Here is a 71626-nt window from a genome sequence, read left to right as displayed (position 1 = left end):
TTGGAGCAAGAAGGCCAGAACCTAGAGTGCCTTTAGAAACCCTCTTAATAACATATTTGGAGGGGGGAGCAAAGAGTCCTGGAAACTTAGCTTATTCTCTTTACCTTTTAGCAACAGGTAACCCCCACACTGACCCCCCAGAGGGTGGAGCAAGGCAGAGGATACTCAGAAAAATCTGACGATGCACAACCCAAGTGTGCACAAAGACACCTGGTTTCCTGGAGAGGGTTCCAGGACAGAAGTAGAAAGTGCACCCATGGAGCCACCAAGCAAAGCAAGTCAGGATTTTTCAGGCAAATGTGGATTGGCACTAAGTGTATATACTGGGAGTAGCCAACAAGGCTACCATCACCCCTGACTATTAGCTTGCCTTCCCCTGGTGTGTGGGCAGAAGGTAGATCAAGCTCTACTGGCAGACTGATTCCCCTAGCAGCAGTTCTTCAAATACAGCTGCTTCTGCCTCCCAGTTACTTACCAACAGCAACAAAAAAGCCAAGGTCCTAAACATGTGGCTGAAGTGGAGAAGGCTAACCAGGAGTGGACTTCTGTGTGGAATGGATGTGTGAGCTCTGCTCAGTTCTGGTCCTGAAAAGAAATCCCTCTGCTCACCCTGTCCTTTCCTTCTAACTGCATGTCCTTTGCCCCTGGTTCAGCTTGATAGATCATGGGAGTCAATTCGATAAGCGCATCGCTATACAGGATTGCAATCTTAATGTGGTGCCACAACACCAACGAGAGGGGCTACTCGCGGTGTCCGGCTCAGTGGCGGGCAGTCCATTAAGGCAAGCTCAGGAGGTCCTCAGCCAGCGCCTGCCTCCTTGCTGACAGCCACTCCAGGGAATGGCACTGCCTGTCAGTCTTCTTTGTCTCAGGGCTTCTCCACACTTACTTTCCCCTGCACTTCCTAGGCACAGCCCATGCTTTAAAGCAGGGGTTGGCAACCTAAGGCCCATGGGCCACAAGCAGCCCACGGGGGTCGTTTAACCGGCCCACGAACCGCCCTCTCGGCAAGTCCCTGCGCGCTGCACTAAATCGGTGCGTGGGGACTTGCTTCCGCGGCACCAGAAATCATGTCTGCACAGACGCGGACGCCGGAAATCATGGGTGCGCTCATGCACACACGTGATCCAGCCCACGGAGGGATCTCTGCTGGAGTGAACCAGCCCAGGCAAGGTAAACCTTGCCGGCCCCTGTCTCCGAGTGCCCCTTTCTTTTGCTCCGGAGCTTCCCCCACAAAAACCCAAATCACCATTTGCTGTGCTTGAGCTTTAAAGTGTGGGTTTTTGCAGGGGAAGCTCCAAGGCAAAAAAATGGTGCTTTCAGCCATGGACCATGCCAGGAAAGAGCAGGGCAAAAGGTACATGTGGATAAGCCCTCAGTGCTGCCTTTGTATAACTCAGCAGGGAAGAGAAGGGGAATAAAACGGCAATGAGTTGGCTCTACCATCAGCTCCAGTTCTGCCAGCCATTTGCTTTGGTGCCTCCTCCTGTTGGCCTCCCTGACGCCTGCCCTGCCAGTCTCCATGGGCACCAGCCTCCACGGGTCCCGCTATACAGAGGACAGTCCTCTCTTTGAAGGTGCCCTCTGTTGAAAAAGCTGCATTGGTTTAAAGATTAAGAATTGTCAGAAGGGAGAGCAATTTGGTAGCTTCAAAATACTATTCCAGGCAGCCCTAAGAGCTTTGGATGAAAGAATGTTTTAAATTGTTTTTTACAATGTTTTCTTAAAGCTGCAATTGATTTTAGATGTTTTTAGAATGTTTTAATCTGTTTTAAAATATTTGCATTGTTTCTCTATTAAATTCTACTTCTGTATGCTGCCAAGGGCTCCTGGGGGAGGAAGGGCAGGGTGATGATTATTATTATAATGCCTTGTATTTCTAACTGTTTTTAAATTTGCACCTATAAATATAAAGTAGCACATGTAAATCTGTGTCCTCTTTTTTTGGAAGGGGGGGGGAGGTTGATGCATAACTGACCAAGCCTCTACTCACTGACAGAGGGAGATTCTCCCCCTGCCAATGTGGGCAATGCATGAATAGGCCCAGTGCCAATGTTTTACTTTTTCCTACCTATTGTCACAGCATTCTGCTCCGCTTCTGCTGCATGTGCATTTCATGCCGTTAGCTCCATTCCACTCAGACCCCATTCCGTGTTTTGTCCCGTCCAAAGGAGAAGTGCATCCATCTGGAGGAATGACTGATCCTAGAGATGGCAGGGAGAACACAGTCAGGTTCATCGGCATCAGGGCCCGCACTTCCAAAATGCAACAAAAAGCAGCTGTTCAAATCAGAAGATAATCTGGGGAAATTGTCACCACTTGGCACCACACTCTCATGGTTGCCCAGCCTGTAACAGCATCCACAGCTTATTTCTCCAGTCTGGCTCTTCCCACTATGGGAGACAGCCTGTTTCTGAGTCCCAGTTGCTCCTGTTCTCCCCCTGGGGGAACAGACTAGTTTACCTCCCAAGATTGAGAAGAATAGCACCTGTACACCTTGCCTGAAAGTTCAAATTATACAAATGCTAGAAATGCACTCTCCTCCCACTTTTAAAAAATAAAAATGGGGATCTGGAAATTATGAGGCATCTGGGAGAGAGGGCAGTGGTTCCCCCCACCCCCGCCTGCATGGATGCCCATCACCACAACCAATGGTTTCAAAATGCACCTCTGCAGCTGCAGTGGTTGATGAAATGGTTGATAAAACGACAGGTTGTGGTCTGGCTGGTGCCTTTGGGTGCATGTCTGTGCATTCACCAAGTGGTATATTAGGCCAGGGATGGACAAGCTTCAACCTTCCAGGTGTTTTTAGACTCCAATTTGCATTTTAGACTCCGCCCACCAGCGTGATTAATGGCTGGGGATGGTGAGAGTGATGGTCCACAGATTCCCCACTCCTGTGGCAAAGAGAAGATACACACCATTGCCCACTCAAATCTTTAATTTTTAGGGAACCTGAAGAGGGGACTGGATACTGAAGGAGGACAACTCTGGCAATCCTGCAAAACACAGTTTGAGAAGGTATGCCCAGAAGGCAAACCAAAGGACCAAAATACGGATGGTAACTGATCAAGTGCATGGATCAGGAAATAAGAATAGTTCCTGGTACATTGTAAGGCTGTGCACACTCTCCCCTCTATAGGGAAAACCTATTGCGGAAGAATTTTTTTATACTGATTTATACAAGTCTTCCTGCTTCATTATTGGCCCATCCTAAAAGGTTACACCCTTTAGGACTCTCAGGGGTTGCTTTATTGCCCTGATTTGCTAATGTGCTTCAGGGATAAGTGCTGGCACGGTGTGGGAGGACCTTTGGATGTCAGTCCAGCCAGCATGCAGCCTCTCAGGGATGTCAATCTCCCTGATAGGGTCTGACCTTTGAGCTTTGACGTAGGCGCTGATCTGTTCCTGCTGTGTACTGGCCAGCTAAAATCTCTCTGTTATTATCCTCTGGTGCTCCTGATAACTGAAGGGGGAAGTATTTTATCTTGCTTATGCTATGTTATTCTGCTAAAATATGTGTCACTGTTTTTTATGCTGTGTTCGAGCCTGACACTATAAAGGCAGTGAACTCCTCTCCACTACTGTTGCTGTTGCCACTGAATCCAAAAGAATGCTTGAATTTCCAAAACACCCTTCACCTGATCCAGGACAATCTAGGAATCAACCCTCCCACCCAGGAACCAGTCCTGAATCAATTTGGGTGGGGAGTTAATGTTTAGCTGTTGTTTTTAACAAGGTGGTGAAGCTGACCTCTGCAGTCTTCATTCTGAACATGCTGTCTCCTGACAGCTTTTCATTGCTCTGGAGGCCTGATTCAACCCAGGGCAATTTAGGGCTCTCTCAACCTGACTCAGCCCAAGCCTGGATCTCCATGAATTTGGCCATCTGGTGCCTTGTCCCAGCAAGTAGGGGTAGGTTGAAGTCTATGGAAATGCTTGCTTGAGTGTGCAGGCCCTGCTCTTTCTTCATGAAAATTGTTCAACATTGCTAGTGCAAATATTTCATAATAAGCACATTTTGTATGCAGTTTTGACTAATGCCCCCATTTTTGCAAGTGATTTCTCCCAATATATTGCATTTATTTTTATATTTTTGCTAATATGTTCATTCTTACACACACTTTTACCTAGCATATGCATTTCTGTAAACGCTATTTGCTTGGAGAACTGCCTTGCAAAATTCATATAACTGCAGAGGAAGACTTTGTTTTGTTTCTCATGTCTTCTAGAAATTGATAATTTGATAGATTCACCTTCAAATGCAAACTGAATGGAATTTCTCTCACATCCTTAATCCTGAGTCAGGATCAATTTTTTTTTAAAAGCCAAGCATGAAATAATCAATTGCACAAATCAGTAGGCCGTTCAATAACTTTACCATCTTTAACTTCTGCTTTATTTATGGTTCGGACACAGGAGCCTTGGCACTTGCCCAGCCAGGTGATGCATAATATGATCAGGATGAGAGCAACTTTCTGAAAAAGAGGAATGGGAAGGGGGAAGAATTCAGCAAAACAGGTTTTCAGTTGCTTTGAGAGTTTACACTAAGCTTTGACTCCACTAGAACTTTGTGGTTATTTACATTTTAATAAATGAATGAAATATTTATTGCTAAAAGCTATAAGCTGTCACAATTGGTCACAATGCATAGAATACAAATAATTGATTTAAAACTAAAAAACAACAACAGCAAAGCAAAAATTCAAAAATCACACCTGCCTAAGTTAAGCACTCCACATCTCACACTCCCCCTTATGATACGTGTCTTGGTGCCTAGCGCTCAACTTACTTGCAGCCAAGGCAAATTTTGCAACCTGTGCAGTAATAAATATGTTATTGCCAGCCAGCAAAATAGAGATTTGCTCAAGGGGAAAGAGAGGAAAGGATGTAATGAAGGAATTTTTGTCTATAAAGGGCACAGTAACAAATGGGATGGAATGTCCTCCGTGTCTCCCGACTCACAGATGCAGAATCTTTGGTGCACAGGGGCGTACGGCTCCAGCCCAAAATATGTTTTCTATATTGGATACCAGGATGAGTATGCCATCTGGGAAAGTAAATGAAGGTCCCGCCATTTAGAGTCCACATTCGAAAACTGAAGCATTTAGAGTTGCATTGCCACATAAGCCTTTGCAACAGGTGAAAGGTTTGGATCACTGACCTTATTGAGGCACAAAAGCATCAATCCACTTACCATCTTGACTTTTTGCTGTGTAGACAGAAAGCACTTCTTGCTAAGAAATGGCTGCTAGAATAAAGGAGTGTTCTGTGGTAATGAGAGCAAGGAATCTATCACATTTATATATGCCCAAGAGGCAAAATCAAAGAGAGGCAAAATCAAAGAGAACACCTCCTTCTATTTGAATTAATGTGACCACCCCCGCCAAAAACACACACAAAAAAACAAAACAAAAAAAGCTCTTCTTCCTGTACAGAAAGGAGAAGAAATGTCATGTTTTAATATGGACCTAAGTAATTTACATTTGGTGGGACGTGGGTGGCACTGTGGGTTAAACCACTGAGCCTAGGACTTGCTGATCAGAAGGTCGGCAGTTCGAATCCCTGCGACGGGGTGAGCTCCCGTTGCTCGATTCCAGCTCCTGCCCACCTAGCAGTGCGAAAGCACATTAAAGTGCAAGTAGATGAATAGGTACCGCTCCGGTGGGAAGGTAAACAGTGTTTCCGTGCGACTGGACTTAATGGTCAGGGGTCCCTTTACCTTTACCTTTAATTTACATTTGCAATCTGAAGTGGAAATGTAGCAAGCAGAATTGATTATTTTAAATTTGGGCTTATTTTATTTTTTCAGTCTGAATGATGTGTACAAAAATTCACATTTTAGGGGAAGTGTACATAATCTTACATATGTTACTGGAAATAAAATACAAGAACACAGTGTTAGGCTAAATTGCCTGGAAAACGTGTATTATGCAAAATTGCAAACCAACTTGTACATTAGCTTGAGTGAACCCTAAAATGGTGGCAGATTTTCATTGGGGCACTAAGAATTGCAGGCTGATTTGGAGATGTGGCAAACCAAACATAGGCTTTGATAAATGAGAAACTGAAATTGACACCATCCATCCCCATCTGTTGTCAACACAATTCCACCTTCAGTGCAGTCTTCCACTTGAGTTTCAGCAGATGTTCTCTGCTGTAACTTTTAAACTTTTGCTGAACACTCATGCAGACAAATAACATAACTTCTATAATAGTTAGTTGGTGATTTCTCAATTAAATTTGCTGTGTGGCTTTTATTGAATATATATAACTGTTGAACTGTTGAAAACTGCTTTTATTTTTTATTTTACAAAACTGGAGTATATAAGTATTTGTATATATAAAATAAAATAAAGGTTAACTTAAAAAAATGAAATTCAAAAGATTTCATTAGCTCTCTCTGCACAATTGAGCATCCACAAAGGCGGGGAATCATGCGGAAGATCTGAGATGTGTTCTAGCAAACATGAGTAAAACCCTCCTCTCTTTGATCTTTATCTATGGGCCTTCACAGCCCAGGAAGGTTGAGGACTTTTGCCTTCTACATGGAAGGAGATTTCCTGTTCAGATTGTGTTCCTTGGGGATGCTAATTGCTTAAGCAGCAGTCAAGAACCTATAGACTTGTACCTTAATTACCTCTCCCATCAATCTTAATGCCTCATTAATTGGAACAAAACAGGCCTAACGTTCTTTTGCTGGAAGTATCTGGCAATGTTCGAGCAATTCTGAAGCCCACTGTAGCCAGACCAAATAAATTTGCACTACCATCAAAACCTTTACAAAAATTCTATGCAAACCACATCAAAGGAGACCTTAGTGAAACTAAGTAAGAAATACTGCTCTTAAAGCAGTTCTGTGTGATAATGCCAGTTAACTATCCACCACATTTATATAACCAGAAAAAGTCTGAGAGGCTAATTCAAGGTGCTATGTGAATTACTGGAGCACAGGCAGAACCCTCTCCTCTTATGTGGATGGGGAAGAAATTTGAGTCGTTTTACATTTTAATGTGAACTTAACTTATTAACCTTTTCCAATGCAACGTGGCGAAAAGGAGTGAGTCATCTAACTTTGTGTTGTAGAAACACAAATTTAGATGATGCATTTCTATGTGCTACATCTACAAAAATAACATACAAAATTGTTACCAAAGATAACATAGAAAACTATATTGTACAAGGCAAAACTGATGGGAATGTGTGTATGTGTGTGCGTGTTGTAAACTAATTTAAGTTTTTAAAAATGAAACTGCAGTATATAACTATTTTTAAAAATTATATAAATTAATTAAAGTTAAAGTTCATTTAAAAAGGAAAATAGCCTATGACTTTTTTAAATGTTTTAGCAGAAATGGATGGAATTTGCAAATGGATGGAATTCTAAGGGTATGAAATCTGCCAGATTTCAGACAGCTGTGCCGGGCAGGATGGGGCAGGGTGGTTGTGCCAAGTGCCTTTAAAGTTGAATTGTGGGAGGGGGAAAAAGGATTCACTTCATACACACACCATAGTTTTGTGCTCTTTTCTGATATGTTACTTCCATATCATTCCCCAAAGCACTGTAATTGGAGAGTCTTGGTAAAACCATTCCCTGTACCTTGGGTTAAGAACTTAATTTGTTCTGGAGGTCCATTCTTACCCTGAAACTGTTCTTAACCTGAGCTACCACTTCAGCTAATGGGGCCTCCTGCTGCCGCCGCGCCACCAGAGCACGATTTCTGTTCTCATCCTGAAGCAAAGTTCTTAACCCGAGGTACTATTTCTGGGTTAGCGGAGTCTATAACCTGAAGCATCTGTAACCCGAGGTACCACTATAATTAGCTTCTGTTAGCTTGTCTGTCATAAAACTTCACCCCACCCTTTTCATCCTCACTCCCTGGCATTTTGTTGGAGAATATAGGAGGAGAGTTTGGGATTCTTCAGTTTGGGATTCTTCCAAAGAGAATGAATACTCCTTGTAAATGGCTTACTCTTTTTTTTTTTTTTAAGGAATTATGACTTTGACTAGACATCAGCCACCTTGAGCAACACATTCTCCAGGAAATTTTCTGGGCAGTATAAGTTAAACATTGGCTAAACATGAGTTAAACAAGAACAAGGAAAATCCATGGTTCTTGTTCTTCCAGAATATTTGGTAGACCTCTGCAGAATGCAGAGATTACAGTGTCATTAGCAAGATGAGAAACTGAAGACCCAGGAACACAATTTTGGTGCCATAAATGTACCACATATAATGAGAAGTGGAATGCTCACCTTGCATATGGCAACAGGGCCAAGATTTCAGTACTAATGAGTAATCCCTGCAGGTGTCACATAACAAAGGAGTTCCCCTGAGTTCATCAACACTTGTTGATGGAGTAGGATTACAGACTGGTACACACTTAGGACATTTACATAGATTAATTAACTCTTCACATGCTAATTGCTGATACACAGAGGTAGGTACACACATTCCAATATCCATGGATCTCAAAGTCTGACACACAGTCTTTACACATAAACACTAATTAAACCCTTGCATAGCCTCCTTTCTAAGACACATTGAAGCTGTCTTATAACATATTCCAGTTATAACAAAGAAGTTCTAATTAAATCCTGATATTTACTATACAGTGGTACCTCAGTTTTCGAACTTCTCTGTTAACAAACATTTTGGTTTTTAAACCCAGAAATAAATGCTTCAGTTTTCGAACAGGCCTCGGAAGTCGAACATGCCACGTGACTTCCGCCGAGTGCAAGATCCCGAGGCCTAGCTGGTGGCTATTGCGTTTTCGGTTTTCAGATGTTTCAGAACTCGAAGGTCTTCTGGAGTGGATTACATTCGAAAACCAAGGTACTACTGTACCTAAACATTTAGCACCACAGATCAATTACAGTATTCAAGATGGTTGGTGCTTGTAAAAAAGCCTCACATGCTCCTAAATCTGCCCCTTGCAAGGGTGGATAGAGTAAGGTTACCTGATTTTTTCAAAGAATCAAGCAACACTTTTTTTTTTAAAAAAAGAGAAAATATATTTTTAAAAAGTTATTTAAAAAATTAAGATATCCATGTTAGCACAAAACTGGAAAATGGAGGTAATACCAACTATAAGTGACTAGCTATGCTGAGCTAGCTAAAATAACAGGAAGACTAAGGGATCAGGATGAACAAAAAATTCATGACAACTGGAATAAATATTTGACGTATATAAGAACTAATTGTAGAACTTTGACGATACTGGCAGGACTGGAATAACTGTAACAGCGAACGGCTAATAAGCAAAGGAGATAAAATATGTGATTCCAGAATTTATTTGATACTTACCAAAGGAGTGGAGGGAAGCTTAAAACAACTATGTAATATATGTATGATTCATGGACTGGATATGACACATGTAATTTATGTATTATATTTTGTATTTGTTTATATGCATATATAATGATAAACCAATAAAAATTTATTTTTGGGGAAAAATAAAAAATAAAAAATAAAGATATCTTCTCTTCTGTGGTCTCCTCTGTCATGCGACCTTACTCTGGACCCCAGCCTGCTCTCTTGGAGTGCTAGCTGTCGTGGAGTAGGCTCGGGTTGGACCTGGGCTCGGCCACGTGTCCTTGCCCTCTTGGTGCTCTCCTACCTTTCCTCCTGAGAGGCAGCAGTGGTGCAGCAAGGTCGGGGCTCCCCTCTTTTTTCTCCTTCCTCTTTCTCTCTCTTCCTTCTTCTCCTCCACTCCTCCTTCTCCCTGTGTCAGCTCCAGGGTTTTCCTGGCACCAGAGCTCCACTGGGCAGTTGGCCACACACTCTTGCGCCTGGCTTGATTTGGGTCACAGGGGGGTGTCAGCGGTCCCCCCACGTGATGTGCCGGGCATCCCCAGTTCCCCCTTGGCAGTGGTGGTCACAGCAGCAGTCTACCAGCCTGGTAGTGCAGTTGGCTCTGGCTGGCTTCAGGAGCTGTTCTGTGCTGGTCCCGGGGGTAAGGTACCGTGGGCGTAAGCAGAGTCCACACAAAGAGGGGCGAGGTCCGAGGCGGAGAGCCGGGCGGGGAACAGGAACGCTGGAACAGGAGGCCGGGCAGGGAACAGGAGTACCGGATGGTCAGGAACAGGAGGCCGAGCAGGGGTCAGGAACACAGGAAGGTCCGAAGCCAACAACGACGTTGCTCCCGCAACCTGGGACCGGGCTGACTAGGCTTTTATCCTCTTCTAAGGCCGGGGGCGGTCCCGGCCCCCAGGAGCCCCGCCTCCTCTGGCCTTAAGGCGAGCACTCCTCCTGGGAGCAACCAGTTCCCTTCGCCTCTCTGCCCTAAGCCTCTGCAGATCAGGAGAGGCCGAAGGGTTACTGGGCCCTGGAGGAGGCTCACCTGACGCCACTGAGTCCTCAAGCCCCTCTGGGGCCAGAAGGGTTTCACCTGGGGCCAGCTCCTGGTGCTCTGCCACAGGTGCAGGCTCTTCAGCATCTAGGCCTTGCCCCAGTTCAGCCGGCCCTGGAGGCGGGGACTCCTGTGCAGGCTGGGATTCCTCTGGTTCATCCTCTGAATCGGAATCCCAGGCCATCACACCATCCCCCCTCCCAGCCCCCCCCTCAACCGAGGGTCCGGACCCGGCTTGCCGGGGTACGTCGCATGGAGCTCTCAGAGGCAGGCAGGTGCATGGACGTTGGCCGCTGATTCCCAGGAACGGTCCTCCGGTCCGTACCCCTTCCAGTCAATGAGATACTGCAGCTTTCCCCTGCGGTATCAGGAGTCCGGGATGTGTTCCACCTCGTACTCAGGCTCTCCCTGAACCAACACTGGCTGCGGTCGGGGACGGTTCGGGTGGAACTCGTCGGGTGGGGCCACCGGACTCAGAAGGGACCTGTGGAAGACCGGGTGAACCTTCAGGGTTGCGGGTAACCGGAGACGGAATGCCACAGGAGAGACTTGGTCCACGATAGGGAACGGGCCGGTGAAGCGGGCGTCCAACTTCCGCGAAGGTCGAGAGGGGTGGAGGTGGCGAGTGGAGAGCCAAACCAGGTCACCGACGCGAAGTTCCGGCCCCACCTGGCGGTGGCGGTCGGCCTGGGCTTTGTACGCTTCCTTGGCCTGGTGCAGTTGCTCCACCAAAAGCTGTTGCTGGGACTGGAGCTCTTGAAGCCACTCCGTCACCGCCGGGACCGCGGAAGCCGGCAGCACATCTGGAAACAGCCGTGGATGATAACCGTAACTGGCCTGGAACGGGGTCTGCTGGGTGGACGCATTCACCGCGTTGTTGTAGGCGAACTCCGCCAATGCCAGGTGGTCGACCCAGTCATCCTGCTGGTAGCTGCAGTAACACCGGAGGTACTGTTCCAGCACCGCGTTCGCCCGTTCCGTCTGGCCATCGGTCTGTGGGTGGTAGGCTGACGAGAGGCAGATCTCTGTCCCGAGAGTCTGGTGTAATGCTCGCCAGAACCGGGACGTGAACTGAACGCCCCGGTCGGACACCACGCGCTCAGGTAGGCCATGCAGGCGGAAGACATGCTGAAGGTACAGCTGAGCGGTTTCCTTGGCTGTGGGTACAGATGGGCAGGGGGCGCAGTGCACCATCTTGGTGAAATGGTCGGAGAAAACTAGAAGGCAGGTACAGCCACGAGACGGGGGTAAGTCCACTACAAAGTCCAACGAAACCGTGTGCCAAGGGCGTGGTGGAACTGGCAATGGCTGGAGTAGGCCGGGGGGTCGCCCGGTAGGGCCCTTGGCGCGCCGGCAGACATCACAACCAGCAACGTATCGAGCCACGTCAGCCTTCAGGTGGGGCCACCAAAACTCACGACTTACCAGATGGGTGGTCCAATACCGTCCAAAATGCCCCGCTGCTGGGGCATCATGAGCCATCCAGAGAACCTCGAGCCACAGTGGCCCTGGCGGGATATACAGACGACCGTGGTGCAGCAGAAGGCCCTGATGCAGGACCAGCCCCGGATACTGAGGGCTGGACCCTTCAGCCAGCTCCCGGAGTCGTTCCTGGGCCCAAGCGTCGACCCGCTGCTGTTCCTGCACCCGAGCCTGCAGTGGCTCCGCCTCCTGGGTGGCCAGGAATGCAGCTGGAGGTAGGATCGTGGTGGGTACTGCTTGCTGTACCGTGTCTGCGTTGTCTTCAGGTTTCCGGGACAGGGCATCCGCTTTCTGGTTCTGAGAGCTAGGGATATAGCAGATCCGGAACTGGAACCGGGAAAAGAACAACGCCCACCGGATCTGTCTTTGGTTCAGCTTGCGGGTGGTCTGGAGGTACTCCAGGTTGCGGTGGTCGGTTCTCACCTCCACCGGATGTCGTGCCCCCTCAAGATGGTGGCGCCAGACCTCAAAGGCCACCTTGATGGCCAGTAGTTCCCGCTCCCACACAGTATAGTTACGCTCCGCTAGTAGGAGCTGGCGGGAATAGAAGGCACAGGGTAAGAGTGGCGCTTCAGGTCCATTCTGTTGAGACAGGACGGCACCGAGAGCCGTACTGGAGGCGTCGGTCTCCACCACAAAGGGTCGAGAGGGGTCAGGGTGTTGTAAGATTGGCGCCCTCTGGAAACAGGCCTTCAACCCCTGAAACGCCTCCTCTGCCTCCTTGTCCCAGGAAAATGGCGTCTTTGGGCGCAGTATCCGGGTCAACGGGGTGGTGCGATGAGCATAATCTGCAATGAAGGTCCGGTAGTAGTTGGCGAACCCCAGGAAACGCTGTAGGTCCTTGCGGTTCCGGGGTGCCGCCCATTCTCGAACCGCTGCCACCTTCCCAGGGTCCATCTGCACCCCATCTGGAGAGAGCCGGTGACCAAGGAAGTCCACAGTCCGCTGATGGAACTCGCACTTGCTGAGCTTTGCGTACAAACGGTGCTCACGCAAGCGCTGCAGCACGGTCCGGACATGTCCCTCATGGCGAGCCGGGTCACGGGAGTAAACCAGTATGTCATCCAAGTACACCACCACGTACTTGTCTAACAAGTCCTGGAACACGTGGTTGATGTAGCGTTGGAACACAGCAGGCGCGTTGCACAAACCGAAAGGCATAACCAAGTATTCGAACTGCCCGTACCGGGTCCCAAACGCTGTCTTCCACTCATCCCCGGCTCGGATCCGAATCAAGTTGTAGGCCCCCCCCGGAGGTCCAGCTTGGTGAACACCTGTGCCCCTTGCACCCGCTCCAGCAACTCTGAGATAAGGGGCAAGGGGTACCTATCTGGGATGGTAATTTTGTTCAGGGCTCGGTAATCATGGCAAGGGCGGAGTTCCCCACATTTCTTCTTAACAAAGAGCACTGGTGCCGCGGTAGGCGAGGTGGAAGGCCTAATGAACCCACGCTCCAGGTTCTTGCGCAAGAAGTCCTGCAAAGCCTCGCGCTCTGGCTCTGTTAGAGAATATAAGCGACTCACTGGTAAAGGCGCTCCGGGTTGGAGGTCTATGCCGCAGTCAAAAGGCCGATGCGGCGGCAGCTGGTCTGCCCCCGTTCCTCGAACACGTCCTGGTAGTCCTGGTACACTGCTGGGAGCGTGGGTTCTGCCTCCTCCGTGGGCGCGGCCACCAGCGTCTCGGATTGAGCATGGGAACATGGGTCTGGGAAGTGCACAGTCCGTTTGACCCAGTCAATCTGAACGTTGTGAGCTTCCAGCCAGTCCATCCCGAGCACTAGGGGGAACCGGGGCATAGAGGCAATGTCCAAAGTTCGCAACTCCCGGTGCTGCTGGAGACACAGGACCAGGGGCTGGGTCTCCTGAGTAACGGCACCTGAACGCAGAAGCCGTCCGTCAATTGCTTCCACCTGGACCGGTTCTGGCTTGTTCCGAAGTGGCACCTGATGATGAGCAGCAAAAGCAGCGTCCATATAGGAGCGGGTTGCTCCTGAATCTACCAAAGCATGGGTGAGGATCCAGGGCCCACCTGGAGGGTATAAACGTACTGAAACCATAAGATGTTGCAAGTCCATTGGTGCGGGCCCATTCTGCACTGTTTGGGACCCCCGGTAGCTAGGGCCATCAGCTACTGGGGTTGGCGGTTTCCCTGCGGCTGGCGTTTCTCAGGGCAGGACCGAGTGTAGTGTCCACTTCCGCCACAGTAGAGACATAGATTTCCCTCCCGACGCCGCGCCTTCTCTGCGGGGGAAAGGCGTGGCCGCACTGCCCCGAGCTGCATAGGCTCCTCCGTTAAATCAGTTGTGACCGTGGGGCTGCCGGAAGGAACTGGTGCCGAGAACTGGAAGTGTCGGCGACCCCGGGCCTGACGACGATCCTCCAGCCGGTTGTCTATTTGTAGACTCTGTTGAATGAGAGTGTCTAGCGTGGTGGGGCGTTCCATTGTGGCCAGCTGGTCCAGTATCTCGTCCGAAAGCCCTTCGAGATACTGGTCCCGCAGTGCCGAGTCATTCCAGGTCAAGTCCTGTGCCAACAGCCGAAACTGTTGGTATATGCGGCCACCGTGGACTTGCCCTGTTTCAACCGCCGAATCGCCCGGTTGGCTTTTTTTTTAAAAAAAAAAACAAAAAACATTTTTATTGCATTTTCAGTTTACAGAAGAAAAAAGAAGAAAAAAGAATAATACTCCAACTTCTAAAATACATTTTTAAATTGTTAGCTGGACTTCCCCACACCTCCCTCCCCCTGCGTGCTTTACAATAAAACATATCAGCAAATTATTACCTTGTTTCGTATCTTATTTATATCTTTCAAAATATTTTACTTCTGAATTTAAAGTACCTTTTATCCAGTGTTTATGCCTTAAAATAAAAAATATAATAACCTTAAATTTCGACTTTTTCTTAATTATAACTTGTCTTCCTATTTTCCCAATCTAGTTGCAGGAGCTAAATTCCAAAACATGCAGATTCTTAACATTCATACAACTTATATTGTTTTTGCAAATAGTCCTTAAATTTTTTCCAATCTTCTTCCGTTGTCTCTTCACCCAAATCTCGGATTCTGCCAGTCATTTCAGCCAGTTCCATATAGTCCATCAACTGCGTCTGCCACTCTTCCAGCGTGGGAAGATCTTGTGTCTTCCAATATTTTGCTATAAGTATTCTTGCTGCTGTAGATGCATACATAAAAAATGTTTTATCCTTCTTTATCACCCTTTGATCCACAATGCCCAGGAGGAAGGCCTCTGGTTTCTTGGGAAAGGTGTACCTGAACACCTTTTTTAATTCATTATAGATCATTTCCCAGAAGGCCTTCACTTTTGGACAAGTCCACCAAAGGTGAAAAAATGTCCCTTCAGCCTCCTTACATTTCCAACATTTATTATCAGACCGATGGTAAATTTTTGCAAGTTTGACTGGGGTCATGTACCACCTATATATCATTTTCATAATATTCTCTTTCAAGGCATTACATGCCGTAAATCTCATTCCAGTGGTCCATAACCTTTCCCAGTCTTCGAACATAATGTTGTACCCAATATCCTGAGCCCATTTTAACATGGCTGATTTAACTATCTCATCCTGGGTATTCCATTTAAGCAGCAAGTTATACATTCTCGAAAGTACCTTGGTCTTAGATTCTAATAGTTCTGTCTCTAATTTCGATTTTTCCACCTGGAATCCTATTTTTTTGTCCGACTTAAAAACTTCTTGAATTTGAGCATAGTGAAACCAATCTTGCACCCTATTCTTTAATTTTTCAAAGCTCTGCAGTCTCCAATTGTCTCCAGTTTTTTCTATCATTTCCCAATATTTTGGCCATCCGACCTCCATATTGAGTCTTTTTCTGGCCTTGGCCTCCGCTGGTGATAACCACCTCGGGGTCTTACCTTCTAGTAAGTCTTTGTATTTTGTCCAGACCATAAATATAGCTTTCCTGACAATATGGTTTTTGAACATTTTATGAACCTTGTCATACCACAAATATGCATGCCATCCAAAAGCATTGTCATGCCCTTCCAGATCTAGGACATCAGTGTTCTCAAGAAGTAACCAATCTTTCATCCAGCAGAAAGCCGCAGCTTCATAATATAACCTTAAGTCTGGCAGGGAAAATCCCCCTCTCTCTTTGGCATCAGTTAGTATTTTAAATTTTATTCGGGGCTTTTTGCCCTGCCAGACAAACCTAGAAATATCTTTCTGCCACTTCCCAAAACACTCCACTCTGTCCACGATCTGTAGGGTCTGAAACAAAAATAACATCTTCGGCAATACATTCATCTTTATAGCTGCAATTCGGCCCATCAAGGAAAGTTTCAATCTTGACCAAATCTCTAAATCTTTCTTAATTTCTGACCAACATTTTTCATAATTATCTTTAAACAGATTCAAATTTTTGGCAGACAAATTTACCCCTAGGTATTTTACCTTTTTAACAACATTTAATTCTGTCTCTTTCTGAAACCCATCTATTTCCAAAGGTGTCAAGTTTTTCTCCAAAACCTTAGTTTTTTGCTTGTTCAATTTAAACCCCGCTACCCGACCAAATTCATGAATTAGTTCCAACACTCTCTTCGTACTAGATTCTGGCTCCTGTAATGTTAAAACCAAATCATCTGCAAAAGCTTTCAGTTTAAATTGTTTCACTCCGACCTGAATTCCTTGTACCAACCGGTCTTCCCTGATCATTTTCAAAAGCACCTCCAGAACAGAAATAAATAACAGAGGGGATAGGGGGCACCCTTGTCGTGTTCCTTTTTCAATTTTAAATTCTTCTGTCACCACATTGTTTACAATCAATTTCGCTTTCTGCTCTGAATAAATTGCTTCTATTCCATTTTCAAACCCCCGTCCCACTCCCATCCCTTCCAAATTTTTCTTCATAAAACTCCAAGAAATGTTGTCAAAGGCCTTCTCCGCATCAACAAAAATTAACACTGATTTTGTATTGATGTTGGTTTGCAAAAGTTCCAAAATGTCAATAATATTCCTAGTATTGTCAGACAAATGTCTTCCTGGGAGAAAGCCTGCCTGGTCTTTATGGATTACTTCATTTAATACTTTTTTAAGTCTACTCGCCAAAATGTCTGCAAAGATTTTATAATCCACATTTAGGAGTGAGATGGGACGGTAGTTCTTTAGTTGAGTCTTTTCAGTTTCCACTTTAGGGATCAATGTGATGAAAGCTTCTTTCCACGATTCCGGTGCCCTCTTCCCCTCCAAAATCTGGTTGCATACCTCCATTAGTGGTTGTATCAAATAGTCTTTCAATGTCTTATAATACTTGGAGGTAAGCCCATCCGGACCTGGAGATTTGCCTAGTTGCATATTCTGAATGGCACTCTCTATTTCTTGTTGTGTTATTTTATGATTCAGGATTGTTCTCTTTTCCTGAGCAAGTTTTGGTAGACCATTTGTTTTCAAAAATTGGTCTATCTCCTTCTCCTCTTGTGGCCCTTGAGTGTAAAGCTTTTTAAAGTATCTCTGGAAACACTTCCTAATTTCTTCTGGTTTCTGGATATTTCTCCCTTCAATCTCTAGATTGGTGACTGTGTTCAATTTTTGTCTCTTTTTCAGTTGCCATGCTAAAAGTTTCCCACACTTATTAGCTGATTCGAATGATCTTTGTTTCATTTGTTTAATTTTCCACTCAACTTCTTGATTTATCAATTTCGCATACTGTGCTTGATAAAATTTAATTTCTCTCAAGATCTCCTTCGATTTTGGTTTAGATCTCAACTTTTTCTCTCCATCTCTTATCTTCTCTAAGATCTTGTCTTTTTTCCCATTCCAGAGCCTTTTCTTTATCGTATTCTGTTGTATCAGAAACCCTCTCATAACTGCTTTACTTGCGTCCCAGATTGTTCTTTTTTCCACCATGGTACTCAAATTAATTTCAAAATAGTCTTTCAAAGTTTTTTGGGCCTTCTTCACAATCTCCTGATCTCTTAATAAGGTGTCATTCATTTTCCATCTGAAGGAACCGGTTGGAGTAAGTCTTAATTCCATTTTCATAGCGTTATGGTCGGAGCAAGTTTTTGGGCAGATTTCCACTTTTCTGGTCATCGGTGCCAGCCTCCTAGTTATCCATATTTGGTCTATTCTTGTCCATGACAGATGGGCCTCAGAAAAGAAGGTTCCTTCTTTACCTAGGGGGTTTTTTGTCCTCCAGATATCAATTAAGTCCATATTGTCGGTTAATTCAAAAAAAGTTTTGGGTAGTCTGCCGTCTTTTGATAAGCTTTGATCTTGTGACTTGTCCATATTTGTGGAGACCACTCCGTTCATATCTCCCATCAAAATGATGTTAGTGTAGTCTAAATAGTCCAGGATAGTCTCATGCAGTTTCTTGTAAAATTCTGATTTCCCCTCATTCGGTGCATAGATTCCTAATAACAAAAAATTTTCTCCTTGAGTCTGTATTTCAATAGCCCAAATTTCTTCCTTGCTCATCTTTAAATAAAAATTTTGGTGACAGGCTCTCCTTTGCATAGATCACCACTCCTCTTTTCTTAACTTTGTCCGATGAAATAAATTCTTGGCCTAATCTTTTATTAATCAAAACTTTTCTATGGAGCCTGGTCACGTGTGTTTCCTGCAAGCAAATAATATCCAATTGTTCTTTTTTCAATATATGAAAAATTCTTCTTCTTTTCTCTGGGGAATTTCCGCCATTTATGTTCCAACTAAGCAACTGCAGAGACATCCTGGATCAAACTATTTGTCCTGTGGTGGCGTCCCTTTCTTTTGGTCCTCTGGTCCCGAGGGTATAGGTGCTGGTACAGGTGTAGGTAGTGGTGGTGGCCAGGCTCCTGTTGTCCCTTTCTGAAGGTCCTCTTCGTAATCGTTCAGAAACTTTTGTTGGTCTTCTGCTGATCTGATTTTAACTTTCTTTCCTTTAAAATTAAAAGATAGTCCTTGAGGGAACTCCCACCTGTAAGGAATTGAGTTGCCTCTCAGTAATTTTACAAGTTCCGTATAAGTCCCTCTAAGATCCAAAAGCTGTTTAGGTATGTCTCTATAAATTTCAGCTCTGTTGCCCTGAATGACAAACGATTTTCCAAAGTGGAGGCCTAATATTTTATCTCTCTCTTGCTTAGATCTTAAAACAATCAAACAGTCTCTAGGTTTATCCTTCCTCGTCACTCTTCCCAATCTGAAAGCAGTCACAATTTTAAAATCTTTATCCTCTTCAATACCCCAGAACTTTGAAATTTCTGATGTCAAGTAGCCGATCAAGTCCTCCTGTTCTAGTTCTGGAATAGCTCTAAGTCTCAGATTGCTTTCCCTATTTCTCAGTTCAGTCATCGACCAGTAGGCCTGCTGGTCATTTATCTGTTTGTGTAACGGCTTCACCTCCACCTTTAATGCCTCAACTTTCAAGTTGGCTTCCTCTGCTTTTTGTTTGGCTTCCTCAGCCAGTTTGTGGTTCTCTACTGTTGCTTCTTGAAGGTTCCCAATTGCTTGTGTATGTTGTGCCACCTGGTCAGACAATTTATTTATTGAGGATGTGGCTTGATCAATTTTAGTCGAATGTTCATCCGCCTTTTTATTTAGAATTGCCAGTTGTTCTAGAATCTGATTCAAAACTTTTTCAGACCCTCCTGAAGCCATATCCCCTGTAGGTGTCAGCTCATCCACCTCTTTTGGTGTTTCTAGAACAGTTGGGACCGATGATCTGCGTGGTTGGGAAGTCAAAGTTGTTTGTACCAATTGTTTTGCCTTTGTTTTAGCCAACCTTGTTTTCGCTGCCTCGCTCATTCCAATCCCTTCTGTATATCAAGGTCAAACTGTAAGTGTTCCCATGAGAGAGACAGTTCCAAAATGTAAACAACCAGGCAACAGAGAGTCAAAACAAAATGTAGTTCCCAAGGAATTATAAATCCGAAATCCTCTAGGGGGAGTAATAAAGTTCAACCAAAGGAAAGAATTTTTCCTTCTTTGCAGACCCAACAATCCACAAAGGAACAACAATCCAAAATGAAACAACTGAGGTTCCAAGCAGACTTTTAGTTTCTTTTTAGCATTGAGCTTTTCCCAACTTAAAACAATGTCTCAGAAGTGGTGCAAGAAACAGTTTCTCTATATCTTCAATATTGTAGCCTTAATATGAAACACTTTCAACATTAAGAATAGTATCCACAATTTAGCAGTTTGACAGTTCTTCTTTACACTGGCAGACCTCAGATTGGCTTCTTCTATTACTTATAAATCCCAAAGGAAGAAGCAAAGTCCAGTCAGAAAATCAGCATAAAAACTCCACAATTGACTCCTTTAGTCCCAACCGATAGTTCTAACATCTGCACGAAATCCAAACTTTACAGTTCTTTCACAGCGCTTCCCGCTTTTTGAAACTTTACTTTGATCTCTTAAGCACGGTGGGGAGACGGACTTCCTGGTTACATCTTCCGTTTTCAGCCAAATTAAAGTATTTTAGTCCCGCTAATTTTAGGTCCCCTTACTCACGGGTTGTAGTTGCAGATCTAATGTTCCAAGAAGAAAGGTCGGCGCTCATCAGCAGCAGCCGCGCGGCTTTGCTTCCCGCAGAAAGAGCGATGAACTCACAGCGCCGCTCCCCCTTTCACGTTCCAGAGCCCCTTACGAGGTCCCTTCTTCATTTCTGGGGGGGCTTCTGGCGCCCGCCGAGTCCCACGGCCACGAGCTCGCTCTGCTCGTGGTTTTTCTGGATGGGTCGCCGCTATGCCGCAGCGAACGACCCTTTCCTGTGGAGCCCCTCTTCAGAGCGTGAAGAGGACCGCCATTGCTGTTTCGCGCCGCCTCCGGAAGTCTCCGAATCGCCCGGTTGGCTTGACTCCCTTTCTGGGGGTTGCCGAACGCGGCCTCCAAGAGATTGCAAAACCCCGTATAGTCTGCCAGCAAGGGGGAGTCTTGCCTGAGTAGCGGCAACGCCCACTTGGCCGCCTGGTCCTTTAACAAACTAATCAAAAAGTGCACCTTGGTGCGGTCATCACGAAAGTTCCAGGCTCGCCCCTGAATATACAGCTTGGCCTGGGCAAGGAACATGGGAAAGCTGGCCGGGGCCCCATCAAATTTCTCAGGCAAAGCCACTGGGTACTTGCCAGGAGCCGGGGCGTCGGCCCCAGGAGCCGGTAGGGCTTCCAAGCGCTGCTGAAGTGCCGTAACCGCGTCGCTGAGCTGCTGCACGGTGTGAGTCAAGGCCTGGTTCTCCTGGGCCAAAGCCACCAGCGCAGCAGCCTGGTCAGCCATGGCCTCTGGCTCTTCCCGAACGCACCCCAACGAAGGGGGAGTGCGGGTGTGGCGGGAGCAAACTGTGCTGGTCCCGGGGGTAAGGTACCGTGGGCGTAAGCAGAGTCCACACAAAGAGGGGCGAGGTCCGAGGCGGAGAGCCGGGCGGGGAACAGGAACGCTGGAACAGGAGACCGAGCAGGGAACAGGAACACCGGATGATCAGGAACAGGAGGCCGGGCAGGGAACAGGAGTACCGGATGGTCAGGAACAGGAGGCCGAGCAGGGGTCAGGAACACAGGAAGGTCCGAAGCCAACAACGACGTTGATCCCGCAACCTGGGGCCGGGCTGACTGGGCTTTTATCCTCTTCTAAGGCCGGGGGCGGTCCCGGCCCCCAGGAGCCCCGCCTCCTCTGGCCTTAAGGCGAGCACTCCTCCTGGGAGCAACCAGTTCCCTTCGCCTCTCTGCCCTAAGCCTCTGCAGATCAGGAGAGGCCGAAGGGTTACTGGGCCCTGGAGGAGGCTCACCTGACGCCACTGAGTCCTCAAGCCCCTCTGGGGCCAGAAGGGCTTCACCTGGGGCCAGCTCCTGGTGCTCTGCCACAGGTGCAGGCTCTTCAGCATCTAGGCCTTGCCCCAGTTCAGCCGGCCCTGGAGGCGGGGACTCCTGTGCAGGCTGGGATTCCTCTGGTTCATCCTCTGAATCGGAATCCCAGGCCATCACATGTTCGCTGCCATGGCGCCCGCCATTTTGCCTTGCTGGAAGTCCCCATATGATGTGTCTTGTGCCGTTGAATTAATCACACAACATTCATTCCCTACTAATAAATCTACAACACTTAAAATATAAATCCAGGGAGATTAAATGAAATCCGGGGACATTCCGGGGACAGATTTGTATATTGGGGACTGTCCCCGGGAAATGGGGATGTCTGGTAACCATAGCACAGAGCCTTGTGGGCATAATAGAGGACTGTCCTCAGTAAGCTGACCAGCCTACCTAGGCCATTAAATAACCAGCAATCTCCCTAACATGTGGAAGACGAAATTGAGGCTTAGGAAAATGAGAACCTGAGGGGAAATGAAATGGACAGATGTGCCCTCTGGTGCTGAGCTGCAGCCCTTCCCCCCAAAGGAGGTGCTCTATCAGTGAGTGATGGACCCCATCAGGACCCCATCCATGTGCCTGCATGGCATGCATGAGCAACCTCAGACAGTGTGTGTCTTGTACATGTCATTGCACCGTATCTTCAGTTATTTCTGAAACTTCTGCTTTTCTGAGAGGATGAGAAATCATCTGTTATGATCTTGCAAATTCTTATTACAGTCATACCTTGGGTAGTTTCGGGTTGAGCATTTTCGGGTCGCGCTCCGCGGCGACCTGGAAGTAACGGAATGGGTTACTTCTGGGTTTTGCCACTTGTGCATGCACAGATGCTCAAAATGATGTCATGCACATGCGCGGAAGCGGCGAATCGCGACCCGCGCATGCACAGACGCGGGTTGCATTCTGCTCTGGATGCGAACGGGATCTGTTCCAGAGCCCCGTTCGCATCCAGAGGTACCACTGGATTTGAAGCCTTCAGAAGCTTAAGTGACAATGGTGAAGCCATAATAAGAAACTGATTTCCATTGTCAGGAAACTGGCCATCACCCCTGCTGAGACTATTCTATGCATGCAGGAATGGCCTCTCTCTCTCTCTCCCTCTCTCTCTCTCTCTCTCTCTCTCTCTCAGGTAAGTGAAGGGGTTGGGAGAAGGGCACCATCGGTTGGCAGCGGAGGCCTCTGTAGGCATCTTCTTTATTGGCCTCTGCATCCACTAATAAGAATGATATCGCAGGAATCTCAACTAAAGCACCCATGACAGATGGCCATCCAACCTCTGCTTAAAAAGGCATTTTCCTTCATTCGGCTTCTCCTCCTTTTATAAATGTAGATTCCTTGCTGCCATTACCATAGAACACTCCTTTTCTTTAGGAGCCATTTCTCACCATGAAGACTTTCCATCTGCACAGCAAAACTAGAAAGTCAACTAATGCTTTTGTGTTTCAGTAAGGCCAGATATCCAAATCTTTAATCTGTTCTCTATGGAAATGCTGTAAAGATTGTTGTGATGATGCAACTATATTTGGTCTTGCCAAAATGGGCTTCAGAAACATTCCCTGTCCTCTCTGACTCCCTGCCACCAACACCTCTCCTTGAAAAGCCAGATTTTAGAAAGGGGGTTGTGCAAATTCACTTTGTTTGGCAACACTTTCCTCAGGGTAGAATTCCAGTTGTCCCAGGGCAGTGTTTGGAAGGCTACCAAAAACAACACAGATTATCGTCTTTCATGATCCTAATCCCAGTTTTAAACACTGCCTCTCAGGTTTGTTCACTACAGCTCTACAACATCTGCAGATGCGTTTGCATTTACAATGCATTTCCTGTCTAACCAGGAAGGCAAGCAGTGGAGGATTCTCCACTACAGGGGTCAGCAACCTAAGGCCCATGGGCCAGAAGCGGCCCACAGAGGTCGTTTGACCAGCCCCCGAGGCGTCCCCGAACTGAGTCGCCTGCTTGCACGCTGCGCTAAACTGGCACAACGCGATGCAGGGACTCACCTCCGCAGTGCTGAAAATGGCAGGCACACGTGCTCACACACACACAGACACACACACAGACACACAATCCAGCCCATGGAGGGATCTCTGTGGGACCAATCCGGCCCAGGCAAGATAAACCTTGCTGCCCCCTGCTAAACTACATCTACAGCAGGAGAGAGGGAGAGAGAGAGAGAGAGAGAGAAAGAGAAAAAGAGAGAAGGAGGTGTATATATATTATTCCCTTTTCACTGCACCAGTTCCTTGGTTAATCCAGTCTGGATTGGGCTCCTGCCCAGGAAATGGACACAACTTGTATGCAGTTGATCCATCACCTGCCCTGCCCCATTTTGCAGCAGCTGTTGCCAGGGGTTGCATGCACTCTTCCACACTTTTGGCAGATTGGCACCTCTTTGAAGGTGCCCCCTCCCCTGCTGGCACAGCCCAGGGGAGGCCAGTGAAGGGGAGGAGCAGCTGCACTGAATCCTAACCCCTGAAAGCATTGGGTTGTGTATTAGGATGGGGAGGGGAGGATTGCTCTGCCCTTCATATGCCACTATTTCTAACTGCTTCTTCATCCTGAAGCATGCAATCTGGATATTTTGAAAGACAAGGATATGGATTAATAGATAAATGTAATGAATTAAAATCCACAAATTATTGTGTGCAACTAAAATATGTTTGGTGTGACTATTGATTACTCATGGAATAAACAGCATGGAAAATAGCTGCAGTGATGAAACTATCAAATGACAGTAACATTTTAAAGAAAAGATATCAATGGAGACCAGTGTGAAGATTAGCTTTTATTCGTTCACTATAGAAATGAGAAACATAACAGCATCCAGACAGTCCCTTTATTTTCTTTGCTTCTTTTCCAATGTCCTACTGCATAGCTCCGTGAGGGAGGAGACTACAGTTCCCAGGATTCTTGGGGGGGGGGGCAGCTGTGTGCATTGAATGTGCTTTAACTATAGGGTGGGGATTTGCTTTCATTCTCCTGCTACAGCTGAAACAACAGAGCAAGTTTGGCTTTTATCTGACTTCCCCTCCTCCATATTTATTGCTAACTACAACACAGATTGGAGGTTGCGAAGGCTGCCTTGAATTACAAATCAAGTTCTTTTATTCCGGTAGCAAAGAAACAGGAGGCCATCGGGCGTGAGGCTAGGCCACAGAGGAATGTGCTCTTCTGCACAGAGAGCTGTGAAACCAGGTCCAACTCTCTTCACTTCCACCACAAGGAACAGAGGGGACTTACTTCAAAGTAAACATGCAATGGAACTTGCTGTAGGTGTCCTAACATGTGCCTGCCAGTTTTTCCTAGTCAGACTACTGTAGTTGAAAATGTTTCCAAGATGTTCTTCTGTGATAAAGTCTTTTTATCTTTTATATCTGGTAACCAATGGTGTCAGTGTTCCTTAGGTGGTGGTGGTGGGTCTGCAGGCCTGGGGGATCCAGGCAACTCTGGAGGCCTCGCTATCCATCCCATGTCAGGATCTCCCCGAATCCTGTCTCCTTCTCAGGCCACACCCTCTCTGCCCCCTGCTCTGCCCCCTCCTCAAATGCTTTGATCTGCAAGAATATGATTCTGAACTGTATTGTTTGGATAGAGAAATATGTGGGGAAGATGGGGGAGACACCCTAGATTTGTGGGACTGGAATGTAGCCTGTGGTACAAAGGTCAGGTTCACATCTATTGCTGCACCAACTTTGTCCCTCTGCCCCCCCCCCCCACTGGCCCTGTGGGGAGGGGATGTGGCTCTTGGGTTGAAAGCCATCCCCACAACTGAAGATCACTTATGTTCTCTACTGGGAGTGAGAATCTGCTGCTGTTGTTTTAGCATTTAGCAAGCATTAAGTTAATATGAAATTCAAGCCGGTCCCTTGTTTCGCTGTTCGGCAGGTGAGACACATGGAAGGTGAGGCTTAAAACAGTCCCCAAAGTGGGTCTGTCCAGAGGCCACTTCAAAAGAGAGTAAACTCCCAGGGAGGACACTGCCAGGACCCTCTGGAAATTAATAGGCACACAGTGTTGTGGGGTCATCAAGCTTATATAACTTATACTGGCATGTTTCTGGATCAATCACTGCTTTGCATCCTACAACATCTAGAATGCCACCATATCTGAAAAGAAAAAGAAAAATTCTATTTTTAAATCATTTATGGACCACCTTTTCATAAAGATACTTAATAAGGATTTACAACAGGGTGAAGAATTCTTTTCAAGTTGAGGGCTGCATTCCCCAATGGGCAACTTGGGGAGGGGCACAAGCTAGTGCTGGCTAAAGTGCGCAGAGCAAAGGATGGGGCTCTTTCCTTTGTATCACAGGCTATCTTCCAGCCAGGCAGAAGCCAGAACCTTTCTCTTTCCAGACAACAAAGTCCCATTTCAGAGAGGCAACATCACTTGAAAGGAGTACAGGACATGACCAGGATGAGCCATGGCCTTGCCAAGGTCCTGAGGGCCAGAAAGAGAGAACTGCAGGGTCACATTTGACCTCCAATCTTAAAGTTCCCCATCCCTGTCTATCAAGAGAGTTTGGGGAATGCTCCTGGATTCGGCAGTGCTCCTGCATGCCTGGGTGGCTGGTGTGCCCAGGAGCATTTTGCCCACCTGCAGCTGATGTACCACCTGCATCCATTCCTGTATCACCTCATCATCTCCTGCCTCAATGACTACAACATGCTTTACCTGGAGCTGCCCTGGGAGAATGTTCAGAAACTGCAGCTTTGGACAAAAGGCAACAGTTGCTTTGCTTTCTGGTGTATGTTTTTAAGACCATGTTATACTGGTTTTATATCAGTTGCATTGGCTTCCAGTCTGTTTCTGGTTCCAATTCATAGTGTTGGTGGTCAACTACACAGTCCCAACTAGCTTAGGGCCAGGGACTATCCTGCAATGGTGAGGCAAAGTGACTCTGCACTGTGCTCAGACCCCTCTTTGTACTTCCTGGAGCAGAGCTGAGCACTAAAAGAGGTTATGGGGTTCTCCAGGGAGGGCCAGCCTACCTGCCCCCGCCTGAAACCCTGCAAAGCCAGTGCCAGTCACAGCAGACAGTGCTGAGCACTGTAAATGGACCAATGGTCTGATTCTGTATAAGGCTATGATGCTGAGGGTATCAGGGCTTGTTGTTTCTTTTTTGAGGAATACTAAGGAAGGAACTATTTGGATCCATATGCAGAATTATCATCAGAGCTGGGCATGTGCTACCCTCACAAATGATGGTAGAAATCTCCACCCGCCTACAGAGGCTACAAGCTCTCCTTCCAACTGCTCTTTGCCCCGCCTGGTGGAGGCTGGTTCATTAGGGCAAATGCCCTGACCCACCCACCTCAGTCTGACCAAACCTGCCTGCCTACTTGCCAATCAGTCCAGGGGTGGCACTCCTCCTTAGTCTCAGCAGAACTCAGCAGGAAGCAACATGGAGGCAAAGCTAAAATTAGCTGGTTCTGGAGCCACCTGCTGTTGATCTCCCACTTCTAAAGGCCCTGCCCTATGTGCAGTGGGAGAGAGGGGCTGCTGCTTCTACTCCTAATGCCCTACTTTCAAAAGGGTGAATAAATCCAATCCCACTCAGGGTTTTTGCCTACCTGGCACAGCATTCCATTCCTCCTTCCTTGCATTCACATCGCATGCACTCAGCTGTATTCCAGGCAGTTCCCAATGGATGCTGGCTCCCGTCATATATATCCGTACACTCACTTGGACGCAGGAGTTCACCTGGGGTGGGGGAGAAGAAATCCCACCAATCTCCTTGGCAATATCATCAACCTCCAAGTATCAATGAAACCCAGGAAATGTAATTACCCAGGAAATGTACGGTAATTGCACACTTTGCACAAGGTCAAACCTTTTCCCCCTTTCAGATGCATCCCACTAAACACCTGATAGGCAAAAGGGAATCAGGTTGTGGGGTTCTAAACACAGCGTATACACTTCCTTGCTATGTGATGCAATCATTTACTAGCTATTTTTTATATATAACATGCTCCCAGTGTTGGGTATCCCCTGGACACCAGGGAATTTTAAGACAAAGGAAATGGGTTTCATGAAAGAAGGCTTATGTCACCAGGAATCTACATAATAGCTCCCACATTCCCAGGCTTAACCTGTGAAACAGATACTGTCATGGAATGCATGAAGGACACTTGCTAGAGAAATAAGATGAGCTTCTTTGTTTGAAAAGGAAACAAGAAAGAAACTTTCCGCTGCTTCCTTTATGGAGCTGTTGTTGCTTTTTTATCATGTTAGCATCAAACAGGGAAACCAGACACAAGATAACTGTATTCAAAATGATGCCTGTTGCACAAATATCTCACATGCTCCTTTGTTTTCCCCATGTGAGGGAGCATGGAGCCTCATGAGGAGAATGCTCAGGCCTCCATGGGGCTGAGACATACAGGTGCATTCACAGAGCCATGTTTCCAAGATGATGTGAGCAGGGTGCAAATGGCAGTGGCCTCAGACTCAGGCAATCCTGCCAGGGCCACTGAGCATCTGAACCAGGCCATAGTCACAAAGAGACATGGGGATAATATCTGGCACCTTAAAGAATTGTGCAGGGGGGACCTCATCCATCTCCCACTCTTGCCTAACTGGTAAAGGTTCCACCAAGCCTCTCCACCTACCAGCAGGCAATGGAATGACCAAAATAAAGTGATCTATGGGGGGAAAGAGAGACTTGGAGATAGGAACTCCTACTGATGTCCATAGGATTTTTTTCAAGAGAGAGATGAGAGCAAAGCAAATACTCCAAATAAAATAAATAATTGAAAGGTAGGAATAGGTAAGCTTTTCACTTTTTAAAAAATGATGAGAATAGCACCCGCATATCATTTTATTTTATTCTTTATTTTGTTTATATCTCATCCTTTCTCCAAAAGGACCCCAGCAAGCAATAAAATGATTAATACATCTGCGAACATTTTGATCTCAGTTTCTACAAATGCTAAAAACCTGCACGCACTCTCTCTCTAAATAAATAAATAAAATGAACTCTGCAGATTGAAGAGCCAGAGGGGGGGCCATTGCCCTGGGCACAGGTTTCTGAAGGGGTGTGAAGCAGGTGCCCCACTGCAGGCCCCCCAGCATGCCATGGCTGTTGCGCCCTTCTTGTGCCGCCCTTCCTCGATCCGAGCTTTGCAAGGCTGCTCAGGGAGGGGGTGCAGGGACGTGGCAACCATGCGCTCTTCAATCCCAGCCTTGTGTGAGCCTCACAAGGTTCGGAGCTGGGGAGGGGGGGTGCAACAGCCATGCCACTTGGGGCTGGTGTCACTCTGGCGGGGGCTGGGTGGGCTTCATTTGTCCTTCACCCCTCGCTCCCCCCCCCATGCCTGCACTGGGTGGCGTGGAGTGCTGTTCAGAGGGACACTGCCTCTGACCTTGGCACATTCAAGGGCATCTCTTTATCAACAGGAAACCATCTAACACAGGGGTAGGCAACCTAAGGCCCGGGGGCTGGATGCGGCCCAATTGCCTTCTCACTCCGGCCCGTGGACGGTCCAGGAACCAGCGTCTTTTTACATGAGTAGAATGTGTCCTTTTATTTGAAATGAATCACTGGGTTATTTGTGGGGCATAGGAATTCGTTCATATATTTTTAAAAAATACAGTCCGGCCCACCACATGGTCTGAGGGATGGTGGACCAGCCCACGGCTGAAAAAGTTTGCTGACCCCTGATCTAACAGTTTTCTCCTCTAAAGAGATATCAATGAGTGGCCACTAATGGATCACAAAAAAGAGGAAAGAAATTACTAACAGGGGGCACAGATTTGCACAAACTTTGCACCTGCTATTGTATATGTATAGGTGCAATGTATATGTATGGCTAACCGGTTGGCTTCCTAGGTGCTCATTGTTGGTGAGCAACTTCAGGGCTCCTGCTCTAATTTTTCTTTGAACTGATCTTGGACCAGCCATTCCTTCCAAAAGAGGGCTTCTTCATCTAGAGAACTGCCCCTGACCCCCTCCAGATAGAGGACTGTCTTTCGTAAACTGACCACCCCACATGGGCCCTTAAGGACCACTGGCCAGCAATCTCCCTAACAAAAGGAACGGGTAGTCACCCACTGTAGCCTTACCATTTCTAACCCTTATTTTATGCACTTCTTGGAAGCAGAATCCACAGCAGGAAGCCAGGCTGAAACAGAGGACAGTCAGGCTGAGGAGATCTTTCTGAAAAACAAGCACAAGGAGGAGGAACTTCAGCTCCGTTGAGATGCACAAAAAGGCATCTCACTCAATGGCAGGGGCAGACTTTAGGAATATGGCGCCCAGAGCGAGGACAAAATTTGGCGCCGCAAAGATTCATTTGGCACCCTTCCTCCTCCCGCCTTCCATTCAGCGCATGCTCTCAAGTGCATTATCTCATAGTTGCGGCGACAAAATAACCCAGGGTTTAACTTTGAGTAGGTACCCGTAGAAATATAGGTTTTATTATTAATACCTGGATGGGGGAACTGCCTAGACCACCCTCATTCTGGCACTGTCAATGAGCTACCCAAGAAACAAGAGTTGAGCTATACTGTGGTTGTGTGTGTTTTTTCAGCGTCAAAGACAGTTTGGGATAATTGGCTAGAGCAGAGGTTTTCAGCCTTTTTGGGTCCAGGGCTCCCTTGACCAACTACAGTCTTTCTGTGGACTACTGTGGGGCTCAGGAGCCCAGTTATGTCACCTCTTTCCTGCAGAGCCGGCAGCCCCTCACCCCTCCCTTGTGGAGGGTTCCCTCAGCCGCCTCTTCTCCCCTCTCCTTGGGAGTCCTCTGGGCAGTCACTGCTGCCACTCCAGGTCTCTGAACTGCCCCTACTCCGGCCCCCAAACTGGGCCTCTGCAAACTTGTGTTGAGGCTAATCCTGAGAGACTGAGCATTTTTTAAAAAATGGCACATAATTACCACCCCAAAATACCCAGAATCTGTGTTGGGTGTGTTTGTGACTCCCCTCCCAAGAAAAAATGAATTCTGCACTCAGAAATGTTATGCTAGTTAACTTGATTTGTAAAGGTTTTCAGAAGCCTACTTCTAAAATCTAGTTTTTATTTAAAAAAACCCCAATCCAATCCTCTGCAAATTTCCAAAGAAACCATCAGGAAACCATGAAAGGTCTGCAGGCACACGATGAATGCAGGGCACAGTAGATGGTCCAAAGGTCAAAGAGGACAGAGAAACGTTCAAGCACCTTATCCTTTCGCTGCTGATCCGTGTAAATCTGCCTTTCCTCTGCAACTTTTCCAGCATTTTACAAGATCCAGTTGTAAGAAACTGTTGGATACACTAACACATAAACCATAATTTGTTATAAGGCACTCAGAGTGGCTGGGACAATCCAGATGGGTGGCATATTATTGTTGTTGTTATTGTTATTGTTATTGTTGTTGTTATTATTATTATTATTATTATTATTATTATTATTATTATTATTATTCTGCTTACCATCCTGGCTTTTCGATGCACAAATCCTTCCGGCTAAGACACAGCTGCTTCTCCAAGGGCTGTTCCTTTCAAGTGACTCCAGGGAATCTGCCTCCCAAATGTATGCAGATATGGGGCCAGAGATTAAGCTGAGGAGATGCCTCCTTCATGTTGCAGTTCTGGTGTACTAATGTGTCAAAAAAAAAAAAGTTAACGAGAAGAAAATATTTGCTTCAGACTTTAGTTTGTGTTCATTTTGAAGAATGGCAACAGAAGCCTCTTCAGGAATATTTGAAACAGAGCTTTGAGCAACAGTCTTTAAAACTCCTCCAGCTTATTTATGGGCAGAGAAAGTGGAATTTCATTGAATTTCTCCGGGGAGAGGAGCATGTCTTACCATTAGCAGAAGTAGGATCACAGCTTCTTTGTTTTTCCTTCCTAGGGTTTGCAGCAGTGGCAACTCTGTTGGAAGCCTGGGCATCCTTCTGCGTCATCCCAAAGGGTGGGAGAAGTGTTGAGGCCATTTCACTTCCCCTGCTTGGGCTGCCTTTTGAAAAAGTGGGAGACCTGAAAGGTATCATTCCCATTTTCCTTCTCTTTGCTTTGCTGCTTAACAAAAAGGGGCAGGAGACATTCTCTTGTAGGCAGGGGCTTTTGAAAAGCAGGGAGGGGTGCCAGGGCTGGTTTGCCACATCCTGGCCAGGCAGCTGCTCTAGCCATACAGGAGTTTTTGGAAAGGGGTGTATATGTCATGCTCGCTGCTCTAATTGTTCAGTTTTGCTGCCTGCCAGCCACATGCGGGAGTGACAGGCGGCTACTTTCCTTTTTTTTAAAAAAAGTGTTTGTTTGGATGGAGAAGAGTGCAGGAATTGCCTGTTGCTTGTGTTGCTGCCTGCCAGTCTTAAAGGGCTCAGGATCACGATACCAAGGATTGACTCTCTCCTACCGGTCAGGGGCTAGACTAAGGAGGAATGGTGGGGACCCCCCCTTCTCTTGAACCATCCTGAGAACAGGAGGGCAGTATAGATTTAGAACCGTGGTTTGCAGAAGGGCATAACCGAGAGGCTGCAGAGGGGAGAAGCTGGGAAATATTGGGAGAGGAAGAGCAGGAAGTAGCAGCAGCACCAGGGGAGAGACAGCTGACAGACTCTGTGTCCTTGGAAAGGATTCCTGGCCAGCCCCCCTTCCGGGGCCAGGTGGGCATCAAGGGTAGCAGAACAGAGAGCTCAGAGGCAGACAGCTCAAATCAGCCGATGCAGGAGTGATGTAGAATAGGGGAGACCTGGAGGGGAGGGGACTTTACTTGGAGCAATGCCTTTATTTAGGGAAGACTGCATTCCTTTGTCACGCTTTGTGAATTATTGAATAACTGGCTTGGTAAGAACTTTCATCCTTTCTCTGCCTCTTGGCTGCCACCGTGGGAGGGATCGGATCCCCCAAAGCCTGACACTACCCGGACCCTACAATCATCTTCATGTGCCTCCTTCCCCAGAGGTCCAGTAGGTGGGAGAGGTAGTTTCCTTTTTCATTTCTTTTTCTCCTCCTGTTTTTAGTAGGTATTTTGTATTTTTATGCTCTCAACCGCCCTGAGATCTTTGGGTGGAGGGCCGTATACAAATATAATAAAAATAAATGTTAAAAGGCGAGTGGCGAGTCTCTAACCCTCCTAGGCAGAAGGTTATGAAGCACAATGTTCCTTTTCCAAGCAACTTCTGTCAAATGAGCCAGCCTGGCCACTCCTGTCTGTCAGGGGGTTCAGCCAAGTCAGAATTGTGATTGGTGAGTGACTTGTATCGGATCCAATAGGGAAAAAAGTCACAATAACTTTAAAATAAACAACTTATTTCAAATTAAGCAATAGTTAATAATCCATTAGTATCTAAATAGCTGCTGATAGCTGAGATAGGCATGCCTATCACTTTCATTATGCTATGTACCAAATTTTGCAAGTAGTGATATCAAGCAAAGACAACAGATACACACTGAAATGATTTATTTCATTTATTGATTGATTGATTGATTGATTGATTGATTGATGACTGATTTATTTATGACTGATTTATTCAGATTCTTTTACATGAAAGTAATTTGGGTGGGATTTGTAAAGCTCAGGGACAGGGTTTGGAGGGATCATCCAGTTTATAGAACTCATATTCACATTTCTTTGGATTGAACAGTGCTTTACATCCCTGACGTTCGACAAGACGAAAGTGCCTAAAAAGAAGAAGAACAATGTGTAAACTAAGGCTTCCCTGAGCTTATGGAGATCTTGTAGAGGAGCGCTCCTTTCTCCTGCTCGCTTAAGACATGCCAAGAATGATTGGAACTGCCTGGCAGAAAAGCAGTTTTGCAAGATGTTTGCTCCATCCAGGGAAAACCAAGCACATGGAATGCACATGTGTAATGGTTATAAGGGATTACTTGTGCGTAAGTTGCCGTTACTTTTGGCTAGGTTGCCTGGCTAACCATGCCTCGGCTGACAGCCCTCACTCCGTGGCCGTTCAGTCGCTTGCAGAATCCGTCAGTGGGCGTTTCTTGAACCTCTTCCAGCATAGACGTTGTCTGACGCCAAGTCTCCGCCTACTCTCCCTGCGCGGGACTCTTCTGCCCAAGGAAGGAGTGGGCAGAGGCGTGCCCGTGCTCTCTCCACTAGTCTCGGGTGAAGAGTCTTGGAGACCCCTCTCCGAATCAAATATCTCCCTCCCTTCTCTACTGGTGTTGCCCTGAATTCCTTCCCCCCTGCTGGTCCCCTCTCCTGCATCGCTTTGGAGCCTTGCCTCCACCTCTCGCTCTGATGTCAGTTCCCTGACATCCACCTCCCTCCCAGGACCCCCTCCACCCCCGGCCCGACCCTGTGACGTAACTTCGTCTCTCTCTTCGACCGACGATGCAGGGAATCCCCGGAAGGAGATGCCGTCATCCTCCGAGGACTCAAACCCTGCTTCCCACCCGCTCCGATTTCTTTGCGCGGGACGGGCTTCCCAGTCCGATTCCTCCTCCTCTGACGTTTCTCCTCCTTCCTCTTCGGAAGCAGGAAAACCCACAAAATCCTCTTCCTCGTCTGTGGTCCCAAATTGCTCCTCCCAGAACCTCTCTATTGGTTTGGGCTTACCCGGATACCTGTCGTGGAACTCCTCCACAAGATATCCATCATCTATCTCCCCCGCGGGAACCCACGTGTTTTCTGACTCGGGCTCCCCTTCCCAAGCTACCAGGTACTCCACCTGCCGCCCCCGCCACCGCAAATCTAGGATCTCCATCACCTGGTTGTGGTGTTCCCTCTCCTCTACTTGCGGGTGTGTGATGCCTTCTCCCTCTTCCCCCCGGAACTCCCGTTCCCCCCTGTACAGTGAGAGTAGGGACCTATGAAACACCGGGTGGATTTTCATGCTGTCTGGCAACTTGAGCCTGAATGCCACAGGGTTCACTTGCTGCGTTACCTGAAAGGGTCCTAGCCGTTTTGGCCGTAGCTTCTTGCACCCTCCCTTAAAGGGTAGCCCTTGGGTGGACAACCACACCCGGTCCCCCACCCTTATAGTTTCCCCTTCCCGGCGACGCATGTCTGCTTGCCTCTTGTAAACTTCCTTGGCCCTTTCCAAGTTCATCTTAAGTTCCTGGTGCAGGGCCTCCATTTCTTCCACAAACTGTTCGGCCGCAGGCACGCTCCACCCTTCATCCCCCCTCCTGGGAAAGGCCCTGGGGTGACACCCATAATTAGCCATGAACGGGCTCATCCCCGTGGACACATGCTCAGCGTTATTGTATGCAAATTCGGCCAGCGCTAGTCTCTCTACCCAATTGTTCTGTCTCTCGTTGACGTAGCAGCGTAGGTATTGCTGTAAAATACTGTTCGCTCTTTCTGCTTGCCTGTTGGTCTCCGGGTGTCTTGCCGTTGAGAATCCCATCTCCACCTGCAATAAGTTCATGAGCCTCCTCCAGAACCTCGAGGTAAATTGTTTCCCGCGATCCGAGATGACCCTCGAAGAAGCTCCATGCAGCCTGAAGATGTGGTCAACAAACAACCTGGCCGTTTCCTCTGCCGTTACTGCATGTGAGCAAGCTATGAAGTGGCACATTTTGGTTAGCAGATCCACTACTACCATGACTGCTGTCTTCCCTCTAGACTTGGGCAAATCTGTCATGAAATTGATAGATACCACCTCCCAGGGCCTTCCCGGTGTGGGTAAGGGTTCCAGCAACCCTGCTGGGGCAGCCCTCTCCCCTTTAGCCCGTTGACAGCGGTCACACCCACGTACATACTCTTGTACATCTTCCCTCACCCTTGGCCACCAGAACTGCCTGGTAACCAGCAACATGGTTTTGTGTTGACCAAAGTGCCCCGCTGTTGGGTTGTCATGAAGCTGTTTGAGCACCCTTTCCCTCAAGGTCTCCCCTGGTACGTACATCGCCGCTTTGTAGTACAGCAGTCCTTCCCTTTCCTCAAAGCCTCCCTGGTCTCCCCTCGCTTCCCTGAGTTCCCTGATTCTGGTTTGAGCGAATTCGTCGTGGCGAATCAGCTCGGTTAGTTCTCGTTTCCCAACCAACGCTCCCCCCCACACCCATCGTTCCTCTGGGAACACATATCTAACTTCCGGCGGTCCCTCTCCTTCTGTGTATTCCGGCTTCCTGGACAGCACATCTGCCCTCACGTTCTCTTCTCCTGGCACGTACTGGATCTCAAAGAAGAACTTTGAGAACTCCTGTGCCCATCGAATCTGTCTCTGGTTGAGAATTCGAGCCGTTCTCCAGTATTCCAAGTTCTTGTGGTCCGTGCACACCTGGATCTTGTGCTGGGCTCCTATTAGCAGATGTCTCCACTGCCGAAAGGCTGCGTAAATTGCAAGCAGTTAGCGATCATACACCGTGTAGTTTTGTTCCGACTTGCTCAGCTTCCACGAGAAAAAGGCGCACGGTCTCCAGGCGTGCTGGCCCCCCCCCCGGCTGCAACAACACCGCCCCGATGGCCCGATCCGATGCGTCTGTCTCCAGCCTCATTGGCTTCTGCAGATCCACGTGCAGGAGTTGCTTCTCCGAAGCGAACGCCTTCTTTAGTCTTTCAAAGGATTGTTGGGCACTTTCGGTCCAGACGAACTTCCTCTTGCTACTGAGACAATCCGTGATGGGTGCGGTCAAGTGGGCAAAGTTTTTGATGAACTTCCGGTAGAAGTTGCTGAACCCTAGGAACCTTTGTACTTTCGTGTTTTGGGGGTCTTCCAATCCAGCACCGCCTGCACCTTGCTGGGGTCCATAGCTAGGCCCCTGTTCGACAACTTGTACCCCAGAAATTCCACTTCCCTGGAGTGAAATTGGCACTTCTCCAGCTTGACCCACAACTGGTGCTTCTGCAGTCTCTTTAGCACTTCCCTGACATCCTGGACATGCTGTTTCTCATTGTCCGAATAGATTAGGACGTCGTCAAGAAATGCTACGCAGTTCATGTACAGCAGGGAACCCAACACGTGGTGCATGAAGGCTTGAAAACAGGTGGAGCCTGACTGTAATCCAAATGGCATGACCAAGTACTCAAAGGCCCCTAGGGGGGTGAACATGGTGGTTTTCCATTCGTCCCCCTCCCTCATCCTTATCAAATTGTACGCTCCCCTGAGGTCCAGCTTGGTGAAGATCTTTTCCTTCCTTACCCAGGTTAAAATGTCATCAATTCTGGGCATTGGGAAGGTCACGGGTTCCGATACAAGGTTTAACGTCCTATAGTCTACGACCAATCTGGGCTGATTCGTGTTTTTTTTGTCCACGAAGAACACAGGGCTGCCCCCCACTGCCTTAGATTCTCTTATGAAACCTCTTTTCAGGTTCTTGTCAATAAAGTTCCTCAACTCCTGCATCTCCCAATCCGACATGGCATACAGCTTACCCACTGGCAGCTGCGCCCCTGGGAGTAAGTTGATTTGGCAGTCAAAGGGCCTATGTGGTGGCAGCCTGTCCACCTCCCTCTCACTGAAGACCTCCTGCAGGTCAGCATACTGTGGCGGCACCTCTCCTCTCGGCTCCAGTGCCGTTCCCGCCACTCTGGCCACCCTCAACCTTGGCTTTTCCTCCCCTAGACAGTGTTCCAAACAGTGAGCTGACCCAAAGGTGACTGTCCGTTGATGCCAAGCCACTACTGGATCATGTAGTGCTAGCCAGCTCATGCCTAATATTATAGGGGGTCCCGCCAGTGTGGCCACGTGAAAGGCAATGGTTTCCGTGTGCCTGGAAACCCTCATTCTCATTGGTGGGGTTTGATGCGTCACCTCCCCCCCCAGCAGTTCCCTGCCATCTATCGTGGTGAGGGGAAAATCCAGTGTCAGTAGGTGGAGTTGGTGCTCTAGTGCGAAGTCCTTGCTGAAGAAATTGCAGGAGCTGCCTGAATCCAGCAGTCCCTTCACCTTGACTGGGTGTCCATTTGGGAGTTCTAGCACCACCTCTATGGCTATTGACGCCTTGGGGGGTCTGGTTGGGGCACTTCCATTAGTTGCTGGCCTGGCTGCTGTGCCCCCCGATGGGCAGTCAAGCGTTGGCGTTTCCCTGCACCTTCTCCTCTGCCCCCTCCTCCTCACCACCAGCGGCTCCCACCATCCCTTGCCAAGCCTTTCTTTGTGGACAAGCCCTGGCAAAGTGTCCTGGCCGTTGGCAGAGGAAACACTTCTTGGTGCCTTTGCCATCCTTTCCCTCCCTCTTGCGTCCTTCGCTGGCGTTTGAAACCTCGCGTGCGCGCCATCGATTTCCATTGGCTCAACGGACCGGGAAGGCTGCCTTGGCATCTCAGGAATGCGGTAGTCAAGGCAACGCTCTCCTCTCCCTTCCCGCTTCTCCAAAGCGCGCGCTTCCTGTCTCACGCCTATCGCAAGCACAGCTTTGGTCAATTCGTCCATCGATTGCGGGCGGAGCGCGCGGGAGAGCTCATCCTTCACGGCTGGGGACAACCCCTCCTCAAACAGCATTTGTATAGGTGGGGAATCTAGGTTCCACTCCAGCCGGTGTATTAACATCGCAAAACGGGACCAATAGTCTCTAACTGAGAGGTCCCCCTGCTTGCACCTCATCAGTTCCCGCTGGGTCACACTCTGTTCCACTTGGCTGGAATACATCGCGTCCAAAGCCTGAAAGAACCTCCGAAGGTCCCTCATGGCAGCATTCTGTGTGGCCATTAGGGGTCTAACCCATTCACGCGCCCCATCCTGCAGATGCCCACGATATATGCCACCCTCTCTGCATCATCAGCAAAGTCATCATGCTGCAGTTCCAAAGCGTACTCTATTTCCGTTCGGAACGCGTTATAGTCCTGGGGCTTCCCCCCAAACTTGTGTACCAGTCCAGGCACTTTCCTTGCCATGGGGGTGGGTCTGACCTGTGCATCCTGAGCTCGCCTTTCATCCAGCCGCGCCGTCAGCAGAGCTACACGCTGTTCCAAGTCCCGGTTCCTCTCCACCAGATTCTGCACTCGCAGCTTGCTCCGCGGCGCTGGCACCTCCAGTCTGACTCATGGTCTCCTGCCTGTGCACAAGTAACGTCGAGGACTGACGGATTGCTGTAATGGTTATAAGGGATTACTTGTGCGTAAGTTGCCGTTACTTTTGGCTAGGTTGCCTGGCTAACCATGCCTCGGCTGACAGCCCTCACTCCGTGGCCGTTGAGTCGCTTGCAGAATCCGTCAGTGGGCATTTCTTGAACCTCTTCCAGGATAGAAGTTGTCTGATGCCAAGTCTCCGCCTACTTTCCCTGCGCGGGACTCTTCTGTGCAAGGAAGGAGTGGGCAGAGGCGTGCCCGTGCTCTCTCCACTAGTCTCGGGTGAAGAGTCTTGGAGACCCCTCTCCGAATCAACCATCTCCCTCCCTTCTCTACTGGTGTTGCCCTGAATTCCTTCCCCCCTGCTGGTCCCGTCTCCTGCATCGCTTTGGAGCCTTGCCTCCACCTCTCGCTCCGATGTCAGTTCCCTGACATGTCTTCCACAATATGCCATTGCATGTTGCTGTACAATGATTCTTCCCCACCCCCCACTATGTTTGCAGTGGTTGAGGGCAGCACCCATGCACAAAAGAGGGTGAAGCAAAATGTTGGTGCAAAACCAAGAGGCCAGCCAGGAGGGAGACAGAAGGAGACAGGGAGGTGCAGGAAAGAGGAGGGGTCCTCTTCCATCGGGTGCATCGGGGTCCCTCTCCCCAGCACCAACTCCTAGGTGGTCTCCCAAAGTCCAAGCTTCAACGCAGCGAACGCCTGGTCATCGGATGATTGGAAAGGCACTCTGGACATGCTCAATTTTATGCAACATATCTTCAGATGTAAATATTAATTGGGACACCCATCTTCAGCTAATTCCGTCCATGAATTTTAATTGAGCAGAAGGTCTTCCAGAGAGAACGGGGCAAAATAATTTGAAAGAGATTAATAGACCCAGTGCCATTCTGAGTATTTGGCTTACCTGGAACAGCACAGCATTCCCTTTTCACTACATACGCATTGCATGCAATTCGGTGAATTCCACTTGACGAGTCTTGGATGCTTGCTCCCATCAATTGGATCAGTACACTCAGTGGGCAGCACTGGCTGACCTAGGGAGAGAAATCCTATACATTTAACATCAGCTCCCAAACAGCTCGTGAAATCAGAAGCTGCTGCTCAGCACAATGCACAATGCAGAGACTGTGCAAGAGAAGCCCAGTGGCTGCAACTTGTCCACTTGTCCAACTCCTTCTGTGCTTCTGACCGCAGCCTGATATGTGGAAATGTAGTAGGTAAAGTGTTTCCTGACATGGAGAAGTGCAGTGGGAATCTTTGCCACCTTTATTCTTGCATGTCCTGGTTGCTGACCAGAAAGGTAGTGACCCTGGACGTCTGTCTTGCTTATACTGCGGCCCTGCAGTCTCCTGCTTGCGTCTGCAGACGGTGGTTCCAAGCTTTAAACAGGGTGGGAGTGAATGGGTTGCCCTGCGGATGGGGAATCTGGCCGTTTCAATTTCTATCAGTTATTATTATTGTTACTATTTATATACCATCCTCAGGGCAGGATTTATTATTATTATTATTTATTTATTTATTTATCTTTTATTTTTATTATTATTTATTTATTTATTATTAATTATTATTATTTTATTATTATTTAGTAAATAAAGATAAAGTATTATCAATCACAATATTTCTTAGTTGTCTGGCTACTTGTTTAATTATCCCCGAATAAAGTCAAACTGCCACGAAAACCCCACCTACTTGGGAAAAACAAGCTAACAATGAGTGGTCACTGATGAATAAGTAATAAAGAAAGAGGGCAAAAATCTAAGATGCAGCCGATTGCTGGCTGAAAGAAGGCCAAATTAAGATGCAGCCAATTGGTGGCAGAAAAAGCAGTAAACTCAGGGACTAGCTGAGGGCTACCACAATCGCCAGCTGGCACTGGCGATTAGCAAGGAAGTAAAACGCTAAATAAACCGCAATAGCAAATTAAGAATAAAGGCCAAAACGGAATAAGAAGCTATTTGCTGCAAAGGTTAATGAAGGAACAAAGGCTAAAGGAATAAGACGCTAATTAAATTGCCCAGGCTAATAAAGAATAACAGCTCATGAAGAAATAAAGGCAAATTACTTCAAGGTGAAAACCGCAGAAAGTTACAACAAAACCACAAAAAACTCCTCAGGCAAGGTACTAAGGGACTCTGTGCCCTCCCGACTAGAATTGCCCCACTCAAAATGGCCGCCGCTGAAACCACGTGGTACACCCAAAATGGCGGCCAGGCAGGTCGTTGTCTGGGCGACCAGGAAGCTGGATTTTAAAAACTGCCGCTGAGGATGTTCACGCGTACCTCCCGGGTTTCAATTGCCACTGAGGGTGCACCTTAAACCTCCCGGCCTAAGATAGTCTGAAGCCAAGCCCCACGGGTGCGAAGTAAAAAACGAAAGACTGAATGGGGTGAACGGACAAAAGAACGTAAAAAGCAGAACGCACTGGCCCTCCGGTTCAGCAACCCGCTCACTCTCCCGGAGCTGCCCCTTTCCCCCCCGCTCCCACTTTAAAACCTTCAGTGAGCTCACTATAGACGATCCGGGAGCCCTCTATGGAACGCTGTGAGGTTCGCGTGATGAGACGCGGCAAGCAAGCGGGCGACGTAGAGGAGGCAGAGAAGCGTCGGCTCTGAGGCACGTAGTTCTTGAGCGCGGCAGCCGCTCGCGCTCGTGAGTCCGGCGAAGCGGGGCGGCACGAAGGGCTGAAGACTACCGCTTGCGATTAGCAGACCCGACAAGGAAGGCAGCAGCGCGAAGCAGAGTGATCAAAACGCGTCCGCTCCTGGTCCGCGTGCTGCCGTCCCGAAGCTAAGCCGAGCGCTTCTCGAAGCGAGGAGGAGGCGTGACACCAGCCAAACGCGTCCGCTGCGAGGGAGAAAAGGGGCGAGCCAAGGGCTGCCCCGACCTTAAGTGGCCTCTGGAAGGCCCGCCCCCGTCGCCAGCCGATTGGCTGGCGCCGCGGGTGATGCAAATAAAGGGAATCCCTGCTTCCGGCGAGGCTGACGCCAGTCCCGCGGGAGTGTGGGCGGGGTCGCGAGCCCGCAACCCCCCCTCCTCCTGAGTTCGGTAGTGGCATTATATACCATCCTCAGGGCAGTTCACAACCTACAAAACACAAAATACATAATAAAAGTAAGAGCTTAAGCAGGGACTCATCAATGAGAATATGAGACGGGAGCAGCGTCAGGTCATTTTAGACTCTGAGCAGCATCACAACATCCCCAGAAGTGTAGATTTAAAAGGTAGCCGCATTTTGGTCTGTGTTCTGGTTCTGCAAGAGCAGATTTGGTAGGTGTATGCTAAAAAATCTCTAGTCAGAAACACATTTCCCAAACATTAAATACTGATTTGGCTAAATGAATAAGCTGCTTGACAACATCATTTGTTGTTGTTGCTGCTGCTGTTGTTGCTGCTGCTGTTATTAACTTACCATCTTTAATTTCTGCTTTGGGCTCCCTAAACATGCAGGATCCCTGACACAAGGCAAGTGTCAAAGACAAGGCAGTCAGGCTCAAGAGGACTTTCTGCAAAAGAGACACACACATGCACAAATCATTCAAGATGGTGTTATCATATTTATAGCCTCTCTCTTGCTGTTAAAAAATGCATTGTATGTGACTAAATTTTAGTCAGAGCAGAGCCAATGAAATTAATGTGCCTAAGTTAGTCTAAAGCACAGAGCCTAGGGCTTGCCGATCAAAGGGTTGGCGGTTCGAATCCCCGCGACGGGGTGAGCTCCCGTTGCTCGGTCCCTGCTCCTGCCAACCTAGCAGTTCGAAAGCACGTCAAAGTGCAAGAAGATAAATAGGTACCGCTCTGGCGGGAAGGTAAATGGCATTCTGTGCGCTGCTCTGGTTCGCCAGAAGCGGCTTAGTCCTGCTGGCCACATGACCCGGAAGCTGTACGCCGGCTCCCTCGGCCAATAAAGCGAGATGAGCACCGCAACCCCAGAGTCGCTCACGACTGGACCTAATGGTCAGGGGTCCCTTTACCCTTTTAGTTAGTCTTGTCCATCAATTTCAATGGATCTACTCTGGGTATGATTCGCACTGGATTCAACCCAAGGCCTTTGAAAAATTCCCTCTACATTAAGTTTATACACTTCAGTAGCTGAGTTGGGTTACTTTATACTTATTGGGATTTTTTATAAAGTAAACTGCCCTCCCCCACAAATCCCATAGCATTCAATACCTCAGAAACATCGATTTTGTTTATATATCTGTTCTCAAAGTCCATCAGTTTTGGGTTCTGAGCCACAGCAAAGAGAGGAGCGATCAGAGATAAATGATTATTTACATTAAAGCACAGGGTGATGCTCAGGTTGGCCAAGAAAATGCCTTTGGCCAATTCCCCCGGCCAATTTCCTGACAAATGCAGGAAAGAAAACAGTCAGAGGGAAGCTCAGGCTATGTGGTTTGTACCCTGGGGTTGTTGCTGTGAGAGTTCCAACTGGAGATCATTGTAATGAGTCCTAAGTAATTAACCTGAGCAGCAGGGTTGCGCTGGAATTTATATAAAAAAAGTTTCACTACCCCAGCTAAAGATAACTAAATAATGTTGTGAGCTCTGGTCTGAATGGGGGTCTGGATAGAGAGAAGGCATAACCTCCAAATGCTCTGATTTTCCAGGGACAGTTCCAGAATTACAAAAGCCATCCCGGCTTTGGATTTACTCCCCAAATGTGAGCTCTAAAGCTATAAAGCAGGGGTCAGCAACCTTTTTCAGCCGTGGGCCGGTCCACCGTCCCTCAAAACTTGCAGCGGGCCAGACTATATTTTGGAAGAAAATATGAAGAAATTCCTATGCCCCTCAAACAACCTAGAGTTGCATTTTAAATAAAAGGAAACATTCTACTCATGTAAATACACACTGATTCCCAGACCGCCCGCGGGTCGGATTGAGAAGGCGATGGGGCCGCATCCAGTCTTAGGTTGCCTACCCCTGCTATAAAGCACAGACTGTGCCTGGAAAAAGCAGAGGAAAAGTAAGGGTGGATAAAACTTCAGATAAGCCTGGAGTCTGAGAAAGCCTCAGCAACTGAGATACACAATCCTCATAATTCTGAATGCCTTTGCACACCCCCTCTCCACACCACAAATCCCCCTTTCCACCATTTAAACCTAATCTAGATTAAAGAAAAAAATGTGTACCAACTGTCTCCAAAGCATTCCACTTACCATCTTGGTTTTTCAATGAGTTGCTGGCCAACTCTTATTGGGGCATGGAGGAAAGAGCTCTGGTGTCCCTCAGGTAAGTCTGTGGAGTATCCCATGCCCCCTTTTATAGAAATGGGAAGGAGGAGGGGCAAAATGAGAGGGATGGAGGTCCTAACGGGGGAAGGAAATGCTTGCCAGGAAGGAAACATTTGCTTCTGATGACATAAATGTTTCCAAGAACAGCCTGGAGAGTTCTACGTCTTCCGGAGATATTCATTGAACCAGAACTGATATTCAGAACCAGAACTGGGAACATGAAAATCATGTTAAATGTTATTAGACCAGGATAGTGTTGAGTTCTGCAAGAGATATGGCTCTAGATATTTGTCTTTACAGCCTCACCTGAAGAAGGATACTGTCTAAAAAGGCCAGCAAAATGAACAAGGGGGTAGAGCAAAGTGGAGAAAGTAAAGTTTTTATCTCTCATAACACTAGTACTTGTGGACATCTCCTGCGTTGCCAGGAGAGTTGGCCAGGTAAGGGGAGGGACTGACCAGCCCACCCAACAGTGGGCAGAACTTGCCTGGGAGTTCTCAGTCGGCTCCAGAGCTTCTCCCACCCTGCCCTCCCTCAGTTAAGCCTTCTTTTGCAGGTTAACCTCTTCTCCACAGGTACGCAGGCGCTGCTACATTATGGTCGCTGTTGAAGGGCTGGAAAGGAATTTTCCTGCATTGGCAGATTTTGCCTTCCCCATAGCAAAACGTCACAACTTTGGCGGTTTCAGACCTTGGGCGGAATCCTTTAGTCTGTCTTCCCTAAATGGGGGGGGGGGAGCGGTGACCCCTCCCCCACGGTGCCGATCCCAGGGTTCCCCATTAAAGGGGTTGTTTTGAGGGGAGTCATTGGTCATACGCTGTTAGGTTGTCATTGCTCTCCTCCTGCGACGGTGGCAAAATAATAATAATAATAATAAATTTTATTTATATCCCGCCCTCCCCAGCCGAAGCCGGGCTCAGGGCGGCTAACAACAATAAAACAGTACAAAAGTACAGCACAAACAACACTCTAAAATCATTCATTATAAAATTGATTCAAATCAAGCCAAAGGCCTGGTGGAACAGCTCTGTCTTGCAGGCCCTGCGGAAAGATGTCAAGTCCCGCAGGGCCCTAGTCTCTAGTGACAGAGCATTCCACCAGATCGGAGCCACAGCCGAAAAAGCCCTGGCTCTAGTTGAGGCCAGCCTAACTTCTCTGTGGCCTGGGACCTTCAAGATGTTTTTATTTGAAGACCGTAAGTTTCTCTGTGGGGCATACCAGGAGAGGCGGTCCCGTAGGTACGAGGGTCCTAGGCCGTATAGGGCTTTAAAGGTTTAAGCCAGCACCTTAAACCTGATCCTGTACTCCACCGGGAGCCAGTGCAGCTGGTATAGCACCGGGTGAATGTGGTCTCGCAGCGAAGACCCCGTAAGGAGTCTCGCTGCAGCATTCTGCACCCGCTGGAGTTTCTGGGTCAGTCTCAAGGGCAGCCCCACATAGAGCGAGTTACAATAATCCAGTCTGGAGGTGACCGTCGCATGGATCACAGTGGCTGGGTCAGGGCAAGAGAGGTAAGGAGCCAACTGCTTAGCTTGGCGGAGATGAAAAAATGCTGCCTTTGTTATAGCTGCAATCTGCGCCTCCATGGAAAGAGAGATTACACCCAAGATTACACCCAAACTCTTAACGGACGGTGCTGGCACTAATTGCACCCCCGCAAGAGATGGGAGTTGCCCCCCCAATCCCATATCATCCCGTCCCAGCCACAGGACCTCTGTCTTCGAAGGATTTAACTTCAACCGGCTCCCACGTAACCATCCAGCCACAGCTTCCAAACATCTGGTCAGTGTGTCTGGGGCCGAGTCAGGATGGCCATCCATCAACAGATAGAGTTGGGTGTCATCAGCATACTGATGGCAACCCAGCCCAAAACTCCGGACAAGCTGGACGAGGGGGCGCATAAAAATGTTGAAAAGCATCGGGGAGAGTATCGCACCCTGAGGTACTCCACACACCAAGGAGTGGCGCGATGACAATTTCCCCCCAAGCGCCACCCTCTGTCCCTGACCAGAGAGAAACGAGCGCAGCCATTGAAGGACTGTGCCCTGGATCCCCACGTCGGCAAGGCGGTGGTCCAGGAGTTTGTGATCGACCATGTCGAAAGCTGCTGACTGATCTAGAAGAATCAGCAGCCCCGACCCGCCTCGATCCAGCTGTCTACGAAGATCATCTGTTAGGGCAACCAGAGCCGTCTCGGTCCCATGACCCGCATGGAAGCCGGACTGCAATGGATCCAGAGCCGATGTTTCATCCAGAAACCTACCAAGCTGTTTGGCAACCGCTCTCTCAATCACCTTACCCAGGAACGGAAGATTCGAAACCGGGCGGTAATTGGATAGATCTAAAGGATCTAATGATGTTTTCTTTAAGGGCGGGCGCACCACTGCCTCCTTCAGTTCCGCAGGGAATGTCCCTGTGCCAAGGGACAAATTGATGATATCCCCCAGGAGGGCCTGCACCTCGTCTGGACACGCTCTAATCAGCCAAGACGGGCACGGGTCGAGAGGACAGGTGGTGGGCTTTCCAGCTCGGAGGAGTCTGTCCACATCGGCTGGGGATATCCGGTCGAAGTGGTCCAATACTGGACCCGAGGACAATCGAGGGGCCTCCAGTTCCTTTATTGTATCCAAATTGGCAGGGAGGTCATGGCGAAGCAACAAGACCTTCTCCACAAAAAAGCTCGCAAATGCCTCACAGCTATGTGCCAAATTGTTATTTAAATTTGGCTGTCCCTCAAGGGGCGTTAAAGACCTGATTATACTAAATAATTGTGCCGGGCGAGAGCTAGCGGATGCAATGGAGGCCGAGAAGTAAGACATCTTAGCAGCCTTCACCGCCATCTCATAGGTTTTCATAAAAGCCCTATAAGATGTTCTTGAGGCTCCGTCACGGGCACCCCGCCATACTTGCTCTAGCCGTCTGAGGTCCCGCTTCATTTTCCGGAGCTCTTCGGTAAACCAGGGAACCCGGTTTCTGCGGGGTCACAGAGGGCGCTTAGGTGCGATCTCATCGATGGCTGCCAGGAGCTGGATATTCCAGCCCTCAACAAGCTCAGTCAATGAGTCGCCAGGGGGAGCAAGGTCCCGCAAGGCTTGGCAGAATCTATCAGGGTCCATCAGCCTCTGCGGGTGAGCCCAAATCGGCTCGCCACCTAAGCAGGGTGGGGGTGGAAAGTCAATCCTGGCTTTCAGAGCGTAGTGATCAGACCATGGCACCTTCATTGAAGGAGACATGATCACATCTATACCTACGCCAAAGATCAAATCCAGCGTGTGGCCTGCTTGATGTGTGGGACCCGAGACAAACTGGGAGAACCCTAGTGTCGCCATGGAAGACACCAGGTCCAGAGCCTGTGAGGAGGGAGTGGCATCAGCATGGATGTTGAAGTCCCCCAATACCAATAGGTTAGGGAACTCCAAGGCCCAGCCGGCCACCGCCTCCAGTAGGCCTGACAGGGTGGCTGCTGGTGCGCTAGGTGGCCGGTACACCAGCCAGACAGCCAAGCTCACCTCAGAGCCCCACACTAGGCCAACACATTCAATGCCGGGGATCGATGGCGATGGTAGAGCCCTGAAAGGACAATCTTCCCGGATTAATAATGCCACCCCTCCCCCCCGGCCCACAGTCCGCGACTGGTGGAGGACGGAGAAACCCGGGGGCGCCATCTCTCGTAAGGTAACTGTTGCCCCTTCGCGCACCCAGGTCTCCGTCACACAAGCCAGGTCGACCCCCTGCGAGGTAAAGAAATCTCACAGGGTGGCGGTTTTGTTGCCTATAGACCTGGCATTGCACAGCACCAGTGACGGAGGTGAGTAATCCTTACTCACCCTACCCTCGTCTCTCGGGATGGGGCGCAGATTGGAAGGGGTACGAGCATATCCATATCTCGATCCCCTTCGCCTATTACATCTGCCCCCACCGCCATACCTCCCTCGCCCCTCCACGGTAGTAATCCCAAGCCTCATAGTAGCCTCCATTGATGGCAATTAATTTTATTCTTTCGCAGCCTAAAACAATAAAAACAAAAACAACCCAGAAAAACAATAAAACAATACAAATAAAACTACAAAAATTACAAATTCATCAAAATCTAACAAATTCCCAAACCCACCCACACATCCATCCCACCCCATATATGAAAAATCTAAAGGGAAAGGGAAATTTTAAAACATATTAAAACATGTTAAAAAGAACTCTGCACCCCTTCGGGTCCTCCTGGGCAGTAGCAGCATCAGTGGCATCAATCGTCCTTGTGAGGCCCCACCCTGGGCCAGATAGTAAGTGGCAGGAGCAGTCCTTGTGAGGCCTCTCAGGCCCCGCCCTGGGCCAGATGGTGAGTGGCAGGAAGGAGCAGGGCCCTCAGACACTCACTCAGGAGAATCCTCCTGGGCAGCAGAGCGCAGCAGTCCTTGTGAGGCTTCAGGCCCCACCCTGGGCCAGATGGTGAGTCCATGGGGGGCGGACTGGGGGGCGGACTGTCTGCTTGAACAGACGTTCTCCAGAGCCAGCCCAATCCCCACATATTCTGGATAACTCTGATGTTCCCCAGATCCCTGGCTGGGGACTGGGAGGGATAAACACCCAATGCCTAAGCCAAGGTCTCCCTACAGCTGAGGTTTTAATAAACCTGCCTGGGAAGAGGGATTGATTGTTAAACTACTCTCGCTGAGAGGAATTGACACTACTTGTAAAAAGGTAAAGGACCCCTGACAGTTAAGTCCAGTCGTGAACGACTCTGGCTTTACTGGCCGAAGGAGCTGACGTTTGTCCGCAAACAGTTTTTCCGGGTCATGTGGCCAGCATGACTAAGCCACTTCCGGCGAAACCAGAGCAGCGCATGGAAACGCCATTTACCTTCCTGCTGGAGCGATACCTATTTATCTACTTGCACATTGACGTGCTTTCGAACTGCTAGGTGGGCAGGAGCTGGCACCAAGCAACAGGAGCTCACCCCATTGCGGGGATTTTAACCTCTGACCTTCCAATCGGAATGCCCAAGACTCACTGGTTTACACCACAGCGCTACCCACGTACATCTCCCAAAATATTGCTGAGGAATTCACCTCCCTGGGGCTCCAGGGAAGTGGTGTTTTCTGCCTCGGCGCAGCCGTAGTCTGCTCCTGGTTGGCCATGTCTTCCTCCCTGCGTGGCCGTTGGTGCCTCTCCCTTCTTGCTAAAAAGCCCCCGACCGCAAGGTTGCTAAAGATGCCTTATGACTGAACCATGAACAAACAGATTACCTGGGAAGGTGGGACTGGCCATCCTTGGAAGTTTTAGAACCGAGACTAGATGGCCTGGGATTCTTTAGCTGTGCCCTCCAGAGTGGGAGAGGCAGATGCTTTCAGGACCAGTTACAAACACACACACACACACACACACACACAAACACACACACTTAAAGAGGCCTATGTATGTAACTACAGCGGCAAGGATTCTCTACATTTAGAAATGGAAGGACACCCTCAAAGGAAGAATGGCTGATGGAAATCCTGGAATATGCAGAGAGGGCAAACCCGAGGCAATGATTAGAGACACAAATTGAGAATCTTTGAAGGAGGACTGCTTAAAGCAGGTATGTTTTGGGACTACAGTTCCCACCATCCCTGACCACTGGTCCTGTTAGCTAAGGATGGTGGGGGTTGTAGTCCTGGGACATCTGGAGGGCCAAGTTTGGCCATGCCTGGCTTAAAGGGAATGGCCATACCCAGGGCCGTCTTTACCGGGGGGGGGGGCAAGGGTGCAGAGCACCGGGCGCCAAATTCTGGGGGGCACCAGGCGCCCACCGATGAAGCCACCTAAGCATATTGTATTGAGCTGCACTGCGGCAGCGGGGTCAGCGACACTTTTGACATGACTGATCTTGCGCAGCATGCCTGCCGCTCACCAAAGCCGGGAGGAGGGGGAGTGACAGGAAAGAGGGAGAGACAGAAAGAGAACGCGCCTATCTAGCGACGGGAGTGTGCGCAGGCTCCGGAACCTTCCCAAGAAGAACTCGTATATGTGTGCTCACAAGGGCCCTCCCAGCTCTTCTAGAAAGACGGTTGCTCCCACAATGAAAGGCTGCCCGAGACGGCTCTCCCACGCATGCGCACAATGCCCGCCCGTCTCATCTTCCAGACACCTCCCTACGACCGTAAGCGCATCCTGGAGTCTTTACACTTTACAAGTGTTCTTTGTCTTCTTTAGAAAAGCTGGTTTAAAACAAAAACTTTTGGAGCTGCGCAGGTGTGAGCGCTATTTATCAAATGATAATAGTGACACAGGCATAATAAAAGTTAATTTGGGAGCTAAAGTAAATTTGGGGGTGCTGGGCGGATCTTTGCACCCCTGTGGAGCTTATGCTAAAGACAGCCTTAAATAGACTGTAGTCTATTTAATAAGTTTTTTCCCATACGAGAAGACCATAGTGGGGATTAAAGTGTAAGAAAATAGCAGAACATATTAAGAAACATGCTAAAGAGGATGAAATTGGATAATTGGGTGATAAGCATCAATGTTGGGTGAGCAGGAATCACTAGTTTTGTGGAATTGGAAAATAACAAAATGTAGGAAAACAAAATTATATAGCGAGATAGTCGCCTTTGACTGGACTTAATTGTCCAGGGGTCCTTTACGTGTGTGTGTGTGTGTGTGTGTGTGTGTGTGTGTGTGTGTGTGTAGAATCATAGAGTTGGAAGAGACCACAAGGGCCATCGAGTCCAACCCCCTGCCAAGCAGGAAACACCATCAGAGCACTCCTGACATATGGTTGTCAAGCCTCTGCTTAAAGACCTCCAAAGAAGGAGACTCCACCACACTCCTTGGCAGCAAATTCCACTGTCAAACAGCTCTTACTGTCAGGAAGTTCCTCCTAATGTTTAGGTGGAATCTTCTTTCTTGTAGTTTGGAACCATTGCTCCGTGTCTGCTTCTCTGGAGCAGCAGAAAACAACCTTTCTCCCTCCTCTATGTGACATCCTTTTATATATTCGAACATGACTATCATATCACCCCTTAACCTCCTCTTCTCCAGGCTAAACATGCCCAGCTCCCTTAGCCGTTCCTCATAAGGCATCGTTTCCAGGCCTTTGACCATTTTGGTTGCCCTCCTCTGGGCACGTTCCAGTTTGTCAGTGTCCTTCTTGAACTGTGGTGCCCAGAACTGGACACAGTACTCAAATCATCCTTTGCTCATATTAATAGGCTGCTTGACAATGTTGCTATTTTTTATCTCTGCTTTGAAGGGGCCAAGGAAGCAAAACCCATGGGGCAAAACAATCAGTGGTAGGATGACTTTCTGAAAGAGGCAAAAGAGAAGGAAAATCAGCAGATGACTATAACAATTCTGGGTCTATCAAGATCTTGAGATCATTTGCTTGCTCATTTAGCTGTGTTTTTAAATTAAGCCATAAGATTAAGCTGATTGCCATTTTAATGAACTGTGTCAGAAACAAAACCGGCTTCTTTATCTGCCTTTGTAATCAGGGAAACTGATGGGAGTTGCAGTCCAGTGACATCTGGAGGAGGAACTTCAGCTCCGTTGAGATGCACAAAAAGGCATCGCACTCAATGGCAGAGGCAGACTTTAGGAATATGGCGCCCAGAGCGAGGACAAAATTTGGCGCCGCAAAGATTCATTTGGCACCCTTCCTCCTCCCGCCTTCCATTCAGCGCATGCTCTCAAGTGCATTATCTCATAGTTGCGGCGACAAAATAACCCAGGGTTTAACTTTGAGTAGGTACCCGTAGAAATATAGGTTTTATTATTAATACCTGGATGGGGGAACTGCCTAGACCACCCTCATTCTGGCACTGTCAATGAGCTACCCAAGAAACAAGAGTTGAGCTATACTGTGGTTGTGCCTTTTTTTCAGCGTCAAAGACAGTTTGGGATAATTGGCTAGAGCAGAGGTTTTCAGCCTTTTTGGGTCCAGGGCTCCCTTGACCAACTACAGTCTTTCTGTGGACTACTGTGGGGCTCAGGAGCCCAGTTATGTCACCTCTTTCCTGCAGAGCCGGCAGCCCCTCACCCCTCCCTTGTGGAGGGTTCCCTCAGCCGCCTCTTCTCCCCTCTCCTTGGGAGTCCTCTGGGCAGTCACTGCTGCCACTCCAGGTCTCTGAACTGCCCCTACTCCGGCCCCCAAACTGGGCCTCTGCAAACTTGTGTTGAGGCTAATCCTGAGAGACTGAGCATTTTTTAAAAAATGGCACATAATTACCACCCCAAAATACCCAGAATCTGTGTTGGGTGTGTTTGTGACTCCCCTCCCAAGAAAAAATGAATTCTGCACTCAGAAATGTTATGCTAGTTAACTTGATTTGTAAAGGTTTTCAGAAGCCTACTTCTAAAATCTAGTTTTTATTTAAAAAAAATCCAAACCAATCCTCTGCAAATTTCCAAAGAAACCATCAGGAAACCATGAAAGGTCTGCAGGCACACGATGAATGCAGGGCACAGTAGATGGTCCAAAGGTCAAAGAGGACAGAGAAACGTTCAAGCACCTTATCCTTTCGCTGCTGATCTGTGTAAATCTGCCTTTCCTCTGCAACTTTTCCAGCATTTTACAAGATCCAGTTGTAAGAAACTGTTGGATACACTAACACATAAACCATAATTTGTTATAAGGCACTCAGAGTGGCTGGGACAATCCAGATGGGTGGCATATTATTATTGTTGTTATTGTTATTGTTATTGTTATTGTTGTTGTTATTATTATTATTATTATTATTATTCTGCTTACCATCCTGGCTTTTCGATGCACAAATCCTTCCGGCTAAGACACAGCTGCTTCTCCAAGGGCTGTTCCTTGCAAGTGACTCCAGGGAATCTGCCTCCCAAATGTATGCAGATATGGGGCCAGAGATTAAGCTGAGGAGATGCCTCCTTCATGTTGCAGTTCTGGTGTACTAATGTGTCAAAAAAAAATAAAAAAGTTAACGAGAAGAAAATATTTGCTTCAGACTTTAGTTTGTGTTCATTTTGAAGAATGGCAACAGAAGCCTCTTCAGGAATATTTGAAACAGAGCTTTGAGCAACAGTCTTTAAAACTCCTCCAGCTTATTTATGGGCAGAGAAAGTGGAATTTCATTGAATTTCTCCGGGGAGAGGAGCATGTCTTACCATTGGCAGAAGTAGGATCACAGCTTCTTTGTTTTTCCTTCCTAGGGTTTGCAGCAGTGGCAACTCTGTTGGAAGCCTGGGCATCCTTCTGCGTCATCCCAAAGGGTGGGAGAAGTGTTGAGGCCATTTCACTTCCCCTGCTTGGGCTGCCTTTTGAAAAAGTGGGAGACCATTTTCCTTCTCTTTGCTTTGCTGCTTAACAAAAAGGGGCAGGAGACATTCTCTTGTAGGCAGGGGCTTTTGAAAAGCAGGGAGGGGTGCCAGGGCTGGTTTGCCACATCCTGGCCAGGCAGCTGCTCTAGCCATACAGGAGTTTTTGGAAAGGGGTGTATATGTCATGCTCGCTGCTCTAATTGTTCAGTTTTGCTGCCTGCCAGCCACATGCGGGAGTGACAGGCGGCTACTTTCCTTTTTTTAAAAAAAGTGTTTGTTTGGATGGAGAAGAGTGCAGGAATTGCCTGTTGCTTGTGTTGCTGCCTGCCAGTCTTAAAGGGCTCAGGATCACGATACCAAGGATTGACTCTCTCCTACCGGTCAGGGGCTAGACTAAGGAGGAATGGTGGGGACCCCCCCTTCTCCTGAACCATCCTGAGAACAGGAGGGCAGTATAGATTTAGAACAGTGGTTTGCAGAAGGGCATAACCGAGAGGCTGCAGAGGGGAGAAGCTGGGAAATATTGGGAGAGGAAGAGCCGAAGAAGCAGCAGCACCAGGGGAGAGACAGCTGACAGACTCTGTGTCCTTGGAAAGGATTCCTGGCCAGCCCCCCTTCCGGGGCCAGGTGGGCATCAAGGGTAGCAGAACAGAGAGCTCAGAGGCAGACAGCTCAAATCAGCCGATGCAGGAGTGACGTAGAATAGGGGAGACCTGGAGGGGAGGGGACTTTACTCGGAGCAATGCCTTTATTTAGGGAAGACTGCATTCCTTTGTCACGCTTTGTGAATTATTGAATAACTGGCTTGGTAAGAACTTTCATCCTTTCTCTGCCTCTTGGCTGCCACCGTGGGAGGGATCGGATCCCCCAAAGCCTGACACTACCCGGACCCTACAATCATCTTCATGTGCCTCCTTCCCCAGAGGTCCAGTAGGTGGGAGAGGTACTTTCCTTTTTCTTTTCTTTTTCTCCTCCTGTTTTTAGTAGGTATTTTGTATTTTTATGCTCTCAACCGCCCTGAGATCTTTGGGTGGAGGGCCGTATACAAATATAATAAAAATAAATGTTAAAAGGCGAGTGGCGAGTCTCTAACCCTCCTAGGCAGAAGGTTATGAAGCACAATGTTCCTTTTCCAAGCAACTTCTGTCAAATGAGCCAGCCTGGCCACTCCTGTCTGTCAGGGGGTTCAGCCAAGTCAGAATTGTGATTGGTGAGTGACTTGTATCGGATCCAATAGGGAAAAAAGTCACAATAACTTTAAAATAAACAACTTATTTCAAATTAAGCAATAGTTAATAATCCATTAGTATCTAAATAGCTGCTGATAGCTGAGATAGGCATGCCTATCACTTTCATTATGCTATGTACCAAATTTTGCAAGTAGTGATATCAAGCAAAGACAACAGATACACACTGAAATGATTTATTTCATTTATTGATTGATTGATTGATTGATTGATTGATTTATGACTGATTTATTTATGACTGATTTATTCAGATTCTTTTACATGAAAGGAATTTGGGTGGGATTTGTAAAGCTCAGGGACAGGGTTTGGAGAAATCATCCAGTTTATAGAAAACATATTCACATTTGTTTGGATTGAACAGTGCTTTACATCCCTGACGTTCGACAAGATCAAAATGCCTAAAAAGAAGAAGAAGAATGTGTAAACTAAGGCTTCCCTGAGCTTATGGAGATCTTGTAGAGGAGCGCTCCTTTCTCCTGCTCGCTTAAGACATGCCAAGAATGATTGGAACTGCCTGGCAGAAGAGCAGTTTTGCAAGATGTTTGCTCCATCCAGGGAAAACCAAGCCCTTGGAAAACATTTGCCCTGAGGCCAAATTCTCCTGGGGAATCCAAGCTGAATGCCTTGCAAAATATGCCATTGCATGTTGCTGTACGATGATTCTTCCCCACCCCCCACTATGTTTGCAGTGGTTGAGGGCAGCACCCATGCAGAAAAAAGGGTGTAGCAAAATGTTGGTGCAAAACCAAGAGGCCAGCCAGGAGGGAGACAGAAGGAGACAGGGAGGTGCAGGAAAGAGGAGGGGTCCTCTTCCATCGGGTGCATCGGGGTCCCTCTCCCCAGCACCAACTCCTAGGTGGTCTCCCAAAATCCAAGCTTCAACGCAGCGAACGCCTGGTCATCGGATGATTGGAAAGGCACTCTGGACATGCTCAATTTTATGCAACATATCTTCAGATGTAAATATTAATTGGGACACCCATCTTCAGCTAATTCCGTCCATGAATTTTAATTGAGCAGAAGGTCTTCCAGAGAGAACGGGGCAAAATAATTTGAAAGAGATTAATAGACCCAGTGTCATTCTGGGTATTTGGCCTACCTGGAACAGCACAGCATTCCCTTTTCACTACATGTGCATTCCATGCAATTCGGTGTATTCCACTTGGTGTGTAATGGATGCTTGCTCCCATCAATGGGATCAGTACACTCAGTGGGCAGCACTGGCTGACCTAGGGAGAGAAATCCTATACATTTAACATCAGCTCCCAAACAGCTCGTGAAATCAGAAGCTGCTGCTCAGCACAATGCACAATGCAGAGACTGTGGAAGAGAAGCACAGTGGCTGCAACTTGTCCACTTGTCCAGCTCCTCCTGTGCTTCTGACAGCAGCCTGATACGTGAAAATGTAATAGGTAAAGCGATTCCTGACATGGAGAAGAGCAGTGGGAAGCTTTGCCACCTTTATTCTTGCATGTCCTGGTTGCTGACTAGAAAGGTAGTGACCCTGGACGTCTGTCTTGCTTATACTGCAGCCATGCAGTCTCCTGCTTGCGTCTGCAGACGGTGGTTCCAAGCTTAAAACAGGGTGGGAGTGAATGGGGTGCCCTGTGGATGGGGAATCTGGCCGTTTCAATTTCTATCAGTTATTATTATTGTTACTATTTATATACCATCCTCAGGGCAGTTCACAACCTAAAAATGCAATCTAAAAAACACAAAATACATAATAAAAGTAAGCGCTTAAGCAGGGACTCATCAATGAGAAGATGAGACGGGAGCAGCGTCAGGTCATTTTAGATTCTGAGCAGCATCACAACATCCGGAGAAGTGTAGATTTTGAAAGTAGCCGCATTTTGGTCTGTGTTCTAGTTCTGCAAGAGCAGATTTGGTAGGTGTATGCTAAAAAATCTCTAGTCAGAAACACATTTCCCAAACATTAAATACTGATTTGGCTAAATGAATAGGCTGCTTGACAACATCATTTGTTGTTGTTGCTGCTGCTGTTGTTGCTGCTGCTGTTATTAACTTACCATCTTTAATTTCTGCTTTGGGCTCCCTAAACATGCAGGATCCCTGACACAAGGCAAGTGTCAAAGACAAGGCAGTCAGGCTCAAGAGGATTTTCTGCAAAAGAGACACACACATTCACAAATCATTCAAGATGGTGTTATCATATTTATAGCCTCTCTCTTGCTGTTAAAAATGCATTGTATGTGACTAAATTTTAGTCAGAGCAGAGCCAATGAAATTAATGTGCCTAAGTTAGTCTAGGGCTTGCCGATCAAAGGGTTGGCGGTTCGAATCCCCGCGACGGGGTGAGCTCCCGTTGCTCGGTCCCTGCTCCTGCCAACCTAGCAGTTCGAAAGCACGTCAAAGTGCAAGAAGATAAATAGGTACCGCTCTGACGGGAAGGTAAATGGCATTTCTGTGCGCTGCTCTGGTTCGCCAGAAGCGGCTTAGTCATGCTGGCCACATGACCCGGAAGCTGTACGCCGGCTCCCTCGGCCAATAAAGCGAGATGAGCACCGCAACCCCAGAGTCGCTCACGACTGGACCTAATGGTCAGGGGTCCCTTTACCCTTTTAGTTAGTCTTGTCCATCAATTTCAATGGATCTACTCTGGGTATGATTCGCACTGGATTCAACCCAAGGCCTTTGAAAAATTCCCTCTACATTAAGTTTATACACTTCAGTAGCTGAGTTGGGTTACTTTATACTTATTGGGATTTTTTATAAAGTAAACTGCCCTCCCCCACAAATCCCATAGCATTCAATACCTCAGAAACATCGATTTTGTTTATATATCTGTTCTCAAAGTCCATCAGTTTTGGGTTCTGAGCCACAGCAAAGAGAGGAGCGATCAGAGATAAATGATTATTTACATTAAAGCACAGGGTGATGCTCAGGTTGGCCAAGAAAATGCCTTTGGCCAATTCCCCCGGCCAATTTCCTGACAAATGCAGGAAAGAAAACAGTCAGAGGGAAGCTCAGGCTATGTGGTTTGTACCCTGGGGTTGTTGCTGTGAGAGTTCCAACTGGAGATCATTGTAATGAGTCCTAAGTAATTAACCTGAGCAGCAAGGATGCGCTGGAATTTATATAAAAAAAGTTTCACTACTCCAGCTAAAGATAACTAAATAATGTTGTGAGCTCTGGTCTGAATGGGCTCTGGATAGAGAGAAGGCATAACCTCCAAATGCTCTGATTTTCCAGGGACAGTTCCAGAATTACAAAAGTCATCCCGGCTTTGGATTTACTCCCCAAATGTGAGCTCTAAAGCTATGAAGCAGGGGTCAGCAACCTTTTTCAGCCGTGGGCCGGTCCACCGTCCCTCAAAACTTGCGGTGGGCCAGACTATATTTTGGAAGAAAATATGAAGAAATTCCTATGCCCCTCAAACAACCTAGAGTTGCATTTTAAATAAAAGGAAACATTCTACTCATGTAAATACACACTGATTCCCAGACCGTCCGCGGGTCGGATTGAGAAGGCGATGGGGCCGCATCCAGTCTTAGGTTGCCTACCCCTGCTATAAAGCACAGACTGTGCCTGGAAAAAGCAGAGGAAAAGTAAGGGTGGATAAAACTTCAGATAAGCCTGGAGTCTGAGAAAGCCTCAGCAACTGAGATACTCAATCCGCATAATTCTGAATGCCTTTGCACACCCCCTCTCCACACCACAAATCCCCCTTTCCACCATTTAAACCTAATCTAGATTAAAGAAAAAAATGTGTACCAACTGTCTCCAAAGCATTCCACTTACCATCTTGGTTTTTCAATGAGTTGCTGACCAACTCTTATTGGGGCATGGAGGAAAGAGCTCTGGTGTCCCTCAGGTAAGTCTGTGGAGTATCCCATGCCCCCTTTTATAGAAATGGGAAGGAGGAGGGGCAAAATGAGAGGGATGGAGGTCCTAACGGGGAAAGGAAATGCTTGCCAGGAAGGAAACATTTGCTTCTGATGACATAAATGTTTACAAGAACAGCCTGGAGAGTTCTACGTCTTCCGGAGATATTCATTGAACCAGAACTGATATTCAGAACCAGAACTGGGAACATGAAAATCATGTTAAATGTTATTAGACCAGGATAGTGTTGAGTTCTGCAAGAGATATGGCTCTAGATATTTGTCTTTACAGCCTCACCTGAAGAAGGATACTGTCCAAAAAGGCCAGCAAAATGAACAAGGGGGTGGAGCAAAGTGGAGAAAGTAAAGTTTTTATCTCTCATAACACTAGTACTTGTGGACATCTCCTGCGTTGCCAGGAGAGTTGGCCAGGTAAGGGGAGGGACTGACCAGCCCACCCAACAGTGGGCAGAACTTGCCTGGGAGTTCTCAGTCGGCTCCAGAGCTTCTCCCACCCTGCCCCCCTCAGTTAAGCCTTCTTTTGCAGGTTAACCTCTTCTCCACAGGTACGCAGGCGCTGCTACATTATGGTCGCTGTGGAAGGGCTGGAAAGGAATTTTCATGCATTGGCAGATTTTGCCTTCCCCGTAGCAAAACGTCACAACTTTGGCGGCTTCAGACCTTGGGCGGAATCCTTTAGTCTGTCCTCCCTAAATGGGGGGGGAGCGGTGACCCCTCCCCCACGGTGCCGATCCCAGGGTTCCCCAATAAAGGGGTTGTTTTGAGGGGAGTCATTGGTCATACGCTGTTAGGTTGTCATTGCTCTCCTCCTGCGACGGTGGCAAAATGGGGGGCGGACTGTCTGCTTGAACAGACGTTCTCCAGAGCCAGCCCAATCCCCACATATTCTGGATAACTCTGATGTTCCCCAGATCCCTGGCTGGGGACTGGGAGGGATAAACACCCAATGCCTAAGCCAAGGTCTCCCTACAGCTGAGGTTTTAATAAACCTGCCTGGGAAGAGGGATTGATTGTTAAACTACTCTTGCTGAGAGGAATTGACACTACTTGTAAAAAGGTAAAGGACCCCTGACAGTTAAGTCCAGTCGTGAACGACTCTGGCTTTACTGGCCGAAGGAGCTGACGTTTGTCCGCAAACAGTTTTTCCGGGTCATGTGGCCAGCATGACTAAGCCACTTCCGGCGAAACCAGAGCAGCGCATGGAAACGCCGTTTACCTTCCCGCTGGAATGATATCTATTTATCTACTTGCACATTGACGTGCTTTCGAACTGCTAGGTGGGCAGGAGCTGGCACCAAGCAACAGGAGCTCACCCCATTGCGGGGATTTTAACCTCTGACCTTCCAATCGGAATGCCCAAGACTCACTGGTTTACACCACAGCACTACCCACGTACATCTCCCAAAATATTGCTGAGGAATTCACCTCCCTGGGGCTCCAGGGAAGTGCTGTTTTCTGCCTCAGCGCAGCCGTAGTCTGCTCCTGGTTGGCCATGTCTTCCTCCCTGCGTGGCCGTTGGTGCCTCTCCCTTCTTGCTAAAAAGCCCCCGACCGCAAGGTTGCTAAAGATGCCTTATGACTGAACCATGAACAAACAGATTACCTGGGAAGGTGGGACTGGCCATCCTTGGAAGTTTTAGAACCGAGACTAGATGGCCTAGTATTCTTTAGCTGTGCCCTCCAGAGTGGGAGAGGCAGATGCTTTCAGGACCAGTTACAAACACACACACACACACACACACACACAAACACACACACTTAAAGAGGCCTATGTATGTAACTACAGCGGCAAGGATTCTCTACTTTTAGAAATGGAAGGACACCCTCAAAGGAAGAATGCCTGATGGATATACTGGAATATGCAGAGAGGGCAAACCCGAGGCAATGATTAGAGACACAAATTGAGAATCTTTGAAGGAGGACTGCTTAAAGGAGGCATGTTTTGGGACCACAGTTCCCACTATCCCTGACCACTGGTCCTGTTAGCTAGGGATGGTGGGCGTTGTAGTCCCGGGACATCTGGAGGGCCAGGTTTGGCCATGCCTGGCTTAAAGGGAATGGCCATACCCAGGGCCGTCTTTACCGGGGGGGGGGCAAGGGTGCAGAGCACCGGGCGCCAAATTCTGGGGGGCACCAGGCGCCCACCGATGAAGCCACCTAAGCATATTGTATTGAGCTGCAATGCGGCAGCGGGGTCAGCGACACTTTTGACATGACTGGTCTATTTTGTAATCCATTTCTTCTTCTAAAACCTTAATAAATATATATATTTTTAAAATACACTTTACAAGTGTTCTTTGTCTTCTTTAGAAAAGCTGGTTTTAAACAAAAACACAAAAAAGCCCTCCTTTTGGAGCTGTGCAGGTGTGAGCGCTATTTATCAAATGATAATAGTGACACAGGCATAATAAAAGTTAATTTGGGGTTGTTATTATTATTATTATTATTATTATTACTATTACTATTACTATTACTATTGCTGTTGCTGACTGTTGCTGCCTGCCAGTCTTCTTTTTCCGCTTGCCTTTAAGGCTGGGTGCTGCAACAAGGGAGAAGAGTTGAGAAGCCATTAAGAACCAAGAACCAAGTCCCATTCCCCTCAAATCAAGAGACCTTGAGTGACAGGGACCCCTACCCTAAATCCCAGCAATATCCAAACCCACCTCATAGAATCATAGAATCATAGAGTTGGAAGAGACCACAAGGGCCATCGAGTCCAACCCCCTGCCAAGCAGGAAACACCATCAGAGCACTCCTGACATATGGTTGTCAAGCCTCTGCTTAAAGACCTCCAAAGAAGGAGACTCCACCACACTCCTTGGCAGCAAATTCCACTGTCAAACAGCTCTTACTGTCAGGAAGTTCCTCCTAATGTTTAGGTGGAATCTTCTTTCTTGTAGTTTGGAACCATTGCTCCGTGTCTGCTTCTCTGGAGCAGCAGAAAACAACCTTTCTCCCTCCTCTATGTGACATCCTTTTATATATTTGAACATGGCTATCATATCACCCCTTAACCTCCTCTTCTCCAGGCTAAACATGCCCAGCTCCCTTAGCCGTTCCTCATAAGGCATCGTTTCCAGGCCTTTAACCATTTTGGTTGCCCTCCTCTGGACACGTTCCAGTTTGTCAGTGTCCTTCTTGAACTGTGGTGCCCAGAACTGGACACAGTACTCCAGGTGAGGTCTGACCAGAGCAGAATACAGTGGCACTATTACTTCCCTTGATCTAGACGCTATACTCCTATTGATGCAGCCCAGAATTGCACTGGCTTTTTTTGTGTGTGTGTCTGTGTGTGTGTGTTTCTGTGTGTGTGTGTATTCAAAGCATCAAATCATCTTTTGCTCATATTAATAGACTGATTGACAATGTTGCCATTTTTTATCTCTGCTTTGAAGGGGCCAAGGAAGCAAAACCCATGGGGCAAAACAATCAGTGGTAGGATGACTTTCTGAAAGAGGCAAAAGAGAAGGAAAACCAGCAGATGACTATAACAATTCTGGGTCTATCAAGATCTTGAGATCATTTGCTTGCTCATTTAGCTGTGTTTTTAAATTAAGCCATAAGATTAAGCTGATTGCCATTTTAATGAACTGTGTCAGAAACAAAACCGGCTTCTTTATCTGCCTTTGTAATCAGGGAAACTGATGGGAGTTGCAGTCCAGTGACATCTGGAGGAAGAACTTCAGCTCCGTTGAGATGCACAAAAAGGCATCTCACTCAATGGCAGGGACAGACTTTAGGAATATGGCGCCCAGAGCGAGGACAAAATTTGGCGCCCCAAAGATTCATTTGGCACCCTTCCTCCTCCCGCCTTCCATTCAGCGCATGCTCTCAAGTGCATTATCTCATAGTTGCGGCGACAAAATAACCCAGGGTTTAACTTTGAGTAGGTACCCGTAGAAATATAGGTTTTATTATTAATACCTGGATGGGGGAACTGCCTAGACCACCCTCATTCTGGCACTGTCAATGGGCTACCCAAGAAACAAGAGTTGAGCTATACTATGGTTGTGTGTTTTTTTTCAGCGTCAAAGACAGTTTGGGATAATTGGCTAGAGCAGAGGTTTTCAGCCTTTTTGGGTCCAGGGCTCCCTTGACCAACTACAGTCTTTCTGTGGACTACTGTGGGGCTCAGGAGCCCAGTTATGTCACCTCTTTCCTGCAGAGCCGGCAGCCCCTCACCCCACCTCTTCTCCCCTCTCCTTGGGAGTCCTCTGGGCAGTCACTGCTCCACTCCAGGTCTCTGAACTGCCCCCCTGCCCCAGAGAGAGGTGCCTTTTAAAAGGTGAGTCTCTAACCCTCCTAGGAAGAAAGTTATGAAGCACAATGTGCATTTTCTAAGCAACTTCTGTTCAGTGAGCCAGCCTGGCCACTCCTGTCTGTCAGGAGTTTCAGCCAAATCAGAATTGTGATTGGTGAGTTGTTTGGACACCAAGGAATAGGAGCCCCCAACATCCTACTAGGGCCAATTTCTAATGGTGCAGTTAGAGTAATTGCACCTGAACCTATGCTAGCCTGGGCCTGTATGATGAGCTTTCTTTTTAACAAAAGAAACAAATTATTTTGACAAATAATGTGCAGGCAACCATCTAAGCTGAGGGCTGATAACCCAACGCAAAGAGAGGGGGGAGTCTAATGCTTCTTCTGGTTATGCAGCACAGAGCACCCACTTCCAGCTGCAACTGGCTCTGCTGTTCCTTCCTCCACTCCTTTCTGGAGGGAAGCCCTTGCCTTGGCAGATGTGGTGGGAATAAAACAGAGAGGGACTTTGGGGTGCTGTTAGGGGTACGGGAAGTGCTGTTCACCACCCCTGCTTTGGCTGCCCATGAAAGGGCCTTTGAAAAAGCATGAGAGCTCAAAAGTGTCACACCCGCCAGCCTTCCCTTTACTTTGCCACCCATGGAAGAGCTTATGGAAAATGTGGAGGGAAACATTTTCTTGTCTGGGGGGGGGGGAGTCTTTTTAAAAAGGAGGGCGTAGTCTGCTTCCCTCCCCTCCTTGCTTTGCCAGGCAGCTGTTCCGGCCACGGAGGAGTGTTGTTGGTTTTTTTTAAGTGTGTGTATAGGGTGAGGCGGGGCACATTGATACAGCAACAATATTTCAATTTTGAGAAACATTATTTGTGTCGTGACATCACTAAAATGTTTCTATACATGTGTGAGTACAACAGCTGAGACCGCGCTGCCCACCAGTTAGCTGTTATCATTTGATGAGGGTAGGTGTGTTTTTAGCGCAGCCAAGACTTCATGTGAGGGCAGGGCAACTTGGGCCTCATAATCTAGAGGGCCTCGCCAGCCTGCCATCTCCCCTCTCCCAAAATTGCAAACCCAAGACTTCATGCGAGAGCAGGTCAACTCCGGCCCAGCAACTATGAGACTCAGGGCTAGCCAGTGGGGCCCAGTTAGAAGCAGTGGGGTGGGCCCAACTTGAGGTTATTTTGTTTTGGTAGGGCCCCAGGTCACAGCCAAAGTCTGCAAAATCTTATAGATATAAATAAAATCCATCCAGATTGCCCTGGTGGGGGAGCACCCTTAGGAGCAGCCCATGGGGCCCAATTTGGCCTCTGGAGTCTTTTTAAAAAGGAGGGCGTAGTCTGCTTCCCTCCTCCTTGCTTTGCCAGGCAGCTGCTCCGGCCACGGAGGAGTATTGTTGTTGTTGTTGTTGTTTTTTAAAGTGTGTGTATAGGGTGAGGCGGGGCACATTGATGCAAGGGGCACATTGATACACCAACAATATTTCAATTTTGAGAAACATTATTTGTGTTGTGACATCACTAAAATGTTTGTATACATGTGTGAGTACAACAGCTGAGACTGCGCTGCCCACCAGTTAGCTGTTATCATTTGATGAGGGTAGGTGTGTTTTTAGCGCGGCCAACTAAAAAATTACATGAAATGTAAAAGTGTTCCAATGCTGTTTTACATCCTATATAATAATATAATATGACCGACTTTCAAGTGTCATATCTCAGGGAAAAACAGGATCTTGTATGTTTGTCTTCCCCATTCTAGAAGATAAGGCAAGTATTGATTTCAAGGATGTTGTTTTGCAGTTGCCAAAACCAAATTTCTCAAAGGGCACATCTCGATCATCTCTTTATACTTTTTCTATTGACGTCAGTGGATATAGAATCATAGAATCATAGAATCATAGAGTTGGAAGAGACCACAAGGGCCATCGAGTCCAACCCCCTGCCAAGCAGGAAACACCATCAGAGCACTCCTGACATATGGTTGTCAAGCCTCTGCTTAAAGACCTCCAAAGAAGGAGACTCCACCACACTCCTTGGCAGCAAATTCCACTGTCAAACAGCTCTTACTGTCAGGAAGTTCCTCCTAATGTTTAGGTGGAATCTTCTTTCTTGTAGTTTGGAACCATTGCTCCGTGTCCGCTTCTCTGGAGCAGCAGAAAACAACCTTTCTCCCTCCTCTATGTGACATCCTTTTATATATTTGAACATGGCTATCATATCACCCCTTAACCTCCTCTTCTCCAGGCTAAACATGCCCAGCTCCCTTAGCCGTTCCTCATAAGGCATCATTTCCAGGCCTTTGACCATTTTGGTTGCCCTCCTCTGGACACATTCCAGTTTGTCAGTGTCCTTCTTGAACTGTGGTGCCCAGAACTGGACACAGTACTCCAGGTGAGGTCTGACCAGAGCAGAATACAGTGGCACTATTACTTCCCTTGATCTAGACGCTATACTCCTATTGATGCAGCCCAGAATTGCACTGGCTTTTTTGTGTGTGTGTCTGTGTGTGTGTGTTTCTGTGTGTGTGTGTATTCAAAGCATCAAATCATCCTTTGCTCATATATTGATGCAGCCCAGAATTGCATTGGCTTTTTTAGCTGCCGCGTCAGACTGTTGGCTCATGTCAAGTTTGTGGTCAACCAAGACTCCTAGATCCTTTTCACATGTACTGCTCTCAAGCCAGGTGTTACCCATCTTGTATTTGTGCCTCTCATTTTTTTCTTGCCCAAGTGCAATACTTTACATTTCTCCCTGTTAAAATTCATCTTGTTTGTTTTGGCCCAGTTCTCTAATCTGTCAAGGTCGTTTTGAAGTGTGATCCTGTCCTCTGGGGTGTTAGCCACCCCTCCCAGTTTGGTGTGATCTGCAAATTTGATCAGGATGCCCTTGAGTCCATCATCCAAGTCGTTGATAAAGATGTTGAATAAGACCAGGCCCAAGACAGAACCCTGTGGCACCCCACTAGTCACTCTTCTCCAGGATGAAGAGGAACCATTGATGAGCACCCTTTGGGTTCGGTCAGTCAGCCAGTTACAAATCCACTGAGTGGTAGCATAGTCAAGTCCGCATTTTACCAGCTTCTTTACAAGAATGTCATGGGGCACCTTGTCAAATGCCTTGCTGAAATCAAGGTAGGCTACATCCACTGCGTTCCCTTCATCTACCAGGCTTGTAATTCTGTCAAAAAAACGAGATCAGGTTAGTCTGACATGACTTATTTTTCAGAAATCCATGCTGACTATTGGTGATCACAGTATTCCTTTCTAGGTGCTCACAGACTGTTTGCTTAATGATCTGCTCCAGAATCTTCCCTGGTATTGATGTCAGACTGACTGGGCGGTAATTATATGGGTCCTCTCTTTTCCCCTTTTTGAAAATAGGGACAACCTTTGCCCTCCTCCAGTCTGCCGGGACTTCGCCTGTTCTCCAGGAATTCTCAAAGATGACTGCCAGTGGTTCTGAGATCACATCTGCCAGTTCTTTTAATACTCTTGGATGCAGTTCATCTGGCCCTAGAGACTTGAATACATCTAGACTAGCCAAGTATTCTTGTACTATCTCCTTAGTTATTCTGGGCTGTGTTTCCTCTGCTGAATCATTTGCTCCAAATTCTTCAGGTCGGGCATTGTTTTCTTTATCGGAGAAGACTGAGGCAAAGAAGGCATTGAGGAGTTCAGCCGTTTCTGTGTCCCCTGTTTGCATTTCACCATCTTCTCGTCTGAGTGACCCCATGGTTTCTTTGTTCTTCCTTTTGCTACGAACATACCCATAAAAGCCTTTTTTGTTGCTTTTAACCTCTCTAGCAAGCCTGAGCTCATTCTGTGCTTTAGCTTTTCTGACTTTGTGTCTACACGTGCTGGCTATTTGTTTGAATTCCTCTTTGGTGGTTTCCCCCCTTTTCCATTTTTTGTACACATCCTTTTTTAATCTTAACTCAGTTAAAAGTTCTTTAGATAGCCACCCTGGCTTCTTTAGGCACCTTCCATGTTTCCGTCTCATTGGTATTGCCTGAAGTTGTGCTTTTACTATCTCCCTCTTAACAAACTCCCAGCCATCATGAACTCCCTTTTCTTTAAGTATTACTGTCCATGGGATCTCACCCAGCACTTCCCTAAGTTTTATGAAGTCGGCTTTCTTAAAGTCAAGAAATTGAGTCCTAGTATGCTTGGCTGCTCCTTTCCGCTGTATAGTAAACTTCAGAAGAGCATGATCACTCGCGCCTAATGATCCTTCCACTTCTACCCCACTAACCAGGTCATCAACATTGGTTAGGACCAGATCTAAAATGGCTGTTCCTCTTGTTGCTTCTCCCACTTTCTGGACAACGAAGTTGTCTGCAAGGCCAGTGAGGCCAGTTTGACCTTATGCTCTTGGCTGAGTTTGACATCCAGCAAATATCCGGGTAATTGAAGTCCCCCATTACTACTATCTCTCTTCCTTTTGCATGCTTGGCCATCTGTTCCAGGAAGGAATCATCTATGTCCTCCGTTTGGCTTGGGGATCTATAGTAAACTCCCACAGTGAGGTCCCTGTTATTCTTCTCTCCCTTAATTTTGACCCAAATGCTCTCACTTTGGCTTTGAGGTTCTAAATCTTGGATACAGATCCCTGACATATAATGCCACTCCTCCTCCTTTCTTGTCTGGTCTGTTTCTCTGAAATAGATTGTATCCCTCCATTATTACATTCCAGTCGTAGGACTTATCCCACCAGGTTTCAGTGATGCCTATTATGTCATATTTAGTTTGCTGTACCAAGAGCTCAAGCTCATCTTGTTTATTACCCATGCTTTGCGCATTAGTGTACAGACATTGAAGTCCATTAATCATCCCCCCGTGTCTCTTATTTAAGGATTTTTTCCTCCCACCACTAGGTCTGCGTGCTGTTTGCTTCATTCGGTCTATGACATTTGGATGATTATCTTCATCAATTGATAGACTCCTACCTTCAGGAGCACTGTCTCCCTCCCCCACATTAGTCAGTTTAAAGCCCTCCTGATGATTGATACCCCTGGTACCCCTGACCGTTTTGTCCAGTTGTGGACGACTCTGGGGTTCCGGTGCTCATCTCGCTCTATAGGCCAAGGGAGCCGGCGTGTGTCCACAGACAGCTTCTGGGTCATGTGGCCAGCATGACTAAGCCGTTTTTGGCAAAACCAGAGCAGCGCACAGAAACACCGTTTACCTTCCCGCCTATTTATCTACTTGCACTTGATGTGCTTTCAAACTGCTAGGTGGGCAGGAGCAGGGACCGAGCAACAGGAGCTCACCTGATTGTGGGGATTCAAACCACCAACCTTCTGATCGGCAAGCCCTAGGCTCTGTTTTTTAAACCACAGCGCCACCCATTAGAATCTAAAAAGCTGCTGATAGCTGAGATAGGCATGTCCATCACTATCATTATGATATGTACCAAATTCTGCAAGGAGTGATGTCAGGGTTTCAGGGACAGAGAGCGAGGGGGAGGGGTCCCAGGGCGACGAGGAAGAGGACGACGACGACCCGAGGTTGTCAGTGAGTCCGTCAAGTGAATCCGAGGATTCCCAAAAGGGAGCCCCCCTGGTCAGGCCAAGGGGCAGTAGAGAGGGAGGCAGTCAGAAGCAGGGGAACGAAGGGGGAATCCCCAGTGGGGGCTGGAGATCGGGACCGGCCTCTCCGTCGGAACGGAGTGAAGGGGGTGGAGTTGCCAGTGTGTCAGAAAAAGCAGAACAGGAAGCAGAGAGGGGAAGGAGTTCGGAGCAGAACGTCCTGCCGGAAGGGGAGGAGTGTAGTACCGAGAGTAGCGTAACGGTCGAAAGGAAGGTCAGAGGCAACGTACGCGCGCCAAGTTCAAATGTGGAGGCGCGCGGAAATGAGGAGAGCCCTGAGGAGGAGCCTGGTCCCAAAGCACGAAGGAGGGGGGAGCAGGCGGCAGAAGACTCAGCCTCGGGGGAGTCCCAGAGGGAGGGAGCACAGGGGGGCAGGAAGACCCTGCGGAAAAGGAAAGAGAGGAAAAGGTGGAGCAGTACAAGCCTCTTAAGCTGGTGCAGGGGCGGGACTGACTCAGAGGGGACTTCTAACATCTAAGGGTAACAGATGCGGAGCCACGGAGCTTGGATGTAACGACAACAATGTTCTTCAATAAAACCTCTTGTATATATCTTGGACTGGACTTTGGTCTCTTGTGAGCTGGGACCTCGGGTGGCTCTGACAAGTGATATCAAGCAAAGACAACAGATACACACCAAAATGCATATATGACTGATTTATTCAGATTCTCTTACATGGAAGGAATTTGGGTGGGATTTGTAAAGCTCAGGGACAGGGTTTGGAGGGATCATCCAGTTTATAGAGCTCATATTCACATGTGTTGGAATTTACCACTGCTTTACATCCCAGAACATCAACAGTACCACCGTACCTAAAAAGAAGAAGAAGAATGTGTAAACTAAGGTTTCCCTGAGCTTATGGAGATCTTGTAGGGGAGCGCTCCTTTCTCCTGCTCGCTTAGGACCTGCCAAGAATGATTGGAACTGCCTGGCAGAAAAGCAGTTTTGCAAGATGTTTGCTCCATCCAGGGAAAACCAAGCCCTTGGAAAACATTTGCCCTGAGGCCAAATTCTCCTGGGGAATCCAAGCTGAATGCCTTGCAAAATATGCCATTGCATGTTGCTGTACGATGACCCTCCACCCCCCAATATGTTTGCGGTGGTTGAGGGCAGCACCCATGCACAAAAAAGGGTGTAGCAAAATGTTGGTGCAAAACCAAGAGGCCAGCCAGGAGGGAGACACAAGGAGACAGGAAGGTGCAGGAAAGAGGAGGGGTCCTCTTCCATCGGGTGCATCTGGGTCCCTCTCCCCAGCACCAACTCCTAGGTGGTCTCCGGATGAGAGGATCTGGGGCTCAGGGAGATCCCAAAGTCCAAGCTTCCACACAGCGAATGCCTGGTGATTGGATGATTGGAAAGGCACTCTGGACATGCTCAGTGCTTGTTCCAGATCAAATTTCATGACTCTGCTTTCTATTAAGTCTATAAATATCTTAATTGATCAATCAATTCACTGTTTGGTTCAAGGAAATGTAGGCAACAATTTTATGCAACCTATCTTCAGATGTATAGATTAATTGGATCACCCGTCTTCAGCTAATTCCGTCCATGAATGTTTATTGAACAGAAGATCTTCCAGAGAGAACGGGGCAAAATAATAGACCCAGTGCCATTCTGGGTATTTGGCCTACCTGGAACAGCACTGCATTCCTCTTTCACTACATGTGCATTCCATGCACTGTGCTGTATTCCACTTAGAGCCGAATGGATGCTTGCTCCCATCATAGGGATCGGTACACTCAGTGGGCAGCACCAGCTTACCTAGGGAGAGAAATCCCATACATTTAACATCAATGCAATCAGAAGCTGCTGCTCAGCACAATGCAAAGACTGCGCAAGAGAAGCCCAGTGGCTGCAACTTGTCCACTTGTCCAACTCCTTCTATGCTTCTGACCGCAGCCTGATATGTGAAAATGTAATAGGTAAAGTGTTTCCTGACATGGAGAAGAGCAGTGGGAATCTTTGCCACCTTTATTCTTGCATGTCCTGGTTGCTGACCAGAAAGGTAGTGACCCTGGACGTCCGTCTTGCTTATACTGCGGCCCTGCAGTCTCCTGCTTGCGTCTGCAGACGGTGGTTCCAAGCTTAAAACAGGGTGGGAATGAATGGGGTGCCCTGTGGATGGGGAATCTGGCCGTTTCAATTTCTATCAGTTATTATTATTGTTACTATTTATATACCATCCTCAGGGCAGTTCACAACCTAAAAAACACAAAATACATAATAAAAGTAAGAGCTTAAGCAGGGACTCATCAATGAGAAGATGAGACGGGAGCAGCGTCAGGTCATTTTAGACTCTGAGCAGCATCACAACATCCCGAGAAGTGTAGATCTTAAAGGTAGCTGCATTTTGGTCTGTGTTCTGGTTCTGCAAGAGCAGATTTGGTAGGTGTATGCTAAAAAATCTCTAGTCAGGAACACATTTCCCAAACATTAAATACTTGTCAGGGAACTGCCATCGGAGCCAGAGGAGGAGGGAGGGCTCCAGAGGGATGCCGGAGAGCGTCCCAGGAGGGAATGAGGCAGCCCATCTTCTAGGGAGGAAATCAGCGTAGCACCAGTGGAGAAGGGGGGCAGATGGGGGAATCGGCGAGGGGGCTCCATGACTCCTCACTGGAGACCAGCGCGGAGAGCACAGGTCCTCCGCTGCCCACACCCGCCCTGCGCAGAAGGCTTCCGTGCAGGGAGAGTAGGCAGAGACTAGGCGTCAAAGAGCTTCTTTGCTGGAAGAAGTTCAAGAAACGCTCACTGACAGATTCTGCCAGCGATTGAGGCAGCCACTGATGGGTGGCTGTCCGGACAGAAAGGGTTCACCCAGGTAACCCAGCCAAGCGTGGCGCCGATTTATGCACAAGCAACCCCTAGAACCATTACAATACTGATTTGGCTAAATGAATAGGCTGCTTGACAACATCATTTGTTGTTGTTGCTGCTGTTGTTGTTGCTGCTGCTGTTATTAACTTACCATCTTTAATCTCTGCTTTGTGCTCGCTAAACATGCAGGATCCCTGGCACAAGGCAAGTGTCAAAGACAAGGCAGTCAGGCTCAAGAGGATTTTCTGCAAAAGAGACACAGACATGCACAATGTAATGAGTCCTAAGTAATTAACCTGAGCAGCAGGGTTGCGCTGGAATTTATATAAAAAAAGTTTCACTACCCCAGCTAAAGATAACTAAATAATGTTGTGAGCACTGGTCTGAATGGGCTCTGGATAGAGAGAAGGCATAACCTCCAAATGCTCTGATTTTCCAGGGACAGTTCCAGAATTACAAAAGTCATCCCGGCTTTGGATTTACTCCCCAAATGTGAGCTCTAAAGCTATGAAGCAGGGGTCAGCAACCTTTTTCAGCCGTGGGCCGGTCCACCGTCCCTCAAAACTTGCGGTGGGCCAGACTATATTTTGGAAGAAAATATGAAGAAATTCCTATGCCCCTCAAACAACCTAGAGTTGCATTTTAAATAAAAGGAAACATTCTACTCATGTAAATACACACTGATTCCCAGACCGTCCGCGGGTCGGATTGAGAAGGCGATGGGGCCGCATCCAGTCTTAGGTTGCCTACCCCTGCTATAAAGCACAGACTGTGCCTGGAAAAAGCAGAGGAAAAGTAAGGGTGGATAAAACTTCAGAGAAGCC

The 71626-nt window shown here is 47.8% G+C and overlaps 2 long non-coding RNA genes across 3 annotated transcripts; both read right to left on the bottom strand.

The window, feature by feature from the left end:
• Positions 1-24562: 24562 nt before the first annotated feature.
• Positions 24563-31573, bottom strand: LOC310851238. The gene is made up of 5 exons (XR_014567629.1): positions 31436-31573; positions 31060-31225; positions 29711-29804; positions 27220-27349; positions 24563-25752 (listed from the first exon to the last, which is right to left on the bottom strand). It is a non-coding gene; the product is annotated as an uncharacterized lncRNA (long non-coding RNA).
• A 1511-nt stretch (positions 31574-33084) lies between these two features.
• LOC310851242 lies at positions 33085-58179 on the bottom strand. 2 transcript variants are annotated; one of them, XR_014567637.1, is made up of 4 exons: positions 58047-58179; positions 56315-56408; positions 55384-55513; positions 33085-33252 (listed from the first exon to the last, which is right to left on the bottom strand). It is a non-coding gene; the product is annotated as an uncharacterized lncRNA (long non-coding RNA). The 2 variants fall into 2 exon arrangements; XR_014567638.1 differs by lacking the exon at positions 33085-33252 and adding an exon at positions 54515-54682.
• Between the last annotated feature and the right edge of the window lie 13447 nt (positions 58180-71626).

This window comes from Podarcis gaigeae (assembly GCF_964106915.1).
Source record: "Podarcis gaigeae genome assembly, chromosome: 8".
In the NCBI taxonomy this organism is placed as follows: Eukaryota; Metazoa; Chordata; class Lepidosauria; order Squamata; family Lacertidae; genus Podarcis; species Podarcis gaigeae.
This window is presented reverse-complemented; position numbering and strand designations above follow the sequence as displayed.